The sequence below is a fragment of the Mobula hypostoma genome, chromosome 9, assembly GCF_963921235.1.
Source record: "Mobula hypostoma chromosome 9, sMobHyp1.1, whole genome shotgun sequence".
Taxonomy (NCBI): domain Eukaryota; kingdom Metazoa; phylum Chordata; class Chondrichthyes; order Myliobatiformes; family Myliobatidae; genus Mobula; species Mobula hypostoma.
This window is the reverse complement of record NC_086105.1, coordinates 102,719,736-102,790,167: the sequence shown is the minus strand read 5'-3', so window position 1 is coordinate 102,790,167 and position 70,432 is coordinate 102,719,736. Positions and strand designations below refer to the sequence as shown.

Sequence of the window (70,432 nt, the reverse complement as noted above, 5' to 3'; positions counted from 1 at the left end):
CATTCAGACCAGAGGAACATGAAGCTGTCTACAAGTTTTTTAAACTGGTGACAGAAGCTCTCTCCAGCAACTACCATTAAATCTATAACCTGCATTAGGGTTTTAACCACCTTCAGAAATGCAATGAAAACCTGTATTATCAGCATCTACAATGCATTGTTTGCTTAAAGAAATTGTGTAACATCAGGTTCAAGTCATGCTAATGTAAAGGTGGCACAATACTCCTCTTTGTATGGTCATTTTCTTCAAAAGTTGAAAAATATCTGTAAGCATTCTCTTTGCTACAATAAAGAAACAACATTTCTCTCACAGAAGTAAATTCTTCATCTCTAGAGAATAAAATTAAAAGATCTTTGACTTGGTCAATGTTGAGATGAACAATGGTTTTTTGTTAAAAAGCAGACATTGTGCTGTTCGACCTTTCACTGTCCCAGGACAGGTCAAAGCATTTCTCATCTGCTGAACTAATTTAGAAGTAAACTAACTGATGTACTTTGGGGAAAAGTAACAGCCAAATTCTCACTTTTATCTCACGTTTCATAACAAGTTATCAGCCCAATGACACACTGTCAGTCCTCAGAGTATTTCCAAAGATCTTAGATTTTCTGTAGTCATCCTCCCACACAATCCATTAACACCTCCCCATTCTCCCATCACCATCACATCTTAGACCATTTTTGTACCAAAGTACCACATAGTTGGGATGAATTATAAAAAGATTCTCTATACAGAGCAATGATTTAATTATTCATCAGTGGGCCATTTTTAAGAGAGATTTGATGACCGGGATAATACCCACACTTTTGTTTAGAAAATGTATTATAGCATACAGAATAGAATAAATTAATACAATTTTTAGTTTAAAACAACAGGTGCAGAGAATGAAAATCCAACAACTGTCTACTTTAAAATAAGGAAAGTGTCCACAATAGCTTTGGTTGTGGTCTTTCACACTCAGACCAGATATGTGCAGATCATTGTAAAACACTGTCAAGTTTCATTGCTGGAAACGTCACTTATGTTGAAAGTAAACAGAGGCCTATCTGAATTATCAAAAATATTTCATCAAAAATTAGAAATGCTCATCTGTTGCTGCAACAGGGTGTGATGTGGAGGTGGAGCAAAGCTGGTACACTTATGTTCAAAATGTGGGAGTTCAGCTCTAGCTTCCATTTAACACATCCATCCATTATATTCAGCTCTAAGTTCTAGGAATGGAGGAGATGCATTTGTGGTTCTTTCCTCCACTGGTCACCCTTCACAATCTGATATTCTAATCTACAGAGAGATGAACCCTATCTTATGAACACCGCCATTCACTGTGGCCCCATCGGAATGAAGTGAAAACAAATTAAGTGTTTATTTCTAGATCACCAGCTGTAGCAAAGTAAAGATGCACTCTGTCACAGAAACCACCAACATCTACATTAATGGATATCACTGCACATTGTCACAGCTCACAAGCTCCTGATTTCAGAGTTCCATGTGATTAAGCCAGTGGTTCATATGCTCAAAGATGCGCTTTGGTTTTAAGACCATTTTTAATATACTATAAAAATGTAATGGCACAGAGGCTTAGCATTTAATGTGTCACGTACCCCGTGACGGGGATAAAGAACCAGCAGAGATGGAAAACACTTTGGAGTCTCGTATTGCTATAAACTAATAATATTTATTAGTGACTACACAATACAGTAATATAAATGTAAATAAATCAAACAGGTTAGCAATGATTATATATAAGTAAGTAAATCAGTAAGTGTGGAATATACATATGTATGAAAAAACCAAGCTACTTTATGTCTAGGGGTAAAAAGATACAGTCTTATGATGTTGAGTAAAGTTCAGTTCAGTTCAGTTTGTGGTATTTAGTTGAGTAGTGATGGAGAGAGAGAGAAAGTGAGTTGAGTCTTCAGGTGAGCTGATGCCGTCAATCCTCCGAAATCCTTTACAAGTCACCAACTGTGACATTAACCAGGGGGACCGGTCTTCTGTGGTGGAGCTATCAACCAGGCGAGGGTGGACACATAGACAACTCCCCACCAGTCAACCCCTTCTGCACCAATGGAATAGCAATTTGGATCGATCCGCCTGATCGATCCTCCAAAACAAATTTTTCCTGCGGGCACAACAATGCTCATTCAGTGTCCAGATCATGTGTCTGAGGTCTGTATTATCTGACCTCTCATTTATTTCACCAGGCTGAGCATCACCTGTCATTCAAAGAGTCCCTCCCTCCTTTGTCTGTAAAGGAGTGCAAGCAGGCACCAAGTCCTTGAAAGTAACATCAACAATCTGCCTTTAGTCACCATAGCAACCTTCGAGCTGCTTGGTGCTGTCTCCATCTCTAAATTCAGTAGAAATCCAAACTTACTTCCAATGCCTTAAAGTGACAGTCCACTGTTAATCTTCATCTCTCTCTCCTTTCCAAACAAACCATCAGTGATGAATGTCTCTCTCTGTCTCTCTTCAAACAGTTAATAGGGGCACTGCACGATCCCCTCACAAATCCCATCACTTTACATGCCCAGCTGTAAGATTTGGATTTGATTCCCCCTCGCTGTCTGCAAGATGCTCGTGCATTCTCCTCGAGTCTGCGTGCATTTCCTCCTGGGGTTCTAACTTCCTCCCTCATTCCAAACCTATGCATTAGGGCTAGTCAATTGTGGGCATGCGATGTTGGTACCAGAACCTTGGTGATCCTTGTGGGCTGCCCAGCATAATCCTTGCTGATTTGACTTGACTTGACGTGAATGAGGCATTTCACTGAATGTTTCAATGTGTATGTGACAAATAAAGCTAAGCTTTTTAAAATTGATTTCAGAGCCAGGAAAGGATGCACTTGCTTGTTCTCTGGTGCCAGAAATGACTGCTGGTGTGGGAACAGAGGGCAAGTACTGATAGTGGGTCATCTGGACATACTGCCTGTGAGCATGATGTAAATCAGACAGTAGCCAGCAAAAGACCCTGCACTGCCTCAGAATTGTGAGTAAATCAGGAAAGGATGACCCATGGAGAAAGAACCACAATTACAACCTCTCTATTCCCAGAACTTAGAGTTGAATGTGAAGGATGGATGTGATGTGTTTTGTGGGAGCTGGCGATGAACATTTGCACTTTGTAAATAAATGTTCCAGCCATAGCGAGGAATTGATAGAATTAAGTGTTTCAACATTGAATGAAAAGTCTGGGTTTACACTAAATGTGATTTAAAAAAAAATCTTCAACTGCTTTTGCCTTAACGTGCTCTCTTATCTCCTCTCCTGTCAAACAGGAGAATCAAAAGCCTGAAAGCAGGTACCATTAGGATCAAGGATAGTTACTATTCCATTTGTTATGAGAATATAAAAGACTATAAGAACAATGATGAATGCGGCCCAGTCCATCATGGGGAAAGTCCTCCCTTCCATTCAACACATCTACATGGAACACTGTTGCAGGAAAGTCACATCCATCATCAGAGACTCCACCCCACCCAAATCATGCTCTCTTCTCACTGCTGCTTTCAGGAAGAAGGTACAGAGTCTCAGGACTCACTCCTCCAGGTTCAGGAACAGTTATTATTTCAACCATCAGTCTCTTGAACTAATGGAAATAATTTCATCCAACTTGCCTTGCCCCATCACTAAACTTTTTCCACAAGCTTTGGACTCACTTTCAAGGAATCTTCATCTCCTGTACTCAGTACTTATTGTTTTTTTCTCCTTTGTATTGGCACAGTTCATTGTCTTTTACTCATGTGTTGTTTGTCCTCCCTGTTGAGTGTGGTGATTCACTGATTCTATTATGATTCTTGGATTTGTTGAGTGTGCCTGCAAGAAAATGAATCTCAGGATTATTTCTGGTGACATATTTGTACTTTCACAATAAATTTACTTTGAACCTTTGAACTATGAAATAGTCCACTTGTATCATGCAGTTAATGGTCAACCTCACAAACTACCTCATTATAGACTTGCAGCTTATTGTCCATCTGCAGAGCACTTCCTTTGTAATTCTGACATTGTTGTCCCTTGCACTAGCATGTCCCTCTGCACGTTCTACAACTCTGAATTATTGCCCTGTATGGAAAATAGTCTACACTTTTATTCTTTCTACCAAGGTGCATGGCCAATCACCTCCCGACACTATATTCCATCTGCCACTTCTTTATCCATTTTCCCAATATATATAAGTTGTCATGCCACCTGCCTCTTCACCTATCTTTATATCATCTGCAACATGAAAAGAAGCCTTCCCCACCGCGACCCCTGCAGAACATCACTAGAAACTAGCTGCCAACCAAAACAGGTCCTCTTTATTCCTACTCTTTTTCTCCTGCTTGTCAATCAATCTTCTATTGATACTAATATCTTTCCTGTAGTCACAGGCAGCCAACCCAAAAAAGGCCCTCTTTATTCCCACTCTTTGCCTCCTGCTAGTCAGTCAATCTTCCATCAATGCTAGTATTTTTATCTGTAATACCATGGGCTCTTATGCTCTAAATCAGCCTCATGTGTGGCACCTTATCAAAAGCCTTCCGAAAATCCAAATAAACAACATCAACCGACTCATCTTTATCCATCTTGCCCTCAAAGAATTCCAACAAATTTACCAGGAAAGATTTCCCTTGAAGGAAACTATACTGACTTTGGCTTATTTTACGATGTACCTCCAAGTACCACGAAACCTCAGTCTTAATTATGGACTCCTACATCTTCCCAACCACTGAGGTCAGGCTAATTGGCTTATAATTTGCTTTCTTCTGCCCCCTCCCTTTAAAAGAGTGGAGTATCACTGACAATATTCCTGTCCTCCAGAACCATTCCAGAATCTATTGATTCATGAAAGATCATTACTAATGACTCCACAATCTATTCAGCTACCTCACTGAGAACCTGAGGAGAGTCCATCTGGCCTGGGTGACTTACTTACCTTCAGGAGTTTCAGATTCCCAAGCACCTTCTCCTGAGTAATAGCAACTACACTCACTCTCCCTCTGACCCACACATTTCTGACATACTAATAATGTCTTCCACAGTTAAGAATGGTGCTAAATTCTTACTCAGTTCTTCTGCCCCTATTACTACCTCTTCAGCATCATTTTCCAGCAATCTGATATCTGCTTTCACCTTTCTTTTACTCTTCACATATCTGAAAAAAACTTTTGGTAACCCCTTTTGTATTATTGGCTAGCTTACCTTCATATTTCATCTTTTCTCTACTGATGGCTTTTTTAGCTGCCTTCCATTGGTTTTAAAAAGCTTCCCAATTCTCTAACTTCCCATTAATTTTTGAAATATTATTTGTCCTCTCTATTCCTCTTAAGATGAGTTTGACTCCTGTTGTCAGTCACGACGGCATCATCCTCCCTTTAGAATACTCTTCGTCTTTGGGATGTATCTATCCTGTACCTTTTGAGTTGCCACCACCAATCTCTAGCCATTGCTGTTCTGCGATCATTCCTGCTAGTGTCCTACTTTGGCCAGCTCCTCTCTCATGTCTCTGTAATTCCCTTTACTCTACTGTAATTATAGATGAGGGTAGTGCAGTGGATGTGATCTATATGGATTTTAGTAAGACACTTGACAAGGTTCCACATGGTAGGCTTATTCAGAAAATCAGAAGGCATGGGATCCAGGGAAGTTTGGCCAGGTGGATTCAGAATTGGCTTGCCTGCTGAAGGCAGAGGGTGGTGGTGGAGGGAGTACATTCCGATTGAAGGATTGTGACTAGTGGTATCCCACAAGGATCGGTTCTAGGACCTCTACTTTTCGTGATTTTTATTAACGACCTGGATATGGGGGTAGAAGGGCGGGTTGGCAAGTTTGCAGACAACACAAAGGTTGGTGATGTTGTAGATAGTGTAGAGGATTGTCATAGATTGCGGAGAGACATTGATAGGATGCAGAAGTGGGCTGAGAAGTGGCAGATGGAGTTCAACCCGGAGAAGTGTGAGGTGGTACACCTTGGAAGGACAAACTCCAAGGCAGAGTATAAAGTAAATGGCAGGATACTTGGTAGTGTGGAGGAGCAAAGGGATTTAGGGGTACATGTCCACAGGTCCCTAAAAGTTGCCTCACAGGTGGATAGGGTAGTTAAGAAAGCTTATGGGGTGTTAGCTTTCAGAAGTCGAGGGATAGAGTTTAAGAGTCGTGATGTAATGATGCACCTCTATAAAACTTTGGTTAGGCCACACTTAGAGTACTGTGTCCAGTTCTGGTCGGCTCACTATAGGAAGGATGTGGAAGCACTGGAAAATATACAGAGGAGATCTACCAGGATGCTGCCTGGTTTAGAGAGTATGCAGTATGGTCAGAGATTAAGGGAGCTAGGGCTTTACTCTTTGGAGAGAAGGAGGATGAGAGGAGACATGATAGAGGTGTACAAGATAATAAGAGGAATAGATAGAGTGGATAGCCAGCGCCTCTTCCCCAGGGCACCACTGCTCAATACAAGAGGACATGGCTTTAAGGTAAGGGGTGGGAAGTTCAAGGGGATTTTAGAGGAAGGTTTTTTACTCAGAGAGTGGTTGGTGCGTGGAATGCACTGCCTGAGTCAGTGGTGGAGGTAGATACACTCGTGAAGTTTAAGAGACTACTAGACAGGTATATGGAGGAACTTAAGGTGGGGAGTTATATGGGAGGCAGGGTTTGAGGGTTGGCACAACATTGTGGGCCAAAGGGCCTGTAATGTGCTGTACTATTCTATGTTCTATGTTCTATGTAATACTCATACGTCTGGCTTTATCTTAACACTCTGATGCAGCTGACACCCTGTCTCTCATAAACCGAACCTTTCTGAGCCCAAAACCTTTGGCCAAAGCCTTCTACAGGGGCACAAATGAGAGTACCCTGACTGGCTGCATCACTGTCTGGTATGGGAACTGTACTTCCCTCAAATGCAGGACTCTGCAGAGAGTGGTGCGGACATCCCAGCACATCTATTAATGTGAAATTCCCACTATTCAGGACATTTACAAAGACAAGTGAGACAAGTGTGTAAAACGGGCCCAAAGGATCATTGGGGACCCAAGCCACCCCAACCACAAACTATTCCAGCTGCTACCATCTGGGAAATGTTACCGCAATACAAAAGCCTGGACCAACAGGCTCCAGGACAGCTTTCTCCACCAGGATATCGGACTGATTAATTTCTGCTGATGCAATTGTATTTCTATGTTATATTGACTGTGTTTTGTACATATTATATATTATAAATTACTATAAATTGCACATTTAGATGGAGACATAACGTAAAGATATTTATTCCTCATGTATATGAAGGATGTAAGCAATAAAGTCAATTCAATTCAATTCTTTATGATGGTCTTGACAAAAATGTTGACTGTTTATTTCCGTCTTCAAACACTGCTTAACCCACTGAGTTTCACCTGCAGCTCAGTTCTTTTGTGCAGATTCTAGCATCTGTAATCTCTTGTGTCTCAGATTTGTGACCCACCTCACTTCTGTGATGGAAGTGTCTAGTCAATGACTCTATTGTTCGTTGCATTGGATCATATCCATAGGGTGCAATACCACTGGGTGGACATCATTGGCTCAGATTAAGGTCATGATGATTCATCTTATTGGGGAAGTGGTTATGGCCTCTAATTACTATCAGCAGTCATTTCAAATTTGTAGGAAGGTTGGTAGGGCCCATGGTGTAACATAACAACTGCAGATAACAAAGGATGGTGTGAAGAGATAGAGAAAGGTCCTAAAAGAATAAGGATCCAGGAAATTGTAAAGTTCATTGTGAACACTGGTGGGATAAATGTTAACTCAAAAGCAGCACCAAAAGGCACAAGGACAATGCTAAGAAAATGTTTTAAGTTATTTTCCGGCTGCCTCACCACTACTCTTACACTCTGCTTTATGTTATGCAAATGCCATTACACCTTGCCAGCAAGCTCTACATATTATGGTTTCTAGGTAACTTAAGTATCGCTACACCCTTACATATACTCTAATACTGAAGCCATGCGTCACAGCTTATTGTACATACCCACCCAACTGTTTAAATGTGATGTACATACTTACGTTTTTGTGAGATTCTTGCAAGAGTGTTTCCAGAAGAATCACAAACACAAGAAAATCTCCAGATGTTGAAATTCCAAAGCAACACACAACACTCAGCAGGCCAGGCAGCATCTATGGAAAAGAGTAAGCAGTCGACATTTTGGGTCGAGACCCTTCATCAGGACTCCATCATCAGTCTTTTCCAGAGATGCTGCCTGACCTGCTGAGCTCCTTCAGAATTTTGTGTGTGTTTCTCCAGGAGAATGCTTGTTTAATGGGCTGAGTAAAGACTTTTATATCATCAGCTTGAGTGCCTCTCCGGTGACTTGGATCACAGTTGCAGCAGGTACAATACACTCAAAGAGTAATGTTTTCCAATGAGTTTCCATCTGAGATTCACAACAAGTAGGGCTGCAGCCTCACAGGTTTAAGTTCATCGCTTTGATTTTCACTTTTATAGTGGCCCTTAATTTATTCGCCTCCAACTCATTCAGTGTAGCTGCAGCAAATATCAGCCACTTCTCCCATGTGTAGTGCATTAGGGCTTTAGAATTACAGAATCAGAATCAGAATTAGGTTTATTGTTGCAGCATATGTCATGAAATTTGTTGTTATGTAGCAGGAGTACTGAGCAATACGTAAAATGCACTATAAGTTACCATAGGAAATGTAAGGAAAATATTAAATAAAGAGTGCAGAAAAATTACCCGTCTTACAATCAAACCTCGCAAACTGTAAACCATTTAACCCTTTACAGAGGATGTCAAAGGCGGTGGAGCAATAAACTGGGAAGTGGGGTTTGGTGGACATTCTGGCTGATGATAAGGACTGGGCTAAAGTGAGTGGCTTATACAATATTTGTATCCAGGTGGTCCAATGTACAACCAGGGCTGCTTGTAAATCAGGATTCCATAAGCACTGATATCAACCATTGACTTTCTCTGTATTTTCTGCAGGTTAGCACAAAAACAATGTTCCTCATATTTACCATTTTTTCATATATCCATCCAGCATAAGAGGAGGCCATTTGGATCATCGTATTTGTACTAGCTCATGGTACATATCACAAGTAGTCTCTTGTTTGGAAGTGAGTGAGCTGAGTGTGAGGATTAAAATGTGAGTGGGGCTTTTGAAACATTTTGGCAGGCTTGTGATGTCGCTGTGTATTAGTCACTTGACAGAGGCCCAGAAAAAGGTGTGAGGTTTAATTGAGCAGTCATTGTGGGAGAGAAAGTTCTGTGAGTGGGCTGGTACTAGAGTGTGGAGCTTGTGGCTTTGGCTCTTGAGGCTTCGGTGAGAAGAGACAAAGGTTAAGGTGGCTTTTGGTCAGTTTCTTTCTTTGTCTATTAGTATCTAGCTATAACAGAGAGATCTATTACAGCCTACCTACAGTAGAGATATCTATTACTGTCCAGCTATAGTAGAGGGGTTTAGTACTGCCTAGCAATAGTAGAGAGGTCTATAACTGCCTTGCGACAGTAGAGAGGTCTATAACTGCCTTGCGACAGTAGAGAGGTCTATTAATGTCCAGTGATAGTAGAGAGGTTTATTACTGCCTACCTACAGTAGAGGGGTCTAGCAACTGTAGAGAAGTTATTACACGATCAATGCTCCTCATCATCTTATACACCTCTATCAGGCTACCTCTCATCCTCTGTTGCTCCAAGGAAAAATGGCCAAGTACACTCAACCTATTCTCATAGGTACGCCCTCCAATCCAGGCAACATCCTTGTAAATCTCCTTTCCCTCTCTCTATAGTATCTACATTCTTCCTGTAGTGAGGTGACCAGAACTGAACACAGTACTCCAAGTGGGGTTTGACCAAGGTCTTGTATAGCTGTAACATTATCTCCCCACTCAGACTCATGGTTGATGAATGCCAACACACCAGATACCTTCTTAACAACACTGTCAAACTGTGCAGCATCTTTGTGTGACCTTTCGACACAGATCCAAAGATCTCTCCGATCTGCCACATTGCCAAGAGTCTTACCATTTATATTATATTCTGTATTCAAATTGGACCTACCAAAATGAACTATTTCACACTTATCTGGGTTGGTCCATCTGCCACTTCTCAGCCCAGTTCTGCATCCTAGCAATGTCTCGGTGTAACCTTTGACAACCTTCCAGACTATCCACAACACCCCCAAGTTTTGTGTCATCAGCAAACTTACTAACCCACCCTTCTACTTCCTCATCCAGGTCATTTATAAAAATCACAAAGAAGAGGGGTCCCAGAACAGATTCCTGCGGAACACCATTGGTCACTGATCTCCATGCAGAATACAGACCATCTACAACCACTCTTTGCCTTCTGTTAGCAAGCTAATTCTGGATCCACATAGCAATGTCTCCTTGGATCCCATGCCTTCTTACTTTCTGAAGGAGCCTTGTATGGGGAACCTTATCAAATGCCTTACTGAAATCCATATACACTACATCTACTGCTCTACCTTCATCAATGTGTTTTGTTACAGTCTCAAACAATTCAATCCAGCTCATAAGTCATGACCTGCCCTTGACAAAGTCATATTGACCATCCCTAATCAGATTATGTCTCTCCAAATGCTCATAAATCCTGCCTCTCAGGATCTTCTCCAACAACTTGCCCAACACTGAAGTCAGACTCACTGGTCTATAATTTCCTGGGTTATCTCTACTCCCTTTCTTGAACAAGGGAGCCACATTTGCAACCTTCCAATCCTCCGGTACTTCTCTTGTCCTTATTGTTGATGCAAAGATCATCGCAAGAGGTTCAGCAATCTCCTCCCTCGCCTGGGGTATTTCTCATCCAGTCCCAGTGCGTTAGCTAATTTAATGCTTTTCAAAAACTCCAGCACATCCTCTTTCTTAATGTCTATATGCTCAAGCGTTTCAGTCTGCTGAAAGTTATCCCCAAATTGGCCCAGTCTTTTTCCCTGATGAATACTGAAGCAAAGTATTCATTAGGTACCTCCTCTACCTCCTCCAACTCCATGCAGAAATTTCCACTATTGCACCTGACTGGTTCTTTTTTCAAACAGCTCATCCTCTTGATCTTCACATACTTGTAGAATGCCTTGGGGTTTTCTTTAATCCTGCTAACCATTCTGCCTGCTTCTCATGGCCCCTTCTGGATCTCCTAATTCCATTCATAAGCTCCTTCCTAAAAATTCTGTAATTTTCTAAAGCTCTAACTGCACCTAGTTTCTTGAACATATCGTAAGTTTTTCTTTTCTTCTTAACTAGATTTTCTAAATATTTTGTATACCATGGTTCTTTAACCCTACTATTCTTTCTCTACCTCAATGGAACATACCTACGCAGAACTCCATGCAAATGTTCCCTGAACATTTGCCACATTTCTGCCATGCATTTCCCTGAGAACATTTGCTTGCAACCTATGCTTCCAAGTTCCTGCCTGATAGCTTCATATTTCCCCTTACTGGAATTAAGCATTTTCATAACTTGTTTGTTCCTATCCCTCTTCAATGCTATGGAAAGGAGATAGAACTGTGACCACTATCTCCAAAATGCTCTCCCACTGACAGACCTGACACTTGACCAAGTTCATTTCCCAATACCAGGTCAAGTACAGCCTCCCTTCCAGTTGGCTTATCTACATACTGCATCAGGAAACCTTACTGAACACATCTAACAAACTCCACCCACCTAAACCACTTGCGCCGAGGAGATGCCAATCAATATTAGGAAAGTTAAAATCTCTCATCACAACAACCCTATTATTATTGCACATTTCCAGAATCTGCCTCCCTATCTGCTCCTCGATATCCCTGTTACTATTGGGGGGTCTATAAAAACACCCAGTAGAGTTATTGCCCCTTTCCTGTTTCTGACTTCCACCCAAACTGACTCAGTAGACCATCCCTCCATGAATTCCTCCTTTTCTGTAGCCATGGCACTATCCCTAATTAGCAATGCCACACCCCAACCTCTTTTGCGTCCTTGTCAGTTCTTTTTGAAATATAGAGGAGGTCGCATTGGGATCATCGGATACAATTGATAACCCCAACAGGCATAGCTGAAGTGTTGCCTCATCTCCAAGGACTGTATGGGTAAGGGAGGTGATAAATGGGCAAGTATAGCATATCTGTTACTTGAAGGGATATGTGCGAGGAGGGAGATTAGTGGGGAAGGGCAAATAGTCAAGGGAATCACAGAGGGAATAATTCTTGTGGAAAGCAGAGTGGAGGTGTGGTAACGACGTGTTAGGTGATAGGATCCTGCTTAAGATGGTGGAGGTTGCGGAGAATGATGTGTGGGATTCATAGGCTCATGTGGTCTGGCTGACGACAGAAAGAACTCCATTCCTGTTAAGGAGGTAGGAAAATGAGGTGAGTGCAGATGTCCAGGAAATGGAGGAGATATGTCTGAGAGTAGCATCAGTTGTGGAGGAAAGAAAACCCTGCTCTTTGAAGAAGGAGAACATCTCTGATGTTCTGGGAAGGATAGCCTCATCCTGGGGACAGATGCGGTGGAGACAAAGGGACTGAGAAAAGGGAATAGTATTTTTACAGGAGACAGGGTAGGAAGAGGGAATCAGCAGGTTTATAAAAGATGGCATTAGATAACTTGTCTCCAGAGATGGCGACAGAGAGACCAAGAAAGGGGAGGGAGGTGTCAGAAATGGACCAAGTGAATTTAAGGGCAGAGTGGATGTTGGAGGCAAAGTTGATTAAATTGACGAGCTCATCATGGGTGCATGACAACCATGCAGTTGTCAATGTAGTGCAGGAAGAGTTGGGAAGCATTACCAGTGAAGGCTTAGAACATGCGCTGTTCTACGTAGCCAATGAAAAGGCAGGCATTGTTCGGTAGAAATGAGCACAGTGTGGTGAGGAAATTATGAGTTCTCTAGAGTTGATGAGTTTAGTGATGATGCCAGAGACAATGACCTGATGGTTCTGTGTGGGGTCCTTTTTCAAGGGATAGGTAAGAGGAGGCGTCTGAGAGCTGCCACTTGATCTCAGCATGGCAGAGCAAGCTCGAAAACATTGCGAGCTAGTGCAACTTGCTCTTTGCTATTCCACTGCCGAATACGCCTGCCCTGCATGGGAAAGATCTACTCATGCTGAGAAGATGGATGCCATTCTGAATGCAAGCTTTCAACTTATCACAGGTTGTTTAAAACCAACAAACACCAACAGCCTATATATCCTGGCGGGTATCGCCCCCCCCCCGTCCCGATATAAGAAGAATGGTAGCCAGCAGGAAAAGACGACTCTGTCAAACATCAGATGAGAGGCACCCTCTATATGGTCATACACTTACACCCAACCGCCTAAAGTCAAGGAAGAGCTTCATGAACAGTGTTATTCCATTACAATCAACCCCATCTGAAGCCCGCATCGCCTTGTGGAAAGCCCGGCTCGCCAGTCTCAAACAACGCCCAACGATGGAAATTCCACCGGATGAAAGCCTTCTCCCAGGGCAACCTGGAAGTGCCTTAACAGACTTAGGACTGGTGTAGGTTGTTCAAAGGTGTCACTAAGCAAATGGGGATATACAACCAGCCCAACAACTTGTGAATGTGGAACTGAGCCACAAACTATGCAACATCTCCTGCAATGCCCATCACTGGAGGAACCCTGTACTGTTGCAGAACTTGCTGAATTCAACAACAAGGCGCAAAAATGTGTCCAGTTCTGTCTGGGCCATGTATAGACTGTCCGTGGGCAGGCTAAGAAGAAGCACAGTAGAGGTCAGTCTGCAACACTACAACAGCCCCCTTATGTCTGCTGGCTTGAAGGTAAGTTTGGAATTGTGGACAGCGGGGGGTAGTGCGTTCAGAGGCTGTAAGTTTCAAGGAGGAAGGAGGAGTGCTGAAGCTGACCTGCTTGTGGTCTCGTCGGCAATTAGAGAAGACAAGATCCAGAGCAGGCAGAGGACCAGAGTGGGGTGTTCAAGAAGAAGACGTTTGAAGGTGGGAGAAGGAGTCATTGGTGTGGGATGGTGTGGGATTCCGAAGAAGACAGAAGCAACAGGAGAAGCGCTCAGCATCATGGCGAGTGCGAAACTGACTGCGGTCTGGGCAAAGGGGGACAAAGTTAAGGCCCTTGCTATGGACAGAATATTCTGCCTCAGAGATGGCAAGGTCAGAAGGAATGGTAACTCATGGAAATATTTTCCTCAATTTAGCTCTACCTGTCCTCTAACAGGTGACAGAGTTAGGTCAAAACTAAGATATAAAAACAAAGAAGATTGAATGTAAATGCAGTTTTATCTGACGGCACTTTATACTTTACTGGTAGAGGGAACTCCTGCTAAACGCACTCACTGGATAACCCAGCATTCAGCCTTTTCTAGAACATACTGTCAGATCTCCCAGCAACACTGACCCCACACCTCACTGCCATTTCTCAGGAATCCTCCATTGCCTCTCAGTTGTGAGATGTCTTGCCTAATTTCTATTATCAAATGAATAAAAATTTGCTTCAAACATTTATTGGTAGTTTGGTACAATTTGAATTTCTTTGTTTTTATATTTTGAACAGATAACATTGTCATTCAATCTTAGGCATTTGTTTTGCTTTTTATTGATTTTAATATCAGGAGTACAGAAAATTAGCCTTGCTTGGCAGCAGATTAATCAATGAGGTTATATATTCAAGGCAAGAGCAACCTGGCTCCCCTAAATAATCACTAAATTTAGGACCACTATATTATCAGTTGATCAGTTTGTTAATGGACTCAATTACATTTTTTGCTCACTGTGTTAGTCTGGATGAAATGCACTTTTGTTGACATATACTTTAATACAAAGGGCACATCCTGACAAGTTGAATCATTGAGAAGATTGAAGATTTTTTTTGGCCTTTGTCACTGTATTCTCCAGTATCTCACTCCATCCCTTCTGCTGGCAGCTGTCTAAAACTCAACATCCTTGGTGTCAGATTTAGTTTTGAGGTCACCTTCTCATGCATCCTGTGACCATTAGGTGCTCATTCCCAAACAACACCATCCCAGTCTCAGTCAGTCAGCTGCTGAGTTCGTGTTTACCCACAGATCTGATGTATGCCTTCTAGCCTCCTCTGTCCATGCTCTATAAACATGAGAATATCCAAACCATTTCTGCTCAATCATGCTCATTACTTGACTCTATCCACCATTAACATCTTCCTGTCCATCCCAACCACAACTATACCATTGTTCTTTTCTGTGCTTTGGATCTCCCACCTGTCCAGGTGAGGAAACACGGGAGACTGAATAATACTCCAAAACCCTTCAACTTTAAGAAATAATCAAGCATCAAATTCAATTACATTTGCTTTAATCTCTCCATATAGCCTCACTTTAAAATAAAAATATTTTGGTAACAAACAGTCACAGTAAATGTCCTGAGTTCTACCATTAAAGTCTGCTGTTATAATAATCATTTTGTAGATATTGAAACATGGTTCTCAACTGGCTCAAGGCTGGATCAATTTGAATATAGTTGATAACTGAGATGTACCTAATCATGCATTTGCAAGACTCGTGCACTTGTGTGCTCTGGAAGTGGTCTATCGTGTATATTCATCACTTCAAAGTTGATAAAGTTCCAATGACTCATCAACAAATGTTCAGCTGCACCTCGCTGTATCATTGCACCAAATATTAGATGGTAGCCCTATATGGAGAAAATGTTGTTGCCTGTGATCTTAAGCCAAGTTCTTTATCTTGAAAAAAGGTTGCTTTTAGAAAAATGATTGCAATTATCCTTTGTCCCACACTTTTCAAACCTGCAGATATCTAGGCACACCAAAAAGCTGAAGTCTTTAGATAGTTTACACTTCACATCTCTGAACTTCAGATGATCCAAAAAAGCTTTTCCAAATGTTTTTACAAACAGAAGCCTAAATAACAGGTATCTAAATCAGCTTTCATATCACATTAGGTTTTCATAGTTTTACATCATTAAACCAGTTTTTTCAAGACTTTAACTTTGATTGATTTAAAAATAATTTAACAGATGAAGTTAGATATTATATAATTATATTCATCTCTTAGTGAAATAATAAATGCTGCTTCAATGTTAAAGAAATTGTACAAAGAGAATGGATGTGCGTAATTCTGTATTTCTGCAGCAGAATAAAATGAGTTACAGTGAAAAGAATGGAAATATTTGAGAGAAATACAGAGTAGTTGACAATTCAGCCCCACCTATTTATTGTATAATGGTATGATTATATATTTATACTTTCTACTTTATACTTTATTGTCGCCAAACAATTGATACTAGAACGTACAATCATCACAGCGATATTTAATTCTGCGCTTCCCACTCCCTGGATTACAAATCGATAGTAAATATTAAAAATTTTAATTATAAATCATAAATAGAAAAATGCAAAGTAAGATAGTGCAAAAAAAAACCGAGAGGCAGGTCCGGATATTTGGAGGATACGGCCCAGATCCGGGTCAAGATCCGTTCAGCAGTCTTATCACATTTGGAAAGAACCTGTTCCAAAATCTGGCCATATGAGTCTTCAAGTTCCTGAGCCTTCTCCCGGAGGGAAGAGGGATGAAAAGTGTGTTGGCTGGGTGGGTCGTGTTCTTGATTATCCTGGCAGCACTGCTCCGACAGCGTGTGGTGTAAAGTGAGTCCAAGGACAGAAGATTGGTTTGTGTGATGTGCTGCACCGTGTTCATGATCTTCTGCAGCTTCTTCTGGTTTTAGACAGGACAATTTCCATACCAGATTGTGATGCACTCTAGAAGAATACTTTCTACAATGCATCTATAAAAATTAGTGAGGGTTTTAGGAGACAGGCCAAATTTCTTTAGTTTTCTCAGGAAGTAAAGGCGTTAGTGGGCCTTCTTGGCAGTGGACTCTGCTTGGTTGGACCAAGTCAGGTCATTTGTGATATTAACCCCGAGGAACTTAAAGCTTTGGACCTGTTCCACTTGCGCACCGCTGATGTAAATTGGGTCATGCGGTCCGCTACTCCTTCTGAAGTCAACAACCAATTTCTTCATCTTGCTGACGTTGAGGGATAGGTTATTGTCTTCACACCATGCCACCAGGTTCTTAATTTCCTCTCTGTACTCAAATTCATCATTACCTGAGATACGGCCTACAATTTTTGTGTCATCAGCAAACTTACATACTGAGTTCGATGGAAACTTGGCTACACAAACATAGGTGTACAGTGAGTACAGCAGGGGGCTGAGTACACAGCCTTGTGGGGCACCGCATGCTCAGAGTGATTGTAGAGGAGAGCTTGTCCCCTATTTTTACAGCCTGGGTCCTGTCTGTGGGGAAGTTGAAGATCCAGCTGCAGATTTGAGTGCTAAGGCCCAGGTTCCGGAGCTTAGAAATCAGTTTATTTGGAATGACGGTATTAAAGGCAGAGCTGTAGTCAATGAAAAGGAGCCTTACGTATGCGTCTTTATTCTCCAGGTGTTCTAAGGAGGAATGTAGGGCCAGAGAGATGGCATCTGCCGTTGACCTATTGCTCCGATAGGCGAATTGCAAAGCGTCGAGGTTGACCGGTAGGCTGTGGTTGATGTGTGCCATAACCAATCGCTCGAAGCACTTCATAGCAATTGATGTCAGAGCCACAGGTCGATAGTCATTCAGGCATGCCACCTTGCTCTTCTTCGGCACTGGGATTATCGTTGCCTTCATAAAACAAGAGGGGATCTTAGACTGAAGCAAGGAGCAGTTGAAGATGTCAGCAAACAATCCAGCTAGCTCGCTTGCACAGGCCCAGAGAACCCCTCCCAGGACGCCATCTAGGCCTGTCGCCTTCCTTGGATTTATCTTCAGGAAGATAACGTCCTCCTCGGTGACGATGAATCTTGATGCCACCAGGAGCGGGACGCTCCTCTTCTGTTCGAATCTTGCGTAGAATACGTTAAATTCGCCAGAAAGAGAAGCGCCATAGTTATTGATATTCCCAGCCTTTTCTTTGTGCCCAGTGATCTCATTCAGACCCTGCCATAGTCTACTGGCATCCCTCTGGTCAGTCTGGACTTCTAACTTGGCTCAATATTGCCTCTTGACGCCCTTAATGGCTTTCCGGAGTTCATGCCTGGATTCCATGTAGCGACTGGTATTTGAAAAGAAAGTCAAAAAGGACTGTTGTAATTATGTATTTAAGATTAGGAAAGAGATAGCATTGGTACAGTGAACTAATCTTTCTTGTCTCAATCTTGCACTAGTATTGTAGGCTGCATCTCGGGTAATGATGAGTTTGAGTACAGAGAGGAAATTAAGAGCCTGGTGTCATGATGCGAAGACAATAACCTATCCCTCAACGTCAGCAAGACAAAGGAATTGGTTGTTGACTTCAGAAGGAGTAACAGACTGCACGATCCAATTTACATCGGTGGTGCACAAGTGTAACAGGTCAAAAGTTTTAAGTTACTCAGGGTCAATATCACAAGTGACCTGACTTGGTCCAACCAAGCAGAGTTCACTGCCAAGAAGTCCCACCAACGCCTTTACTTCCTGAGAAAACTAAAGAAATTTGGCCTGTCCCCTAAAACCCTCACTAATTTTTATAGATACACCGTAGAAAGTATTCTTCTAGGGTGCATCACAACCTGGTATGGAAGTTGTCCTGTCAAAGACTGAAAGAAGCTGCAGAAGATCATGAACACGGTGCAGCACATCACACAAACCAATCTTCCGTCCTTGGACTCACTTTACACCGCATGCTGTCGGAGCAGTGCTGCCAGGATAATCAAGGACACGACCCACCCAGTCAACACACTTTTCATCCTTCTTCCCTCTGGGAGAAGGCTCAGGAGCTTGAAGACTCGTACGGCCAGTTTTGGGAACAGCTTCTTTCCAACTGTGATAAGACTGCTGAACGGATCCTGACCCGGATCTGGGCCATACCCCCCAAATATCCGGACCTGCCTCTCGGTTATTTTGCACTACCTTACTTTCCAGTTTTCTATTTTCTATTCATGATTTATAATTTAACTTTTTAATATTTACTATTTTTAATATTTTAATATTTAATATTTGTATTCCAGGGAGCGGGAAGCACAGAATCAAATATTGCTATGATGATTGTACATTCTAGTATCAATTGTTTGGCAACAATAAAGTATAAAGTATAAAATATTACTTATTTTGTTCTATATTTTGCACATGTAAGTTATGTACAATTTGTGTTTGTATTAACTTATGTTTATCTTTGCCCTGTTATATACTGTTAGTGTATATTTGGGAGTTAGGTTATAGAGCAAATATTAACTTCAACAGCAACCTATCATCAGACATGATGGCGGAAGATAGATTAATGTTTAAAATGCAGCCAAAACAATAGTTTTCTTCTAGCTGTGGACTGAAGTTGATTGCAAACCATACAATGCTGATGAACATTCATTTTGGGTGTCTGGGGTGTTGGGTTGAAGGAGATGTGTGAAAACTGCATGTAATTCAATGAAGTATTGTAGATACATTGTAACTGTAGAATTGTCCTGTCGTTACCTTTGACCTTTAGTATGTAAAAATGTCATGTGATATTGGGCCACGAAACCTCCATCCAAGAATATCTCAATATGATGCCTGCTGTTCATTTTTCTTGAATAAAACACTTTTATCTCCACTCATTTCAGTGTGTCTCCAGTGACTTTGTTCAGGCTACAAGGTACACAGTTGTAACAAGAAACTAATTTTCAAGGTATTTACACCCTGTGTAACTTGCATTTGACCTTGATCTTTAATTTCTCTTTCCAGGTTTACTTGCACTTTTTCCAATCCTTTCAGTCCTTGCAATGTGATCCCTTCTGCAAAGGGGGAAGATGCCAGAATAAAAGTGGTGGGAGGGGAAGGAGGATTAGCTGAAATCAGGTGGGTGGGAAAGGTAAAGGGCTGGAGAAGAAGGAATCGGATAAGGGAAGACAGTGGGCCATGAGAGAAAGGGAAAAAGGAGGGCACCAGGAGGATGTGATAGGTAGGTGAGGATAAGATGTAAAGGGACAGAGTGGGGCATAGAAGAAAAGGGAGGGGCAAATATTTATTTTTCCGGAATGAAAAATCGATGTTCATTCCGAGATGTTGCTCCTCCACCCTCAGAGTGGCCTCATTGTTGCAGAAGAGGACCCGTGGACTAACATGTTGGAACATGAATGAGAATGGCAATTAAAATGGTTGGGCACTGGGAAATTTTGCTTTTGGTGGTTGGGACAGTGGTGCCAACAATGTGGTCCCCTAATTTACATCAGATTCCACCAATATAGATGAGGCCATACTGGGAGCACCAGATAAGATAGATAACCGCAACAGATTCACCGATGAAGTGTTGGGCAAGCAAGGAGGCAAATGGGCAAGTTAAGCATGTATGTTGCTTGCAGGGATATGTGCCAGGAGGGAAGATAGTGCACAGGGACAAATAGACAAGGGAATCACAGAGGGAACAATCCCTGTGAAAAGCAGATGTTCCTCTGGGAATCACAGAGGATTCCATTGAAGATGGCGAAGGTTGCAGAAAATGATGTGTGGGATTCAGAGGCTCATGGGGTGCAGGTTTCAGCAAGAGGAACTCTATTCTTGTTAAGGCAGCAGGAAGATGAGGTGAGCCCAGATGATCTGGGAAATGGAGGAGGTGTGGGTTAGGGCAGCATCAATGCTGGAGGAAAGGAAACCCCGTTCTTTGAAAAAGAAGGACGCCTCTAATGTTCTGGAAAGGAAAGCCTCATCTTGGGAACAGGTGCAGTGGAGGCAATGGAACTGTGAAAATGGGATAGCATTTTTATAGCTGAGAGGTTGGGAAGAGGGAATAAGCAGGTTTATAGAAGATGTTGGTAGACAACTTGTCTCCAGAGATGGAGAGAGAGAAAGATTGAGAAAGGGGAGGGAGGTGTCAGAAATGGACCTATAGTGGGGTGGATATTGGAGGCAAAGTCGATTGAATTGATAAGCCCATCACGGGTGGATGACACAGCCATGCAGTCATCAATGTAGTGCAGGAAGCATTGGGAAGCATTACCAGTGAAGGCTTAGAACATGTTCTAAATAGCCAACAAAAAGGCAGGCGTAGTTGGGTAGGATGTAGAAATAGTAGAGTAGGGTAAGGGAACTATGAGTTCTCTAGAGTTGATGGGTTTAGTTTCTGTTCTTTGGATCTCTCACCTGTCCACGTGAGGAAACATGGGAGACTGAAGAATACTCCAACACCTGCAACTTTAAGAAATAATCTAGCATCAAATTCAGTTATATTTGCTTTATTCTCTCTAGCTTCACTTTAAGCTAGATATATACTGGTAAAAATATATGCACAGTAAATGTCCTGAGTTCTACCATTGAAGTCTGCTGTTATAATCAGTTTGTAAATATTGAAATACGGTGTTCAACTTGCTTAAGGCTGGACCAACGGTTGATAACTGAGTTGTACCCAATCATACATCTGCAAGACTCGTGCACTTGGATGTTCTGGAAATGGTCTATTGTGTATATTCATCACTTCAAAGCTGATAAAGTTCCAATGACTCATCAACAAATGTTCAGCTGCAACTCGCTGAATCATTGTACCAAATATTGGAAGGTAGCCCTATATGGAGAGAAAGTTGTTTGTGATCTTAAGCTAAGTTCTTTATCTTGGAAAGGTTGTTCTCAGAAAAATAAGTGTAATTATCCTTTGTCCCACACTTTTCAAACCTGCAGATATCTAGGCACACCAAGAAGCTGATGTCTTTAGATAATCTACACCCCCCATCTCTGAACTTCTGATGATCCAAAACAGCTTTTCCAAATGTTTTAACAAGCTGTAGCCCAAATAACTGTAAGCATTAATAACATCAGGCGTCTAAATCAGCTATCATATCACTTTAGGTTTTCATAGTTTTGCATTGTTAAACCAGTTTTTTTCAAGGCTTTAACTTTGATTAATTTAAAATAATTTAACAGTTGAAGTTACATATTATATAATTATATTCTTCATTAAGTGAAATAATAGATATGGCTTCAATATTAAAGAAATTGTACAAAGAGAATGAGTTGCATAATTGTGTATTTCTGCATTTTTGCCGCAGAATAAAATGAGTTACTGTGAAAAAAATGGAAATATTTAAGAGAAATACAGAGCAGCTGACAATTCAGTCCCACCTATTTATTGTACAATGGTACAACATATATTCGAAAAGGAAGTCAAAGAGGACTGCTGTAATTATACATTTGAGATTAGGGAAGAGATATCATTGGTACACTGATCTGTTGTTTTTCCCTCTCAATCTTGCACTAGTATTGCTTATTTTTGTACATTATAAGTTATCTATAATTCATGTAAACATAAGTTTATGTTAACTCATGGTTGTCTTTGCCCTATTATATACTGTTAGTGTGTATTCTGGAGTTAAGATGCAGCACAAATATTAATTTCACCAGCTAAGTATCTTCACACATGAACGTGGATGATAGATTGAATATCTTAAATGCAGCCTAAACAATATTTTTCCAGTGGCTGTAGACTGGAGTTGATTGGAAACCAGACAATGTCGATGAACATTCATTTTGGGTGTCTAGAGTGTAGGTGTGGAGATGGAGGTGTGTGAAAACTATAGGTAATTCAAAGGAAGCATTTGTCTCTCTATTATCTTCATTCATCTCCTCCAGGAAACTCAACATTTGTGAATACTGGAGAGAAATCACCTCTACCCTAGCTCAGATTCTCCCTCTGGTCTCTCCACTCTGAAACCTGAAACATGCTTGTTTTCCCACTTTTCCAGTTTTAATGAGAGGTCATTGATATATTTTCTTTGCTCAAGTGCTGCCTGCCTACTCTGTTGAGTAACTCCAACACTTTGTTTTTTTTTTATTTCAGACTAACAGCGACTGCAATATTTTGCTTTCCCTTGGTACAGTTACTTTGGGACAAACTGCAGGGAATCAATGTATGTGGACAATGTGAGGACAGCGGGATTATTTTAATTAGAGTCATTATATTAATTAATTCAGCACAGCATCATGGACCAGGGGCTTGGTCCAGTGCAGTACTGTTCCATGTTACATGGTTTGTGCTGTAAACTGCATCTTCCAGTTTTGCATTACTCTGTGATTCCATGAATGAAAATAAACCTCCTAACATAATGATTACTGGACACATGTTTACCTAATGGTCTTAGCAGAATAACTTTATGCTCGGATAAGGAGGGCAGTAAGAGGGTGAAAAGTCATATGTTGTGGACTATACATTGAAAAATCCTAAATGTTTAAATCGTTTAAATGTTAAATATTTAAATTGAGGGGTCTTAGCCTGAAATGTTGACTGTACTCTCTTCCATAGATGCTGCCTGACTTGCTAACTTCCTCCAGCATTTTGTGTGTGTTGCTTGGATTTTCAGCATCTGTGGATTTTCTCTTGTTTGTGTTTAAATCGTTAGTGCAGAGGACACACATGTCTTCTTCACTCTGATGCACTGGTTTAATACCTTTATGTTTGAAAGTAGAATAGAAAGAACCAGTCTTTTGATATAAAATTGTAAATTTATTTGTGACTTCTACTTGAAAATCTCTGTCCCTCTGTAACTTGTGATCATTTCAAAATTCACTTTCAATCTTGATCCACAATAAGTCCAACTGGCCACATTCTTCCTGGCACTGTAAGACATAATTGTTAAATAAACATAACATCCACAGGTCAGTCTCCACTTTCCCTCACTTTTGGTTCTTCTGCCCTTTTGGAGTCTTCAATTATGGTCCTTTGAAAATTTCACAAGAATTCACTTGTTTCAAACTTCTTTTCAATAACTATTTTCATCCACCGTTTTGCTGTATTGCTATAAAGAAATGTCTAGAAACAGTGATCCTTTAAAGTATGTAAGTATATTCCATATTTCCTTAAGACACAGAAAAGCAACAGTTTCCCCTTCAAATCCATGCTAGTTCCCACCTAGATTAATTTTCCCATCAATGTATTCCAAACTAGTTTAATTTTATGATTAACCCTATTCTCTCTACATCTCCATCAAGTCTACCACGGAGCTGAACTAAGGGTAATTTACAATAGCCAATTAACCTTCCCGCATGTCTTCGGAATGTGGGAAGAAACTATAGCACCCGAAAGAATCCCGTGTGGTCACAGGGAAAGTGCCTATACTTCACAGAGTCAGTACTTTTTAGGCATCCGTTAGTCTCATGAGACCATGGATTTGCGCCTTGGAAGGCTTCCAGGGCGCAGGCCTGGGCAAGGTTGTATGGAAGGCCGGCAGTTACCCATGCTGCAAGTCTGCCCTCTCCACGACACCGATGTTGTCCAAGGGAAGGGCATTAGGACCCATACAGCTTGGCACCGGTGTCGTCGCAGAGCAATGTGTGGTTAAGTGCCTTGCTCAAGGACACAACACGCTGCCTCAGCCAAGGCTCGAAATAGCAACCTTCAGATCACTAGATGGGCGCATTAACCACTTGGCCACGTGCCAGGACTAGAGGTCAGGATTGAACCTGGGTCATTGAAGCTGTTGTGCTGCAGTTGTACCAGCTGAGTTATTGTATTTAAGATTCTTTTCCAGTTGCAATATTTCCTGCTTTATGGACATTATTTCTGAAGTTACCTACATTGTGGATTATATTTTTCCTCCAATAAGTTTTTTTTTTGCTTCAGCATTTAATGTGTAGTTTGTAATTGATTTATTATTGTGACATATACTGAGGTAATAGAGAAGAACTTTCTTTTGCATGCCATCCAAATAAATCATTCTGAACGATTGAATGACTGAGGTGGAGTGGGGTTTTTGATGATGTTGACTGCTTTCCTAAGACATCGGGAGCAGTGTGAACAGAGTCCACAGAGAGGAGGCTGGTTTCCATGAAGGACTGGGCTGCCATCTCAGCTCTCAGCAATTTTTATTTGTCTTGGTCAGACCAGTTGCAAACCAAGCTGTGATGCATCAGACGAATAAAGTAAATGTTGAATAGTTTTTTTTTGTCTTTCTTATATCTTGTCCTCGTCCATCATGGCCGAGAAAGTTCACCACTACTTCCTCAGGGATTAAAAAATGGACTTGTCCTGATCAATTTCTATCAATCGTATTTGGATGCACCATGGCTTAGTTTGACAACTGCTCTACTTCTGATTGTAAAAACTGCAGATATATAGATAGATAGATGGTTGCTTAGATAGACAGCTAAATAATATATAAGCATAAGAGATTCTGCAGATGCAGGAAATCCAGAGCAACACACACAAAATGCTGCAGGAACTTAGCAGATCAGGCAGCATCTATGGAAATGAATAAACAGTCAACAATTTGGGCCAAGAGCCTTCAGCAAGACTGGAAAGGAAGGGAGAAGATGCCAGAATAAAAGGTAGGGGGTGGGAAGGAGGACAAGCTAGAAGGTGATTGGTGGAGTCAGCTGGGTGGAAAATATAAAGGGCTGAAGAGGAAGGAATCAGATAAGTGAGAAGAGAGAAAGGGAAGAAAGACAGCATCAGAGGGAGGTGATAGGCAGGTGAGGATTAGCGGGAAGAGGCCATAATGGGGAATAGAAGAGGGAGCAGGGAGAAGTTAAGAATAAAAAGAAGGCCACAAAGAATCATGAAGAGGGAACACCAACAGTTGTACTTTGGAGTTTGAAGAGATTTGGAATGCCACTAAATATTCTTACGAACTTCTACAGTTGGATGGTGGAGAGCTTTCTGACTGGTTGTATCATAGCTTGGTACAGTGGCTCCAATGTGGAAAAATGCAAAAGGCTACAGAGTGTCATAGACTCTGACAGCCTCATTACTGCCACAATAGTCCTCACCATCATGGACATATTCAAGAAGCAATGCCTCAAGAAGATGGCATCCATCACTGAGGACTCTCACCAACTGGGACATGCACTCATATCAGTACAGTCACCAGCGAGGATGTACAAGAGCCTGAAGACCACACTGAATGATTCAGAAATAGCTTCTTGTCCTTCACCATCAGATTTCTGAATGGTCCATTATTCTAGGAGCAGAATTAGGCCATTCGGATCAAAGACACTACTCTGCCATTCCACCGTGGCTGATTTATTATCCTCCTCAACTCCACTATCATGACCTGTCCCCATAACCTTTGATGCCATGACTAATGATGAGCCCATCAACCACTGTTTTAAATGTACTGAATGACTTGGCCTCCACAACCATTTCTAGCAGGGAATTCCATGAATTCAGCACCTTCTGACTAAAGAAATTCCTCTTCATTTCTGTTCTTAATGGAAGTTTGTATATGCACAGTCTGTGACCCCTGGATTGTGACTCACCCACTATAAGATACATACTTTCTACATTCACTCTACCTAGACCTTTCAATATTGAATAGGTTTTCAATGATATACCCCCCCCCATTCTTTTAAACTCCAGTGAGTACAGGCCTAGAACCATCACACGCTCCCCATACATTAACTCTTTCATTCCTGGAATCATTCTCATGAAACTCCTCTGGACCCTCTCCAATGCCAGCATATCATTTCTTAGATAAGGGGCTCAAAACTGCTCACAATTCTCCAAGTGCCTTCTCACCAATGTCTAAAGCCTTTGTATTTGTAATTAATTTAGATCACTTTGTCATGATCTTTTTTCATTTTGACATGAAAGAGTCATTTTCCATTGATCAGTGTGAAAAAAAGCCAGATTAAATCCACTGTGATTCAATGTTGTAAAACAATGAAACATGAAGAATTCCGGGGGGGGGGGGTTGGTTGAATACTTTTTATAAGCACTGTATATTCAGTAGATATTGTTAGATCATTATTACACACAATTTCAGATTTAATTCAGGCCAATCACAAAATTATTTCAATTAAATATGAAAAGATTTAAAAAAAAATAGATTTCTTCAAATAACCTGTTCTAAATATTTCTCAGTGACTTCAAAAACGCATTAGGTTCTGTTATGTCCCACCTGATTAGGTTTGACACTTTATTTCTAGCTCTGAGATATCAGTACTTACTTACTGATTACTTACTATTGTGTTGTTAAGCAATTAATCTTCAACATATGGTAGGCCTCTATATAATTGCTTGTATATTTATTCATTCATTTGTCAGAAGCACTTTTACAAGTTGAAGGAATTTTAATCAACATTTGAATCCATCTTTCATGAGAACACTGAGAAGTACTGCCTTTTTACACAGCTCCTTCCGCACTGTAACATGTTGGTGATCAATAAAACTGCCTTCAAACTCAGCCACAGTGGGACTGGAGTTTACCTATCAGCCTATCTTCAGAAAACAAGGAAAATTTAAATGCAGAATAGGTACAATAACACACAATATTATATTTCTTTGTAGCTCCATTGATTCTTCCCCTGCTTTTGTTCAGTCACACTAGCTATTTGATGTCTGGCAATGAGTGAATAGAACTTTGCTCCAACTGAGCTTCGGGAAGAACTAAAAATCTTTGGCTGCACATCTCTGATACCAGATCACTGACTTCATCGGTCTCCCTTCCACTGTTTGGTCAGACCTGTAACCTTAAACCCGAGCTGAGCTCACAGTAGAGTTCCCTTCTCCAAATCTGCCTGTAACATCAGCTCAGTTCACCCATGTCTATGAAATTCCAGACCAATATTCCAAAGTTGTCCTGGCCACCCTCAGGTCTTCACATTCTGACACCTTTCATAGACTTGGAAGTAACCAAGTACTTCAGCCATATGCTAATGCATAACATACATGTGATTCCAGACCTACACACTTCCTGGTCCATTATGGTTACATTATAACTTGTTTTGCCCAATCGGTTTCTGTGCAGTGTACACAGTAGGTGTCTTGTGATTTTGGAAAACCATGTCCCCCTGCGCAAGTTGTGAAATAAAAAGACTAAGGGGGAAGAGGATGAACTTGAATAGATGAATTCAATGTAAGACCCAGATCAAAATAACGATAAAACAAATTAAACTTATTATAACAGGCAACACACATAAAAGTTGCTGGTGAACGCAGCAGGCCAGGCAGCATCTCCAGGAAGAGGTGCAGTCGACGTTTCAGGCCGAGACCCTTCGTCAGGACTAACTGAAGGAAGAGTGAGTAAGGGATTATTATAACAGGGTTAGTTTGGAAACACATATTGATTAATGACTATTAATGTGCATTTACTGATAACTTATATGGCAATAAACTAAACCTTTACATGTGTGCATCAAGTGAAATATGTGCAGGTAGTGTTTAGCTCTTCTGGACAGGATATCTTTGCCAACAGTTATATGTGAAACAGACGATTGGTTCTCTATTCACTATTGTCAACCAATGGGAAAAGTGGGGTGGAGAGGGTGTGGCTCAGTGTGAATTACAATAAATATGGACTCATCAAGCCAGAGGCATCTCCTGGTTATTGTGAGATCTGAAAAAGTGAAAACTCAGCAACAATGGTACTCTCTGGCCCCAACAAACAGGTTATAGAAGAACTAGGCCACCACATAAAGGCAAATGCTGAAACTTTGGGTGCCGATGCTTTAGCTAGGTAATTTTCTTAGATTCACAGTATAGTTATTGCATTTTCAGCTATTATTTGTAATTGTTAATATTTCTTTGCATTTCCCTTGCACATTGAGACCATTAATAAGTGTACGAAGATATTCTCTGCATAGGATTGAAGTTTTTCCAAAATAATGTGATTACTTGTCTGGAGAATAATGGAATTTAATCCTAAGTGAGATGTAGTGTATATTGTGTTGGAACATAATTTCTGCCTTCATTTTCCATGTTTCTGAAGGTTGTTTGAGATCCACCCTCAAGCTAAGACGTACTTCCCGAAATTCAATGGCTACAAAGCCTCTGACCAGCCTGTCAGAAGACATGGTCGCATTGTCATGGAAGCTGTGGCGGATGCAGCCCACAACGTGGACAACCTGAGTAAACATCTGGAAAAGCTTGCCAAGAGACATGGTGAAGAACTTCTCGTGGATCCTCATAACTTTCAGGTATGTAACAATTTTACAGATTCTTCCTCATTGTCATTACACAAACTATGATATTGTGATTAGATCAGCAACTCTGAACTTTCAACTTTATTTAGTTGCAGCTTCAGCTATCTAGAAGTGTAGTCTTGTTCAGCTTTGCAGGGAATACTTTTTCCCTCTACACGATACACAGCAAAGCAGTCAAAGTACAAACAACCAACATTCATTTGATGGGTAAAATCATGAGTTGCGAATACTAACACTGCCTCATTTTTATAATTTTTCTCTTTTACAGCTGTTGGCTGATTGTATCACAGTTACCCTGGCCATTTACTTGCCTGCGTTCACCCCTGCAACCCACTGTGCTGTCGACAAATTCCTTGAGTTGCTCGCACATGAATTGAGCTCCAAGTACCGTTAGAGACGCAATCGACAAACTACGGTGAACAACAGCGAGATCAACATTTAATTCCACATTTTGTCATTGATTAAATTTTGGCATAATTGGTAAACTAAACTAAATAAACATTCATTTTTGTTAATGCTTTATCATTTGCTGTGGCTGATTTATTATGTATACACAATTTCAGAAATATATCTGTCAGATATGTCCACTTACAAGAACACAAACAATACTGCAGGGTCTGTTTACCTCTATCACTAGATAACAACAAAGTGGAGAAAGAACTTGGACATAAAAGCATTGAGCCAACAAACGTCTGTTTGCATGGAAGTTACTTTTCAATCCATTGTAAATGAATCAAGTTCAGATTCTGAACAGCAAAATATTTGAAAGAGGAGATCGAAATATTTCCGTATGGCTTTTATACTTCAACAACATATCATGACTCACTACCCAAAGCAAGCTTTACAGTTAAAATATAGATTTATACCACAAGGGAACAGTCCACTTAGCCAAACTCATTCATACCAACTAATGTCTATCTGACCTAGTCACTCACGTTTGCTCACATTTGGCTCATATCCATGTAAACCATCTCGAACAGTGGAACTGTTTAAATGTCTCTTCCACAGTGTAATAATACATGTCTCTACAGCTTGCTCTCCTAGCTCATTTCATATACCCTCCACTCTGTGTGAAAAAGTTTCTCTTCTGGTGCCTGAGTATAGACTGTCCTACACTCGGATAAACACTATGACCACCCATTGATTCCCCTCTTGATTTATACACCTCTGTCAGGTCACCCCTCAGCTGTCTACACTCCAGAGAAAATGTGAAAAGTAATTCTGGCTCTCCATAAAACTTAATCCTGAAAAAGCATTTTGTTTTCTAAAACAGAATTACCAATGCAGCTTTAAATATGCGATCACATAATCCTAAAAATTCAACATCCAGGAGACAAAATCATCATTATTATCTCTTTCAATATCATTGTGGATAAAGGAATTACTGAAGTTGGAACATTCAATTGGTTTATGCAACGCCAAAATTTCTTGCAATATATTTCCTGAAAGTCCACTCTAAGAAGCAAATTTTCCTTCTGTGATTAGAGCAACTTGATATCAGTATCTTGGAGATATATACACTATGTATTATGAGCTTTGACTGCAAATGCCTCGTCTTTAGTATGTCAATATGCTTCAGGATATCATTGAAATTCTCCCTGAACTCACCAGGTTTCATATCCTTTGCCACAGTAAAGACAGATGAGAAATACACATTTAAGACTGTACTCTTTACTTGTAGCTGTATATATATATATATATTACTAAAGGGAAAATACTCTAATCTTTTACCCATTTTTCTCTTAATATACATAGAAATTGTGTCCTCATGTATTAAGCCTTTCATTCCTGTGATCACTCTTCTGAGTGTCCGGACCCTACCAAGCTCTCTTCTTTAGCAACAGGATCCAAAATTGCTCACAATATTCCAAATGCAGTCTGACCTATGACTTAAACCACAGCATTATGTATTTGTTTTTATATTCTAATCCTTCCAAAATGAATGCTAATTCACTTCTTTACTATTGACTCACCTGCAAATTGTCCTTGCATTAGTGATAATTTTTCAAAACTCTTTAGATTCTGGACTAGTTCCTGAGGATTGGAGGGTGGCTAATGTAACCTCACTTTTTTAAAAAGGAGGGAGAGAGAAACCAGGGAATTATAGACCGGTTAGCCTAACATCGGTGATGGGGAAACTGCTAGAGTCAGTTATCAAAGATGTGATAACAGCACATTTGGAAAGTGGTGAAATCATCGGACAAAGTCAGCATGGATTTGTGAAAGGAAAATCATGTCTGACGAATCTCATAGAATTTTTTGAGGATGTAACTAGTAGAGTGGATAGGGGAGAACCAGTGGATGTGGTATATTTGGATTTTCAAAAGGCTTTTGACAAGGTCCCACACAGGAGATTAGTGGCAAACTTAAAGCACACAGTATTGGGGATAAGGTATTGATGTGGATAGAGAATTGGTTGGCAGACAGGAAGCAAACAGTGGGAATAAACGGGACCTTTTCAGAATGGCAGGCAGTGACTAGTGGGGTACCGCAAGGCTCAGCGCTGGGACCCCAGTTGTTTACAATATATATTGATGACTTGGATGAGGGAATTAAATGCAGCATCTCCAAGTTTGCGGATGACACGAAGCTGGCGGCAGTGTTAGCTGTGAGGAGGATGCTAAGAGGATGCAGGGTGACTTGGATAGGTTACGTGAGTGGGCAAATTCATGGCAGATGCAATTTAATGTGGATAAATGTGAAGTTATCCACTTTGGTGGCAAAAACAGGTAAACAGATTATTATCTGAATGGTGGCCGATTAGGAAAAAGGGAGGTGCAACGAGACCTGGGTGTCATTATACACCAGTCATTGAAAGTGGGCATGCAGGTACAACAGGCGGTGAAAAAGGCGAATGGTATGCTGGCATTTATAGCAAGAGGATTCGAGTACAGGAGCAGGGAGGTGCTACTGCAGTTGTACAAGGCCTTGGTGAGACCACACCTGGAGTATTGTTGGCAGTTTTGGGTCCCTAATCTGAGGAAAGACATCCTTGCCATAGAGGGAGTACAAAGAAGGTTCACCAGATTGATTCCTGGGATGGCAGAACTTTCATATGAAGAAAGACTGGATGAACTAGGCTTATACTCGTTGGAATTTAGAAGATTGAGGGGGGATCTGATTGAAACGTATAAAATCCTAAAGGGATTGGACAGGCTAGATGCAGGAAGATTGTTCCCGATGTTGGGGAAGTCCAGAACGAGGAGTCATAGCTTGAGGATAAAGGGGAAGCCTTTTAGGACCGAGATTAGGAAAAACTTCTTCACACAGAGAGTGGTGAATCTGTGGAATTCTCTGCCACAGGAAACAGTTGAGGCCAGTTCATTGGCTATATTTAAGAGGGAGTTAGATATGGCCCTTGTGGCTAAAGGGATCGGGGGTATGGAGGGGAGGCTGGTACAGGGTTCTGAGTTGGATGATCAGCCATGATCATACTGAATGGTGGTGCAGGCTTGAAGGGCCGAATGGCCTACTCCTGCACCTATTTTCTATGTTTCTATGTTTCTATGAAGGAATTCTAAGTTAGGAACCCTAAGTCACTTTACACCTCTGATTTCTGAAAATTTTCCCCATTTAGAAAAATAGTCTGTTGTTCTTCTTCTAATGTGTATAACCTCACATTCACTATTCTGTATCCCATCTCCCTCAACTTTGCCCACTCTCCCAACCTGTCCAGGTCATTCTACAGACTACTTGCCTCAGGGCTATAGCCTGTTCCTTCGCTTATCAAATGTAGCCACAATATCATCAGTTCCATCCAAATCATTATTGTATGAAGTGAAAAGCTGCAAATCCAACACTGACCCCTTTGGAATTCCAAAAGTCACCAGCAGCCATCCCGAAAAGTACCCTTTATCTCAACTTTCCGACTTCTGGCAATCAACCATCTTTCTATCTATACTTGTACTTTATCACTTATCCAGAGTAGCCCCTTTGTGTGCCAGACCTTGTTAAAGGCTTCCTGAAAATCCAAACAAATGATATCCACTCACTGTCTCATATTTCTGTAGTAGATATACTATCACAATCCCACATGCCAAAGATATCCGAAGATACATCAGCCTGTTCTGCTTCTTGCAGTTTAGGTGATCAAACCTTCCTCGCTTCTTGTCCTGCTCCTGCTGGCTGGATTTGTTCAATTTAGCCTCTATAGTTACCTCAGTTTCCTCACTGATTGCATAACCATTTTTGGATCCATATCCTGCTCAACTTGTTCAAACCCATCCAAGTAACTTTAGCAATTGCCTCCAGCAGGAAGCCTATTGCGATGTGTCCTTCTTGTACGGGTGATCCCTGTCCTGAATGATATCCCAACACTCCAAGATATACCTCAGACCTGCACCAGTTCATCAACCACACATTCATCAACCCTATCCTCCTATTCCCACGCTCACTAGGAAACAACACATGGAGTTACCCAGGGATTATAACCCTACTGCTCCTACATTTTAACCTTCTACCCATCTCTCTCAATTCTGTCTGCAGTATCTCATCCTTTTGATTCATCTACAGCCCCAGTCACTCTATACGGTCAGTCAGCAGCTGCAACTGAACACACTTCCCACAGGTATAATCACCAGGAACCATAGAAGCTTCCCTGACCTTCCCACTCTAAATCATGCTGGTGACTCTCTAGAGTTGTAGCATGCTGTTTCAGCTTCAGAATGAACACATGAACAGAGGACCATCAATGTCACAGGGCTACCCTGTCTTCAGCTCACAACCTGACTTCCTAACCAACAGAGCACACTCAGTAAGGGTAGGTGGCATTACCTCCATCTTCATTATTCTCTACACTGGCGGCCCACAAGGCTTCATCAGCGGTAGCCTACTCTACTCTCTGTACACTCACAACTGTGTAGCCAGGCTCTGCTCTAACTCCATCTACAAGTTTACAAATGATACCAGCACAGTGAGCCGAATCTCAAATTACAATAAACTGAATAAAGTAAGAGTCTAGTATCATTCTGTCATGACAACAATCTTTCCCTCAATGTCAGTGAAACAAAAGAGCTGGTCATTGACTTCACGAGGGTGGGTGGTGCACACACACCTGATTACATCAACAGTGTTGAGATCAAGTAGGTTAAGAGCTTCAAGTTCCCAGGAGTGAATATCACCAACAGGCTCCTAGTTCCACCATGGCCAAGAAATCCCAGCTTCTTCTGGAGGCTAAAGAAATCTGGCATGGCCCATCGGACCGTCACTAGTTTTTATTGATAGAACATAGAATGCATCCTATCCAGATGTATCACAGGTTGGTGTGGCAACTGCTCTCCCAATAATCAGCAGAAAATACAGAGTTGTGACCAAAATTTAGCACAGAAAAAAAAGTAGCATCCTCTCCATGGAGTCTACCTACACCTTTTGCTGCCTTGGTAAAGAAGCCAACATAATCAAGGACTGCACTCACCCCTGACATGCTCTCTTCTCCACCCTCCATAGGGCAGACGATACCCCACAGTTATAAGGGCACTCAGCAGTACCATAATAAGATGATCCTTTGACCTCACAACCTACCTCACTGTGGCCTTGCATCTTACTGTCAGCTTGCATTGCATTTTCTTGGTGAAAGTAACACTTTATTCTGCATTCTGTTATTGCTTTACCATGTATTACCTCAATGCACTGTTCAAAGTTTCAAAGGTTCATATGTTATCAGAGTATGTATGTGGTATACAACTCTGTGGGTCTTCTTCTACAGATAGCCATGAAACAAAGAAAACCGTGGAAGTAAATCCAAAGAGAAACAGCAAACCTACCCCCTGCACACAAAAAAAAAGCAACACAATCTTCAACCACCCAACATCCCCCCCACCCCCACACAAAAAAACTAACAAAATACAAAAAGAACATTGGGAGCATTCCATCACATTGCAGAATTGTACCTTTGGAAGGTGGAAAGGTTTTACTGTGGTATAACTGAGTCACTTGCCGTTGCAAAGCCAGGGTCTGACCAACTCATTTATCACAGTACTTTTGTAGCTGATCCAGTTCAGTACTTGGTCAGTCATGATACACAGGATGGTAATGTTAGGCAATTTTGTACTAGTAATGAACACAAGGATAAAATTCTGCATGCAAGGAGGTCCTTGTTACCTGGCACTTGGTGACGTGAATGTTACCAGCTACTTATGGCAGAATGGGCTACTTCATTTACTGAGTAGAAAATGTACTTAACATTGTACTATCAGTGGTGAGCACCCACACATCTGATAATCGAAAACACTTGCAAATGCTGGAAACTTCAGAAACAGAATGCTGGAATTACTCACAGGTCAGGCTGTGCAAGTGGCTGAGAAAAAGGAAAATTTACAGACTTCTTGAGTATTTCTGACTTTCTCTAAATTAAACTGGTAAATTAGCATGTTGGTTCATTATTGTTGTGCATTTTTTAATCCACATCTGATATTCTAACTGGTCCTGTGAAACTTTGCAAAACACCTTAAGAGTGAACATGTCTTTTTAAGAAAACAAAGTGTCCAAAATTGTGAACAATAACATAGCTGTCATTTTACCAAGGCTTTAGAACCTAGAACAGTACAGGACAAGAAAAGGCCCTTCAGCCAAACTAATTAAGCTAGTGATATCTCATCCATTCTGTCCGCATGTTGTTCGTATCCCTTGTTCTCTGCACATTTATGTGTCTTTCTTAAAGCGTCTTCAACACCTCTATCGTATCTACCTCCACTACCACTCATGGTAAGACAGCGCCAACACTCACTACTCTGTTAAAAAAACTTATCCCATACATTTCCTTTACATTTTCCTTTCTTACCATAAATGCATGTCCTCCAGTAGTGGACATTTCAACTTTGGGCAAAAAGTCTGTCTACTCTATTAACACCTCTCATATTTTTATAAATTTCTGTCAGGTCATCCCTTTCCTACTCCACTGAAAACAATTCTCATCTGTTCACTCTCCTTATAGCACATTCTCTCCAATCCAGCCAGCACACTGGTAAACCTCTTCCGAACCCTCTCCATGGCCTACACATCCTTCCAATGATGAGTGACCAGAACTGAATACAATACTCCAGATGCAGCCTGAACAGAAATTCCCAATTAGGTCTCTATCATCAGCAAATATGGAAAAGTTACATCAGGTTTTCTCAGACAAACTGCTAATAGACATTGTAAATGCTTGGAATCCAGCACCGATCCCTGTTGGACCCCATTAGCTGCAGCCTGGCTATCTATGAGGGGTCTGTTTCTCTACTCTGTTTTCCATTTGTTAAACAACTCTCAAGGACACAGTGACCCCCAAATTCTATGTGAGCTGTCCTTGTTTATCTTCACCTGAACATAAACATATCAAAATCTTATTGAAAATCCAATACACAAACAGACAGGAGACATTTGCTTAATTCCACTGACATTTTATTATTTCTCATTATAAAGTCTCACATCTTTGTTTGTTGAGAACCCACATTTTCCCGCATTGGTCTTTTCATGTTTACATTCCACCTACAGTAAGTTTGTCAATGCTCACGGCTGGTTCAACATTGGATGGACACACAAAACAGAAATAGAGCTTTGTCCATGTGTGTCCATTTACCAAACTCATAAATCTACCCACTGATGATGTAAAGTACTGTTAGTTACTCAGTGAATGTTGATAGCAGAATCATCAGTCAGAGCTCAGGGACCATGAAGTACACATTACTGTGTAGCCCAGCATTTCAAAATAATCATGCCTTAATGTAATGATGTAAGTTTGTCATCAGTTTTCCCTTGGTACAATCCCATATCTATATAGATGAGAAGATTATTCAAGTTATGTCAGAACAGACATGGATTTGATTCCAACATTAGAATCATATTAACTTCTAAAAAATAACAATATTAATTAATGAAAAATTTTAGCCAGCAGAATGACGTGTAGAAGTGAAATTCAATTAACAATGAAAGAGCACTACAGTTTGGAAATGAATGTATTGAATTATTATTCAATAAAACTAGAGAATGATTCTTTGCATTGTGTGGGCAGACGTGAGGCTCAGACAAGCAATTGTTCAGCAAGTGTTTATCTTAACACACAAATACAGAAGGGTTGCTGCCCTCTCTTGGAAAGTGTATCTAACCTACTAGTGGTCAGCCTATTACAGTTAAGTGTTAGTCTGAGATGAGCCCTATTGCAGCCTATAAAAGTGAGATCAAAACTCCATGTCAACACAGCTTTCTTGTGCAGGTAGTGACAGTGAGAGCTTAACAACCAAAAAATGGTGAATTTAACAAAGGCTCAGGAACAATACATCACGAACAAATGGGACCTTTTGGATAAGAAGATGATAACTGCCCAAGCCTTGGCAAGGTATGATGAAAATGTATTTTCTGTTTTGTGTTTAAATCATGCACTATATTCTCAACTATGGTTCCAGTGAAGGTTTTTAAATTTTCTAAGCTTGCCTAGATGTTGTCGTAGGGTAAAGGAACCGCACTGAGGTTCCAGTCTAACCCAGTGATACGCAACTCTTGATAAAAATTTCCTCAGTAATGAGCTTTGAGAAATAAGTTAATTCTAACTTATCAGAAAAGAAACTGGGCAATTTGTTTTTTTTTCCTTTCTAGGGTATTTGCAGTCTATCCCTGGACGACCAGACTATTTAAAAATTTCAATGGTCGTTTTGCAGTCGGTGACCCTGGTGTTCAGGCTCATGCAGACAAAGTGTTAAAGGCTCTGAACACTGCAATTGAGGACTTGAAGAGTATCGAAACTAATTTCTATGAACTCAGCAGTAAACATCAAAAAATCGGAGTGGACACTCAAAACTTTAAGGTAGAAACCGATCTTTTTAGGATGTGTACATTTTTGCTAAAGGGTTGCGATAAATATTTCCTAATTACAGAGTCGTAACAAACATGGCAACCAAGCATCGTGGATTTAATTCCAGGGAAAAGAACACCTGGTTGCTGAGGAAAAGGCAGTGCTTCTCTAGTTTTCCCTGAGAATTAGATCCGGATAAGGTTCACAGGTTAGAAAATTTAATCACTTTAATGAGAGCTATTTACACAGGATGCTCACTCGACAATTCATGTACTAGATTAGACAGGATTGCACAGGAACACAGCTGATTTCAAGTTCCTTTTATTCAACATCTGACAGATGCAGAATTGTTTTCTACTTCACTGCTCCTCACAGGTATAATCCTCACATCCGGTGTTGTCTGCAGAGAGTTTGCTCTAGTTTGTTGTGTTTTAAATTAATTAGCTGCTGTTTGGCAGACAGAATGAAAAGGGCTTTGTTGGGCATGAGACCAGAATACGATGTCGGGGCACAGTTAAAAAGTGGGGCCTAATTGTTTTTGCATCACTGAGAATTGACATAGAACCAGTTGATAAAATGGTCTCCTTCTGGGCTGTTCTGTATGAAGTCAGCTGAGCTTTGAATTTTGCTTTCCAGTTTTTGTTTCAATGTTGGATAATGATTGTTTTTCTGCACAGCTTCTCGGCCACGCCTTCATTGTTGAACTCGCTCTTCATGATAAAAAAGCATTTGGACCAGAGGAACATGAAGCTGTGTACAAGTTTTTTAAATTGGTGATAGAAGCTCTCTCCAGCAACTACCATTAAATCTATAAGCCGCATCCTCCATCACCTTCAAAAATGCGATGAAAACCTGTATTATCAGCATCTACAATGTGTTGTTTGCTTAAAGGACTTGTGTAACATCAGGTTCAAGTCATGCTAATGTAAATTGGCACAATATTCCCCTTTGTATGGTAACTTTCCTCAATGTTTGGAAAATGTCTGTAAGCATTCTCCTTTATTCAATAAAGAAACAATATTTCTCTCACAGAGGTAAATTCTTCATTTCTAGAGAATGAAAATTTAATAATCTATGATTTACACTATGTTGAGATGAACAATGGTTTGGTGTTAAAAAAGAATACTGTAGGACCTTTCACTGTCCCGGGACAGGTCAAAGCATTTTTCATCTGCTGAAGTAATTTAGAAATAAATTAACTGCTGTACTTTGGGGAAAAGCAAAAGCCAATTTCTCACATATTTCTCACATTTCATAACAAAGTATCAGGCCATTCAGCCTATTGACACATTGTCAACTATCAGAACAATTACAGAAATACTAGATTTTCTGTACCCATCCTCCCACACATCCAGTAACACCTCTCTGATTCTCCTAACACCATCCATATTAGCCAATTTTTGTACAACAGTACCACATATAGTTTCGATTCATTAGATTTGATGACCAGGGTAACACCCAGACTTTTCATAAATAATGTATTATAGCAGGTAGAATACAGAAAAGTACAGCACTAGAACAGGACCTTTGGCCCACAATGTCGATGCTCACCATGATGCTGATTTAAACTAATCGCACCTCCCTGTACATGCTTATCTTTCCTCATTCCCTATTTGTTCAAATACCTCTCTAAATGCTTTTTAAATTTGTTATTGCATCTTCTTCAATAATCACCCCTGGCAGCACACACTAGACATCTACCATTCTGCATAAAACACCCTGCCTTGTAAATCTGCTTTAAACAATCTTTCTCATGTTAAAGCTTCGCCCTCTAATATTTAACATGATTGTCCTGGATTTTGCACTCTCACTATATACTCTGTCTGTGAATCTCAATTTTATCTACCTCTCAAGTCACCCTCTGCCTACAAATGTTCTTCCAACCTCTCCTTTTGCCCACATCCTGCCAACAGCGTGGTGAACCTCTTCTGCACACTCTTCAAAGCCTCTATACCTCCCTGTGCAATGACCAAAACCGCTTACAATACTCCAAATGTGACCTAAGGAATTCATGTCAGTTTGAACAGCATTCATGATCTGATTACACATTCATCCCCTCATTATTACGGCCCTTGCACTCTCTCACTCACTTCCAAAACATCACTGGCACAATCTCCACATCTCATTTCATTCGATGTTCCTTCAGGGGCTCACCCATTTCTCATCACACAATTGTTACATACCTCATGGATGTCTTGTAACTGTCTTATGACCATGATGTAATTGAGTGTCTTATGAAGATGATGTAACGGTCTTGCGGAGGTCACATGATGTAACTTTCCTGCCAGTGAGGTCACATGATGACCTGTTCTCAACAGGTATATAAAGGAGATCCCTGATGTGACGCAGTTAGTTTTCAGTTCAGTTTTGTGTTAGATACTCCGTTTTGCTGCATATTCGGCTTATGACGCAGTTTTGTTTTAAAGTGGAGTTCTACTTTCTATTGTAAGTAGTATTGGCGAGTGAGGACCTTATCAAAGTACAGGAATTCGCTGAGTCGAGTAAAGCTGATATCGTTTGGTGGTTTTGGAGAGGATCGACCTTTATTGAATCTTTGTTCAAGAAAAAGTGACCTGCAACTAAGATATCCCCTGCTAAAGTAGGAAGGATAGTACAGTGTCTATTCTCTAGAGGAAAAGGTCAGTTCCTTTAAACCGTTTCATTTCCGTCGTTGTGAACCCTGTGGACAAGCCAGGTTCTGGCTGGGATCAGCAGTAATGTGACATCTTCGAGGAATTCTTTACTTCAGGAAAGTCTCTCCTAATTGACTGTATAAATGTCTTGGACTTTCGAATTTACCATTCAAAGTACTCTGTTTGAATTTACCACTTTAAGAACTGTTTTCACATTTACTCTTTTAAGAATTGTTCCAGAATTGCTGTATAGCAGTTAACTTCCAGTTAAGTTAGTCGTTTAAATACATTTTGTTATTTTTGAGCAGAGTTTAATAAATGTTTGCTTGTTTTTATAAAACCTGACTCGATTCTATATTCATTGTTGCCGGTCATGTGACACAACTGCAAACAGAATGAACTGCATGTTCCATGAATGCCTGGCCATTCCATTCCTGACGGCGTTGCCTGACTAGCACAACATCCATTCAATCCACTCATGCCCTCTTTATACTAGAAGAGTGAGGATGAGTGGAGGACACCCGAAGAAGCCGCTCCTCTTACTCGTGGTCAAGGAAGGTTTGGAGATTAACAACATATTGTTCTCTCTGACAAGGCAATGCCACCTTAGTCAAAGACAATTATCACATTGGCTCAATGCTTCTCATCATTTGTGAAGAGTCACATCTTCAAACTTTCTCACAGGCAGTGAAGGGGTCAGGGAAGATTTAAGAATCTTAGCAACGCTTTTAGACTGTTGATTCAGCAAAAAGGCACAAGCAGAGAATGGAAAAACAGATATTTCTTGAGGAGAGTCTGTCAGAAGGCTCCATCCTCCTTGGACCTGAGCGGTTGGATGTGCGAAGGAGCAAATGGGGGACTATACCTTGAATTAAAATGTGGAATAGTCTGAGAGTTAAAGACCACTGGAATGCACAGTGACTGGAGACCAGCTTGAAGATTTGAGAAAATTCTCACGGATCCTTCCATCTATTACCAGAGTGAATTGTGATCACCCCTGCCCCATCCCCCACACCAGCACAACAACTTGCTTTGAATTTTGAGTAAGTAAAATTATTGTTTATTAAAGTTGGGTTCAACTATCCTGACATTACACTCTCTAATCTGTTGTTGTAATATTCATTACCTGTCAACTCTACTTAAGTTTATAATGTTATAGCGTCATATGTCATGAAAATTGGTATTTAGCTCACACCAACCATCAAACACCCATTTACAGTAATGCTACAGTCATCCCATGTTTATGTTCACCACAACCATGGTGATCTACACCTCTGAACATGTCTTCCTGTATCTGACTACACGTAACAATGATTCCAACATGCACCATTGAATTTGGATGCTGTGCTTCTTCCTAAACATCAACTTTAAGCATATTCAGTTTCTGCTCCAACACTGTCCCGATATACTCCCAAACTTTATCAAGCAGATTCAGATCATTGCGAAGTTTATTACATTAGATCAGGAAGTTAAAAACAAATGGCAGCAGTTGAGCTGTGATTATAAGTTTCCATTCATTGAATTGACCTTGAAAGTTTCCATGCAATCACAACCCCACATACAGCTCTATACTTTTAACAAAGTAATGCAGGTTCTGAGCTTAGAACATTGGTTGAGCACATTATGTTCAGTGTTATTATTTCTAAGGGCAATAAAAATGATAAGGTGATATGGTTGTAATATTATGGTGAAATGGGTCACCTCTCTTCGATGACTGGACTTAATTTCTCCAATGGAAAGAACTGAGATTTCATGGATGAGTGTACTTGAGAGGAGAGGAGAAGATGGCGGCATGACGCAATGCGCAGCGGCCACTTCGGTGATGAATATCTGTTATCTGTCAAGTAGGGTGCCGTGCACAATCCTGATTTGATGGAGACGAACGTGAGAGCACGGAGAAACAGCTGGTGAAACTTCTAGAATGCCTGATTCGCTGCCGCTGCTACTGTGTGATCCAGAATCTCCGGAGGGGAAGGCCTCGAGTCCTTGGCTTTGCCTGTTGCTTGGCGGCTGGGACGGGGTCGAAGCGCTCGGCAGAGATGGTGCTCAGTGCTTGGTGTCGGAGGCTCGAAGTTTTCAGACGGACTCAGAGTCGGCTGTGGTCGGGTGCTTCCAGGGTGCTGCATTGGCAAGTTTGCGGCGCTGGAGGTTCATGGCAGGGAGAGTTTCTCCCTTCTACCATCTGTGATGATGAGGCTATCGGGACTTAATGAGACTTTTTTTTGACCGTGCCCATGGTTTGCTCTTTATCAAATTACGGTATTGCTTTCCACTGTTGTTACTATATGTTATAATTATGTGGTTTTTGTCAGTTTTAGTCTTGGTCTGTCCTGTGTTTCTGTGATATCACACCGGAGGAACATTGTATCATTTCTTAATGCATGCATTTCTAAATGACAATAAATGAGGACTGAGTGTCCTCATAATCTAATCTAATCTAATCTAATTTTTAAAAACTAGATTGATAAGGATATGTGTGGGTAGGTTTATCCCTCCTGGTCATCCTCACATGAGCAACTATTGTGGTTTTTAGGATTTGTGTAGTATTGTAAACACTTTTTGTGAGAATATAAAATTAATGCACATAATTGATTGTTGTTGTTCTCCGTGTCAACATTGTTTTGATCTTTGTTCATTGAGCTCTGATTAGCAATCAATCTGGACATCAGAAGTTTGAGAGGAGGGGATTTTACTCAGGTCCACAGACTGAGTAGAAAAGGCAATGGCGGATCACAGCTGTGTAATTGAGCTTTGACCTGTGACCAATGGATATTTGGGATTGTTTAGCACTAGCAAATTAAAGAAAAGCAGGGGCAAGCACTGCAGTGGACAGAGTCAGTGAGGATTTAGCTTTTCGAGCCTTTAGCGAAGGGAGGCTTCAGTCAGAGAAAGCAAAAGAAGAACAGCTCTAGGTAAAGATTTTTTTCCATCTCTTCTTTATATCTGCTCAGCTAGGGCAGTAGAGATGTGTGGCAGGACAGTGAAATGCTCCTCTTGCGGGAAGTGGGAAAACAGTGAGACCTCCAGGGTCTTTGACAACTACAACTGGGAGGTGTGTCCACCTGTGGTTTCTGACACTCTGTATTAAGGAGTTGGAGATGGAACTGGATGAACTCTGGCTCATTCAGAGAGCTGAAGGGGTGATAGATAGAACACACAGTTTAGAGAGGCACTTACACCCAACGTGCAGGACATTGGAAACTGGGTGACAGTCAGTAAGGGGAAAGGTGTTAAATAGCCTTGTGGCCATCCCCCTCAACAACAGGTATACCACACTGGACATTGTGGGGGGGCGCATGACCAAGCACAGGAAAGTCACAGGAGTCAGGTCTCTGGCACTGAGTTTGGCTCTGTGATTCGGAAGGAAAGGGGGAGGAAGAGAAGTGCTGTGGTGATTCGTTAGTTAGGGGAATAAACACAAGGTTCTGTGGGCGAGAATGAGATTCCTAGATAGTAAGCTGCCTCCCGGGTGCCAGGTCTAGGACATCACAGATCACAACCTTAGCATTCTTAAGTGGGAGGATGAACAGCCAGAAGTCGTGGTCCACATTGGTACCAATGACAAGGGTAGGATGAGTGATGAGATTCTGCACAGGGAATTCAGAAGTTAGGTGCTGTTAAAGGGCAGGACATCCAGGGTTGTGATCTCAGGATTGCTACCTGTGTCACATGCTGGTGAGGCCAGAACTAGGAAGATTATAGAGTTCAACATGTAGCTATGGGTGTCATGGTCCGGTCCGTGAAGTCCACGTTCCGGTTCACGGTCCGTGAACTTCAGACTCCAGGTCGTCCGGCTGTCCCTTGTTTCAGTTGGGCTTAATCATAGGCACCTGATGCTCATCTTGGTGCTGGGAGTATAAGTGGCCCTGGGTTTGAGTGTGGTTGCTGGTTTGTCTTGTCAGTATCCTGTCCTCGCCTCTGTGGGGTAAGTCAGGCCATCGTTGCTGTTACCCTGCGGTTGGATCTGTCCCTTCCCGTCCTTGCCTTCATTGGGTAAACCAGGCTGTCTTTGCTGTTACACTGAGGTTGGACTGTTCCCTTCCTTTCTGCTTCCTTCTGGAGCCTTGCCTGCAACCTTGTCAAGTACTACCACTAGAGTGGGACTAGAGCCTTGCTTTGTCAAGATAAGGAACTGTCCCTATTGAGTTGGAACTGTCTCTGTGTCCACGCCTTTGCTAGGTAGGTCTGGCTGTTTGCCGCTACCTTGTGTTGGGATCTGTCTCATAGTGTTCAGCATTCTGTGTAGAGCCCTGGCCCCAAGTCCTGCTCCTAAGGAGGGGTCCTGGCTCTGTGTTCCATGTCCCTGTGTTCCTGTCTCTCAAGTCCAAGGCTCTGTGTTCCTGCCCTCCAGAAGACCAAGGCTCTGTGCTCTGCGTTCCTGTTGTCCCAAGTCCAAGGTTCGGCTGTTCCTCAGTACCAAGTCAAGGCTTCGTGTTCTTGTCCTGTCCATGTGCTTTGCCCTGTGCTGGAGTTCCCTAGTCTTGCCCAGGAGTCTCTCGTTCTGTCCTGTAGCCTTGCCTAGTCCTGTCTCCCAAGACCATGTCATGTCCTTGCCTAGTTCCGGGGTCCGAGCCCGAGTCAAGATCTAGGTTTTGGGTCCTTGTCCAGTCTCTGGCTCGGAGTCCAAACCCAGGCTCCTAGTTCCCAGTTCCTTGTCCTGGTCCTGCTTGCCTAGCCAATGTCCTAGCTCCTAGTTTGTGTCCTGTCCTGTTCCTAAGCCTAGTCTAGTCCAGTTCCTAGTACTTCAGTGACTGAAGTACTTGCATTTGGGTCTGCTCCCAGTGCCCACATTATGACAATGGGGTTGCTGCAGGAGGGAAGGCATCAGATTTTTGGATCATTGGCCTCTCTTCCAGGGAAGGCGGAACCTGTACAGAAGGAACATTTTGCACCTGAACAAGAGGGGGCTAGAGTCCTAGTGGGAAAGTTTGTTAATGCTGAATAGTGGGGTCACTCCCCTCAATAATAAGTATACTGTTTTGGATGTTGTTGTGGGGGATGTCCTCCCAAGGGAATGCCATGGAGCCCAAGTTACTGGCATTGAGCATAGGTCCGTGATGCAGAAAGAAAGGAGGGAGGAGGGGGAGCCGCAGTGATAGGGCACTCAGTAGTCAGGGAAACAGAGTAGATTCTGTGGACGTGAACAGGACACTTGAATGATATGTTGCCTCCTAGGTGCCAGGGTCAGGGGCATTTCTGATCACATCCACATTTTGGAGGGTAAAGCAGATGTCTTGGTACATGCTGATACCAATGATATAGGAAGCAAAAGCAAAGAGGTCCTGAAAAGAATTTAGAGGGCTAGGCAGAAGCTGAGAAGTAGGACATCCAGGGTAGTAATTTCTGGATTACTGCCTGTGCCACATGCCAGTGAGGGTAGAAACAGGGTGATTTAGCAGATTAATGCGTGGCTGAGAAGCTGGTGCAGGTGGCAGGGCTTCAAGATCTCGCATCATTGGTATCTCTTCTGGGGGAGGTATGACCTGTACAAAAGTGATGGGTTGTTCCTGAGCCCAAGGGGGACCAATATCTTGTGTGCAAGTTTGTTAGAGCTGTTGGGGAGGTTTTATAGTAATTTGACAGGTGGTAGGAATCTGAGTGAAGGGACTCAGGATAGGACTGATGGTAAAAAAGCAAAGATAGCATGAAATCAGACTGTCAGGAAGGGCAAGCAGATGATAGGACAAATTGTAGCCAGCAGGGTGAGTATCAATGCATTAGGGATGCAGAATCAAAAAGGATAGCAAATACAGTACTCGAAGTGTTATATCTCAATGCAAAGAATAGAAGAAATAAGGTGGACGATCTTGATGCACTATTACAGATTGTCAGGTTTGACGTTGTGGCCATCACTAAATCATGGCTGAAGGACGATTGTAGTTGGGAGCTGGATGTCCAAGGTTACATGTTATATTGGAGGGAAAGGGAGGTAGGCAGAGGGGATGGCATGGCTCTACTTGTAAAGAATAGCATCAAATCAGTAGAAAGATGTAACATAGGATAGGAAGATGTTGAATCCTTGTGGGTTAAGTTAAGAAACTGCAGGCGTAAAAGGATCCTGATGTCAATTATATACAGGCTTCCCAACAGTACCTGGGATGTGGACCACAGATTGCAACAGGAAATAGAAAAGGCATGTCAAAAGGGCAATGTATTGGTAGTCTTGGGAGATTTCAACATACAGATCGATTGGGACAATTGGGTTAGTAATGGATCTCAAGAGAGTCAGTTTGTTGAATGTCTATGAGATGGCTTTTTAGAGCAGTTTGTCGTTGAGCTTCCTAGGGGATCAGCTATACTGGATTGGGTGTTATGTAATCAGAGGTGATTAGGGAGCTTAAGGTAAAAGAACCCTTAGGAACCAGTGATCACAATATGATTGAGTTCAACTTGAAATTTGATAGGGAGAAAGTAAAGTCTGACAGAGCAGTATTTCAGTGGAGTAAAGGACATTACAGCGGAATGAGAGAGGAGTTGGCCAAAGTAAATTGGAAGGAGCTGCTGGCAGCAATGATAGCAGAACAGCAATGGCGTGAGTTTCTGGGGAAAAATGAGGATAGATGTATTCCAAAAATGAAGAAATATTCAAATGGAAAAATAGTACAACCGTGGCTGACAAGGGAAGTCAAAGCTAATCTAAAAACAAAAGAGGGCAGACAACAAAGCAAAAATTAGCAGGAAGATAGAGGATTGTGACGCTTTTAAAAACCTACGGAGAGCATCTAAAAGGATCATCAGGAAAGAAAAGATGAAATATAAAAGCAAGCTAGCAAAAATATCAAAGTGGATAGTAAAAGCTTTTTCAAGTATGTAAAAAAAAAACAGAGATGAGACCGTATATAGAAAGATTAGAAAATGAGGCCGGAGTAATAATAACAGGGACAAGGAGACGGCAGATGAACCAAGTGAGTATTTTACATCAGTCTTCACGTTAGAAGACACTGGCAATGTGCCAGCTGTTGAAGGGTGTGAGGCAGAGAAGTGAGTGCAGTTACTATTATAAGGAAGGACGTGCTCAAAAAGCTGAAAGACCTGGGAGTACATAAGTCACCCGGACCAGATGAACTGCACGCCAAAGGTCTGAAAGAGGTAGCATAGAGATTGTGGAGGCATTAGTAATGATCTTTCAAAAATCATTACACTCTGGCATAGTGCCAGAGGACTGGAAAATTGCAGATGTCGCTCCACACTTTAACAAAGTTGGAAGGTAGCAGAAAAGAAATTATAGACCAGCTAGCCTAACCTCAGTGGTTTGGAAGTTGTTAAGAATGAGGTTATGGAGTACTTGGTGACACAGGACAAGATGGGACAAAGTCAGCATGATTTCGTTAGGGGAAAATCCTGCCGGACGAACCTGTTGGAATTCGAGGAGATTACAAATAGGATAGATAAAGGGGATGCAGTGGATATTGTATATTTGGATGCTCAGAAGGTCTTTGATAAGGTGCCACACATGAGGATGCTTACCAAGTTAAGGGCCCATGGTATTACAGGAAAGTTACTGGCATGGTTGATTGGTAGGAGACAGTGAGAGGGAATAAAAGGATACTTTTCTGGTTGGCTGCCAGTGATTAGTACTGTTCTGCAGGGGTCAGTGTTGGGACCACTCATCTTTATGCTATATATCAATGATTTAGATGATGGAATAGGTGGCTTTGTTGTCAATTTTTGGATTTTCTCCCCATTTGGAAAATAGTCTGGTTCTAGAAAATGTAGATGATGTGAAGATTGGTGGAGGGGCAGGTAAATGTTGAGGAAACAGGTAGGCTGCAGAAGATTAGAAGATTGGGCAAGAAAATGGCAAATGAAATACAATGTTGGAAAATGCATGGTCATGCACTTTGGTAGTAGAAATACATGGGGAGACTATTTTCTAAATGGGGAGAAAATCCAAAAATCTGAGCTGCAAAGGGTCTTGGGAGACCTTGTGCAGAACACTCTAAAGGTTAACTTGCAGGCCAAGTCGGTGGTGAGGAAGACAAATGCGATGTTAGCATTTATTTCAAGAGGTCTAGATTCCAAGAGCAAGGATGTGATGCTGAGGCTTTATAAGGCACTGATGAGGCCTCACCTTAAGTATTGTGAACAGTTTTGGGCCCCTCATCTTACAAAAGATATGCTGGCATTGGAGACGATCCAGAGAAGGTTCACAAAGATGATTCCAGGAATGAAAGGACTATTCTATGAAGAATGTTTGATGCCTCTGGTTCTGTACTCTCTGGAATTTAGAAGGTTGAGATGGGATCTCATTGAAATCTTTTAAATGTTGAAAAGCATAGACAGACTAGATGTGGAAAGGATGTTTCCCATGCTGGGGGAGTTTAGGTCAAGAGGGCACAGCTTCAGGATAGAGGGGCGTCCATTTAAAACAGAGTTGCAGAGAAATTTTTTCAGCCAGAGGGTGGTGAATTTGTGAAATTTGTTGCTGCAGATGACTGTGGAGGCCAGGTTGTTGGATATATTTAAGGCAGAGCTCTATAGGTTCTTGATTGGTCGCAGTATCAAAGTTTACGGGGAGAAGGCTGGGGAGTGGAGCTGAGCAGGGTAAAAAACGTATCAGCCATGATTGAGTGGCGGAGCAGACTTGATGGGCCCAATGGCCTAATTCTGCTCCTATGTTTTATTGTCTTATGGTTCTTATGGATTAAACGAGAGTTGCAGGGGTGTGGGAACCAGTGAACCAGAACAGTTAGTGGAGAGGTTGTGGAGGCAGATGTTGGTAACACCTCATACGAAATCAGGAATGAAAAAATTAATCATGGTGCAACTAATATCCTGATCTGCGTATATTTCAATGCAAGAAGTATCACAGGAAAGGTTGATGAGGTCAGGGCATGGATCAACACCTGGAATTGTGACGTTGTAGCCTCTAGTGAGACTTGGTTGTCGGAAAGGCAGTTCTGGTAGCTCAGTATTCTGGGGTTTAGTTGGTTTAGACGTGACAGATTGGGAGGGATTGAAGGAGGAGGGGTGGCATTTCCAGTCAGGGAATATGCCATGGCAGTGCTCCATCTGGACAGACTGGAGTCACTAGAGAGGTGTTGCAGGTGGAGCTGAGAAATAAGAAAGGTGTGTGACCAAGTTAATGGGGTTATACTACCAGCCACCCAACAGTCCTAGGGAATTAGAAGCACAAATTTGTAAAGAGATCGCAGACCTTTGCAAGTAACATAAAGTTGCTACAGTAGATGATTTTAACTTTTCACATATTGACAGGGACTACCATACTGTAAAAGGACTAGATGGGGTATAACTTGTCAAATGTGTTCAGCAAAGTTTCCTTCATCAATAAGTCCCAATGAAAGAGCATGTGATAATGTATCTGCTATTAGGGAATCAGACAGGGCAGGTGTCAGAAGTTTGTGTAGCTGAATACTTTGCAGCCAGTGACCGCACTGCCATTAGTTTCAAATAAAATAAGCAAAAAGATAGGTCTGGTATGTGGGTTAAGATTCTAAATTGCAGAAAGGCCAATTTTGATAGTATCAGATATGATCTGACAAGTGTGGATTGGCACAGGCTGTTTTCTGGCAAAGGTGTACTTGGAAAGTGGGAGGCCTTCAAAACAAAATTAAGAGTACAAAGCTTGAATGTGCTTGTCACAGTAAAAGGTAAAGATAACAAGTGTGGGGAACCTTGGTTTTCAAGAGATATTGTGGCCCTGATTAAGAAAAAGGGAGGTACATTGCAGGCATTGCCAAGTAGGAACAAATGAGGTGCTTATGGAATACAAGAACTGCAAGAGAACACTTAAGAAGAAATCAGGAAGGCTAAGAGAAGGCATGAAGTTGCTCTAGCACACAAGGTGAAGAAGAATCCCAAGAGATTCTACATGCATGTTAAGAGCAAAGCGATTGAAAGATACAAAATTCATCCTCTGGAAGACCAGAATGGTAATCCAAGACAGATGGGGGAAGATCTTAACTGAATTCTCGGCATCTGTATTTACTCAGGAGATAAGTACAGAGCCTATCGAAGTAAGGCAAAGCAGCATCATTTTCACGGACCCTGTCCAGATTACAGAGGAGGAGATGTTTGTTACCCTGAGGCAAGTCAGGGTGACTAAAACCCCAGGGCTTGACGAGATGTTCTTTTGGACCTCATGGGAGGCAAGTACAGAAATAGCCAGGGCACTAGCAGAGATACTTTAAACATCCTTAGTGACAGGAGAGGTACAAGAGGATTGGGGGATAGCCAATATTGTTCCACTGTTTTAAAAATGCTCTAGAAATAAACCAGGAAATCATAGGCAGATGAGCATGTCATCAGTTGTGGGGAAGTTATTGGAAGATATTCTAAGGGACCAGATATATAAGTAATTGGATAGACACGGACTGATTAAGGATAGTCAGCATGACTTCTTGTATGGTAGATTATGTCTAACCAATCTTATTGTTTTTTGAGGAATTTTATCAGGAAAGTAGATTGGAGGTCAGGTCAGGGCCTTACCTTGCTACTGTTACCACGTAGCCCAGTACTACCTGTCTCGGGTCGGGTTGTCAGCGACTCAACTGGTACACCCCCTGGTGCACTTCGGTTAACCAGGGAGGAGGGTGTGTAGGCACCCAGCAGGACTAAAAACAAAACCTGTCAAAGGGCAGATGAACTCTTTGTAAGTCAACGGCCACCTACCGTCTGTGTGAGGAGTGGCGCGCCACACAGTCTTTCGTTTCGCTGCTTGTAAGGCATTATGATGACAGACAACCTAACAAACCCTGTACTTCCAGAGCCGGGAGTGCTCAGAAACTCTGTGGAACGCCCAGACCCTGGCCTAGACAGACAGTATGAAGATGCAACCTCAAACCCCACGGGGAGGGTTGTGTCCAACAGGGGGCTGAGTGAACTGCGCCTCTTTTGCGTTGTAAGGTAAAAACGATCATCTCAACCTTCAACGCAAACACCATCTGCCTCTTGCCTCGATGAACAGAGTTGGCATCACAGGCAAGCAGCTACAAGATTTCCGTCCTGGGGATCCAAGAACACTGTCATGTACACCCTGACGAAGAGATAAGGTTCACAGAGGTAGAGGGGATGCACCTCATCATCTCGACTGCATGGAGAGAGCCAACGACGATGTCAGCACAAGGTGGAGTAGGATTGATGTTGAACCGCAAGGCAAAGGCGGCGCTGAGGGGCGTAGTCTCTGTCAGTGACAGGATCCTTACTGCGGAATTTGATGGAAACCTGGCAACCTCTGTCATCATCTATTACTCCCCGCACAACTGCAGTGAGGAGAAGGAGGTGGAAGCCTTCTACAGTAAACTTCACGAAGCTGTCACTTCAATACCGGCACATAACTTCCTGGCTGTGCTCGGCGATTTTAATGCCCAGGTCAGACTGGAAGATGTTCCATACTCATACCAAGTCTTTACCAACAGAAATGGACAATATCTAGTTGATTTCATCCAGGAACATAGTCTCATTGTCGCCAACACACAATTCAAGAAGCGAGCTGGTAAACTGTGGACATATGAAAACAGAGCCTCCATCTACAGGAAACAGCTCGATCACATCCTCATAAGAACAAAATGGAGTAATTGTGTGATCAACGCAGAAGCCTACAGCACCTTCAACTCGGTCAGTTCTGACCACAGAGTAGTGTCAATGCAAGTGTAACTGAGCCTGCGGCAACCCAAAGCCACAGGTCCCAAGGAGAAGATCGACTATCCTATTCTTCAAGCCCAGTACACAGTGGAGGTGAGAAATCGCTTCAGCCCACTGGAAAGGGGGGAGGAAGAGACTGCCACCGACCACTATCAATGGCTCATAGATGCACACACAGATGCAACAGAGAGTTTGCCTACTGTGAAGCGAATCAAGAAGAGTCGGATCTCGAAACATCCTGACGTCATCACAGAAAGAAGTGTATCGAATAATGGCCAATCATGAAACCCCAGAGTTCCATTCCCGCAAAAATTCAAAATCAGCATGTAATTCCAGGTCAGGGTCTTCAAAGGTACCCTGTAAAGGAAAAATAGAGATAATAAAGATGGAAATAGAGCTGTTTGTGAAGATACAAGCAAAGAAGTTGCCGTTTAGCACCATCATGATTAAGCTCTGCCCTCCAAAATTGAGAGGAGATTTGATAAAGGTATACAAAATTATAGGGGGTATAGATAAGGCCAATACTAAACTAGGCATGACAACCCACCTCAGAGAACTGAAATGTTATGTTTATCTGGGCTCAGAACGTTGGACAATATCTAGTAACATGAGGAAACGAATTGTAGCAGCAGAAATGTGGTTTTTGAGGAGGATGCAAAGAATATCATGGATGAAACAAATATATAACGAGGATGTCATGAACAGAGCAAACACAAAAAGAGAAATAATGTATGAGATCATGAAAAGGCAACGTAACTTCATTGGACATGGGATTAGGAAAGAGGAGTTAGAATGCATGGTAATTATGGGAAAGATTGAAGGGAAGAAAGCAAGAGGAAGACAAAGACAAATGATGATGGAGACAGCAGCCAGAGAATTGGAAATGAATACCAATGAATTGATCCACTTGACCCGAAACAGGAGAGTGTGGGCTATGGTAGTCAAAGCTCAAACTGGGCATGGCACCTGATGATGATGATAGATAAGACAAACGTAAGCAGGCTTCTTCTACAAAGGTTGGGCGGGTCTACAACTAGAAGTCATGGGTTAAGAGTAAAAGGTGAAAGTTTAAAGGGAACATGACGGGAAGCTTCTTCACTCAGAGAGTCGCAAGAGTGTGGGATGAGCTGCCAGCACAAGTGGTGAGGGTGAGCTCGATTTCAACGTTTAAGCAAAGTTTGGATGGTAAGGGTATGGAGGTCTATGGTCCCGGTGCAAATCGATGGGAGTAGGCAGTTTAAGTGCTTACTGCATGGACTAGATGGGCTGTACTTCTTTATGACTCTACCTACTGTACATATTGATTTAGGAAACCCTCCTAGATGCACCTAACAAATTCTGCCCCACCTAAACTTCTTGTACCCAGAAGGTCTCTTTTTTTTGAATAGAGGAAGTGGAAATCCCCCATGACAACAACCCTACTGTTTTTACACTTTTCTTTAATCAGCCTGTATATCTGTTCCTCAGTGCCTGGTGGCTGTTGGGTGGGGGTGGTGGCAAGGGGTGGGGGAGTCTGTAGTACAATCACACCAAAGTGATTGCACCCTTCCTATTTTTCTGTTCTATCTGTATGACTAAATGGACGAGCCTCCGAGTGTAGCTGTGATATTGTCCCTGATTAGTAGCGCAACATATCTACCTCTTTTGCCCCCACCCCCGTCTTTTCTAAAATTTTGAAAGCCTGAGTCATTACGCACCCATTCCTGTTTGTCTCTCTGTAATGGTCACAAGAACCAAAGGTCCATGTACTGATCCATACTCTTAAGTTTTCCGGACCTCTGGAAGCTGGCACAAGCAAAGAACGCTTCCAAGGGCAACATCATCAAGGCAGGTCATGAAGTAATTCTTTTCCCTTCCTTTACATCCTTCGTTTTATTTCAGAGGTGGCTCTGCTACGGTCATAAGGTCATGGCTGGGAATGGACTCAAGTGCAAGACACAGACACTGAAGTACTAGGGACAGGACTAGGATACAGGGCCATGGCAAGGACATGGACAGGAAAACCAAGAAACTGGAACAGCACTGGACAAAAGATCTAGGAGCCCAGGCTTCGACTCTGAGCCAGAGACTGGACAAGGACCCAGTACTTGGGTCTTGCCTCTGGCTTGGACCCCAGAATAAGGCAAAGGCGAGGCTTGGCAGGCAGGCAGGACGAGGTAGAAATCTACAGGCTTGAAGCTGGAGGCTAGAGGCTAGAGACGGCTTGGCTCAGCAAGAGGCTAGAGGCTGGAGTCTTCAGGCTAGAGGCTAGGTAGGAGATGAGGCGAGGCTGGAGGCTGGAGACTAGAGGCAAGGTTGGAGGCCAGAGGCAGGAGACTAGAGGCGAGGCTGGAGGCTGGAGGCAAGGCTGGAGACTAGAGGCGAGGCTGGAGGCTGGAGGCAAGGCTGGAGACTAGAGGCGAGGCTGGAGGCTGGAGGCGAGGCTGGAGACTAGAGGTGAGGCTGGAGGCGAGGCTGGAGGCTGGAGGCGAGGCTGGAGACTAGAGGCTAGAGGTGAGGCTGGACGCTGGAGGTGAGGATGGAGGCTGGAGGCTGGAGGCTGGAGGCGAGGCTGGAGGCTGGAGGCGAGGATGGAGGCTGGAGACTAGAGGCGAGGCTGGAGACTAGAGACCTGAGGCGAGGTTGGAGGCCGGAGACCTGAGGCAAGGCGAGAATGGAGGCCGGAGACCCGAGGCGAGGTGAGGCTGGAGGCCGGAGACCCAAGGCGAGGTGAGGCTGGAGGCTGGAGGCCGGAGACTCGAGGCAAGGCGAGGCGAGGCTGGAGGCTGGAGGCAAGGCTGGAGACTAGAGGCGAGGCTGGAGGCTGGAGGCAAGGCTGGAGACTAGAGGCGAGGCTAGAGGCTGGAGGCGAGGCTGGAGACTAGAGGCGAGGCTGGAGGCGAGGCTGGAGGCTGGAGGCGAGGCTGGAGACTAGAGGCTAGAGGTGAGGCTGGACGCTGGAGGTGAGGATGGAGGCTGGAGGCTGGAGGCTGGAGGCGAGGCTGGAGGCTGGAGGCGAGGATGGAGGCTGGAGACTAGAGGCGAGGCTGGAGACTAGAGACCTGAGGCGAGGTTGGAGGCCGGAGACCTGAGGCAAGGCGAGGATGGAGGCCGGAGACCCGAGGCGAGGTGAGGCTGGAGGCCGGAGACCCAAGGCAAGGTGAGGCTGGAGGCTGGAGGCCGGAGACTCGAGGCAAGGCGAGGCGAGGCTGGAGGCCGGAGGCTGGAGACTCGAGGCAAGGCGAGGCTGGAGGCCGGAGGCTGGAGACTACAAGCGAGGCTGGAGGCTGGAGACTACAGGCAAGGCGGGAGGCTGGAAGCAGGAGACTACAGGTGAGGCTGGAGGCTGGAGACTAGAGGCGAGGCTGGAGGCAGGAGACTAGAGGCGAGGCTGAAAGCTGGAGGCTGGAGACCTGAGGTGAGGCGAGGCTGGAGGCTGGAGACTTGAGGCGAGGCAAGGCTGGAGGCAGGAGACTAGAGGCGAGGCTGGAGGCTGGAGACTAGAGGTGAGGCTGGAGACTAGAGACCTGAGGCGAGGTTGGAGGCCGGAGACCTGAGGCGAGGCGAGGCTGGAGGCAGAAAACCCGAGGCGAGGCGAGGCTGGAGGCCGGAGACCCGACGCGAGGCGAGGCTGGAGAATCGAGGCGAGGCGAGGCTGGAGGCTGGAGGCCGGAGACTCGCGGTGGAGGCTGGAGGCCGGAGACTCGAGGCGAAGTGAGGCTGAGGCTAGAGACTCGAGGTGAGGCTGGAGGCTGGAGGCCGGAGACTCAAGGCGAGGTGAGGCTGGAGGCTGGAGACTTGAGGCGAGGCAAGGCTGGAGGCCAGAGACTCGAGGTGAGGCGAGGCTTGAGGATGGAGACTTGAGGCGAGGCGAGGCGAGGCTGGAGGCCGGAGACCCGAGGTGAAGCGAGGCTGGAGGCCGGAGACTCGAGGCGAGGCGAGGCTGGAGGCCGGAGGCCGGAGACTCGAGGCGAGGTGGGGCTGGAGGCCGGAGACTCAAGGCGAGGCAAGGTTGGAGGCCGGAGGCCGGAGACTCGAGGCGAGGCTGGAGGCTGGAGACTTGAGGCGAGGTGAGGCTGGAGGCTGGAGACTAAAGGCGAGGCGAGGCGAGGCTAGAAGCCGGAGACTCGAGGCGAGGCGAGGCTGGAGGTCGGAGACTTGAGGCGAGGCGAGGCTGGAGGCCGGAGGCCGGAGACTCGAGGCGAGGCTCGATGCTGGAGACTCAAGGCGAGGCGAGGTGAGTCTCGAGGCTGGAGGCTGGAGACTTGAGGCGAGGCGAGGCGAGGCTGGAGGTCGGAGACCCGAGGCGAGGCTGGAGGCCGGAGACTTGAGGCGAGGCGAGGATGGAGGCTGGAGGCCAGAGACTCGAGGCGAGGCGAGGCTGAAGGCTGGTGGCTGGAGACTCGAGGCTGGAGGACGGAGGATGGAGACTCGAGGCGATTCTGGAGGCCGGAGACGCGAGGCAAGGCGAGGCTGGAGGCTGGAGACTCGAGGCGGGGCGAGGCTGGAGGCTGGAGGCCGGAGAGTTGAGGCGAGGCTGGAGAATTGAGGCTAGGCGAGGCTGGAGGCTGGAGACTCAAGGTGAGGCGAGGCTGGAGGCCGGACACTCGAGGCAAGGTGAGGCTGGAAGACAGAGGACGGAGACTCGAGGCGAGGCTGGAGGCCGGAGACGCGAGGCGAGGCTCGAGGCTGGAGACTCGAGGCGAGGTGAGGATGTAGGCCGGAGACTCGAAGCGAGGCTGCAGGCCGGAGGCTGGAGACTCGAGGCGAGGCGAGGCTGGAAGCTGGAGACTCAAGGCGAGGTGAGGCTGGAGGACGGAGGACAGAGACTCGAGGCGAGGCTGGAGGCTGGAGACTCGAGGCAAGGCAAAGCCGGAGGCCAGAGGCCGGAGACTTGAGGCGAGGCGAGGCTGGAGGCCAGAGACTCGAGATGAGGCGAGGCTGGAGCCAGGAGACTCGAGGCGAGGCGAGGATGGAGGCCGGAGACACGAGGCAAGGTGATGCAAGGCTGGAGGTCGTAGACTCGAGGCGAGGCGAGGCGAGGCTGGGCTCGAGGCCGGAGGCTCGAGGCGAGATGAGGCTGTAGACTAGAGGCGAGGCGAGGCGATGCTGGAGGGTGGAGACTTGAGGCGAGGCTGGAGGGTGGAGGGTGGAGACTTGAGGCGAGGCAAGGCGAGGCTGGAGACTTGAGGCAAGGTGAGGCTGGAGGCTGGAGACCTGAGGCGAGACGAGGTGACGCTGGAGGCCGGAGGCCGGAGACTCGAGGCGAGGCTGGAGGCTGGAGATGTGAGGCGAGACGAGGCTGGAGGCCGGAGACTCGAGGCGAGGCAAGGCGAGGCTGGGCTCGAGGCGAGGCGAGGCTGGAGACTAGAGGTGAGGCGAGGCTGGAGGGTGGAGACTTGAGATGAGGCTGGAGGGTGGAGGGTGGAGACTTGAGGCGAGGCGAGGCGAGGCTGGAGGCCGGAGACTCGAGGCGAGGCTGGAGGCTGGAGATGTGAGGGGAGGCGAGGCTGGAGGCCGGAGACTCGAGGCGAGGCGAGGCTGGAGTCCGGAGACTCAAGGCGAGGTAAGGCTGGAGGCCGGAGACGCGAGGCGAGGCTCGAAGCCGGAGACTCGAGGCGAGGCTGGAGACCAGAGACATGAGGCGAGGCGAGGCGAGGCTGGGCTCGAGGCAAGGTGAGGCGAGGCTGGGCTCGAGGCGAGGCTGGAGACTTGGGGCGAGGCTGGAGGGCGGAGACTTGAGGCGAGGCTGGAGGGTAGAGGGTGGAGACTTGAGCCGAGGCAAGGCAAGGCTGGAGACTTGAGGTGAGGCGAGGCGAAGCTGGAGGTTGGAGACCTGAGGCAAGAGGAGGCTGGAGGCCGGAGGCCGGAGACTCGAGGCGAGGCTGGAGGCCGGAGGCCGGAGACTTGAGGCAAGGCGAGGCTGGAGGCCGGAGGCTGGAGACTACAAGCGAGGCTGGAGGCTGGAGACTACAGGCAAGGCGGGAGGCTGGAAGCAGGAGACTACAGGCGAGGCTGGAGGCTGGAGACTAGAGGCGAGGCTGGAGGCAGGAGACTAGAGGCGAGGCTGAAAGCTGGAGGATGGAGACCTGAGGTGAGGCGAGGCTGGAGGCTGGAGACTTGAGGCGACGCTGGAGGCAGGAGACTAGAGGCGAGGCTGGAGGCTGGAGATGTGAGGGGAGGCGAGGCTGGAGGCCGGAGACTCGAGGCGAGGCGAGGCTGGAGTCCGGAGACTCAAGGCGAAGTAAGGCTGGAGGCCGGAGACGCGAGGCGAGGCGAGGCTGGGCTCGAGGCAAGGTGAGGCGAGGCTGGGCTTGAGGCGAGGCTGGAGACTTGGGGCGAGGCTGGAGGGCGGAGACTTGAGGCGAGGCTGGAGGGTAGAGGGTGGAGACTTGAGCCGAGGCAAGGCAAGGCTGGAGACTTGAGGTGAGGCGAGGCGAAGCTGGAGGTTGGAGACCTGAGGCAAGATGAGGCTGGAGGCCGGAGGCCGGAGACTCGAGGCGAGGCTGGAGGCTGGAGACGCGAGGCGAGGCTGGAGGCTGGAGACTCGAGGCGAGGCGAGGCTGGAGGCCGGAGGCCGGAGACTCAAGGCGAGGCTGGAGGCTGGAGACTACAGGCAAGGCGAGGTTGGAGGCCGGAGGCTGGAGACTACAAGCGAGGCTGGAGGCTGGAGACTACAGGCAAGGCGGGAGGCTGGAAGCAGGAGACTACAGGCGAGGCTGGAGGCTGGAGACTAGAGGCGAGGCTGGAGGCAGGAGACTAGAGGCGAGGCTGAAAGCTGGAGGATGGAGACCTGAGGTGAGGCGAGGCTGGAGGCTGGAGACTTGAGGCGACGCTGGAGGCAGGAGACTAGAGGCGACGCTGGAGGCTGGAGACTAGAGACGAGGCTGGAGGCTGGAGACTAGGGGTGAGGCCGGAGACTGGAGACTAGCGGCGAGGCTGGAGACTAGAGACCTGAGGCGAGGTTGGAGGCCGGAGACCTGAGGCGAGGCAAGGCTGGAGGCCGGAGACCCGAGGCGAGGCAAGGCTGGAGGCCAGAGACCCGAGGCGAGGTGAGACTGGAGGCCGGAGACTCGAGCTGAGGCGAGGCTGGAGGCTGGAGACTCGAGGTGAGGTGAGGCTGGAGGCCAGAGACTCGAGGGGAGGCGAGGATGGAGGCCGGAGGCCAGAGACTCGAGGCGAAGTGAGGCTGAGGCTAGAGACTCGAGGTGAGGCTGGAGGCTGGAGACCTGAGGCGAGGCGAGGCTGGAGGCCGGAGATTCAAGGCGAGGTGAGGCTGGAGGCCGGAGACTCGAGGCGAGGCGAGGCTGGAGGCCGGAGACTCGAGCTGAGGCGAGGCTCGAGGCTGCAGACTTGAGGTGAGGCGAGGCGAGGCTGGAGGCTGGAGACTCGAGGTGAGGTGAGGCTGGAGGCCGGAGACTCGAGGGGAGGTGAGGATGGAGGCCGGAGGCCAGAGACTCGAGGCGAAGTGAGGCTGAGGCTAGAGACTCGAGGTGAGGCTGGAGGCTGGAGACCTGAGGCGAGGCGAGGCTGGAGGCCGGAGATTCAAGGCGAGGTGAGGCTGGAGGCCGGAGACTCGAGGCGAGGCGAGGCTGGAGGCCGGAGACTCGAGCTGAGGCGAGGCTCGAGGCTGGAGACTTGAGGCGAGGCGAGGCGAGGCTGGAGGTCGGTGACCCGAGGCGAGGCGAAGCTGGAGGCTGGAGACTCGAGGTGAGGCGAGGCTGGAGGCCGGAGACTCGAGGCGAGGCGAGGCTGGAGGCCGGAGGCTGGAGACTCGAGGCGAGGCTGGAGGCTGGAGACTCGTGGCGAGGCTGGAGGCTAGAGGCTGGAGGCGAGGCTGGAGGCTGGAGACTTGAGGCGAGGTGAGGCTGGAGGCTGGAGACTCGAGGTGAGGCTGGAGGCTGGAGACTCGTGGCGAGGCTGGAGGCTGGAGACTTGAGGCGAGCTGAGGCTGGAGGCTGGAGACCCAAGGCGAGGCGAGGTGAGGCGAGGCTAGAGGCCGGAGACTCGAGGTGAGGCGAGGCTGGAGGTTGGAGACTCGAGGCGAGGCGAGGCTGGAGGCCGGAGGCCGGAGACTCGAGGCGAGTCTCGATGCTGGAGACTCGAGGCGAGGCGAGGTGAGGCTGGAGGCTGGAGGCTGGAGACTTGAGGCGAGGCTGGAGGCTGGTGGCTGGAGACTCGAGGCAAGGCGAGGCTGGAGGATGGAGACTCGAGGCGAGGCGAGGCTGGAGGCTGGTGGCTGGAGACTCGAGGCAAGGCGAGGCTGGAGGCTGGAGATGCGAGGCGGTGCGAGGCTGGAGGCTGGAGGCCAGAGACTCGAGGCGAGGCGAGGCTGGAGGATGGAGACTCGAGGCGAGGCGAGGCGAGGCTGGAGGACGGAGGATGGAGACTCGAGGCGAGGCTGGAGGCCGGAGACGCAAGGCGAGGCAAGGCTCGAGGCTGGAGACTCGAGGCAAGGCGAGGCTGGAGGCTGGAGACGCGAGGCGGGGCGAGGCTGGAGGCTGGAGGCCAGAGACTCGAGGCAAGGTGAGGCTGGAGGCTGGAGACTCAAGGTGAGGCGAGGCCGGAGGACGGACACTCGAGGCAAGGTGAGGCTGGAGGACAGAGGATGGAGACTTCAGGCGAGGCTGGAGGCCGGAGACGCGAGGCGAGGCGAGGCTGGAGGCCGGAGACTCGAGGCGAAGCTGCAGGCCGGAGGCTGGAGACTCGAGGCGAGGCTGGAGGCTGGAGATGTGAGGCGAGACGAGGCTGGAGGCCGGAGACTCGAGGCGAGGCGAGGCTGGAGGCTGGTGGCTGGAGACTTGAGGCGAGGCAAGGCTGGAGGATGGAGACTCGAGGCGAGGCGAGGCGAGGCTGGAGGACGGAGGATGGAGACTCGAGGCGAGGCTGGAGGCCGGAGACGCAAGGCGAGGCAAGGCTCGAGGCTGGAGACTCGAGGCAAGGCGAGGCTGGAGGCTGGAGACGCGAGGCGGGGCGAGGCTGGAGGCTGGAGGCCGGAGACTCGAGGCGAGGTGAGGCTGGAGGCTGGAGACTCAAGGTGAGGCGAGGATGGGGGCCGGACACTCGAGGCTAGGTGAGGCTGGAGGACAGAGGATGGAGACTTGAGGCGAGGCTGGAGGCCGGAGACGCGAGGTGAGGCGAGGCTGGAGGCCGGAGACTCGAGGCGAGGCTGCAGGCCGGAGGCTGGAGACTCGAGGCGAGGCTGGAGGCTGGAGATGTGAGGCGAGACGAGGCTGGAGGCCGGAGACTCGAGGCAAGGCAAGGCAAGGCTGGGCTCGAGGCCGGAGGCTCGAGGCGAGGCGAGGCTGGAGACTAGAGGCGATGCGAGGCTGGAGGGTGGAGACTTGAGGCGAGGCTGGAGGGTGGAGGCTGGAGACTTGAGGCGAGGCAAGGAGAGGCTGGAGACTTGAGGTGAGGTGAGGCTGGAGGCTGGAAACCTGAGGTGAGGCAAGGCGAGGCTGGAGGATGGTGACTCAAGGCGAGGCTGGAGGCTGGAGATGTGAGGCGAGGCGAGTCTGGAGGCCAAAGACTCGAGGCGAGGCGAGGATGGAGTCCGGAGACTCAAGGCGAGGTAAGGCTGGAGGCCGGAGACGCGAGGCAAGGCTCGAAGCCGGAGACTCGAGGCGAGGCTGGAGACCAGAGACTTGAGGCGAGGCAAGGCGAGGCTGGGCTCAAGGCCAGAGACTCGAGGCAAGGTGAGGTGAGGCTGGGCTCGAGGCGAGGCGAGGCTGGAGACTTGAGGCGAGGTTTGAGGGTGGAGAATTGAGGCGAGGCTTGAGGGTGGAGGGTGGAGACTTGAGGCGAGGCAAGGCAAGGCTGGAGGCCGGAGGCCGGAGACTCGAGGCGAGGCTGGAGGCTGGAGACGCGAGGCTAGGCGAGGCTGGAGGCCGGAGACTCGAGGCGAGGCGATGCTGGAGGCCGGAGGCCGGAGACTCGAGGCGAGGCTGGAGGCTGGAGACTTGAGGCGAGGCTGGAGGCTGGAGACTTGAGGCGAGGTGAGGCTGGAGGCTGGAGACACGTGGCGAGGCTGGAGGCTGGAGATTTGAGGCGAGACTGGAGGCTGGATACTTGAGGCGAGCTGAGGCTGGAGGCTGGAGACCCAAGGCGAGGCGAGGTGAGGCGAGGCTAGAGGCCGGAGACTCGAGGTGAGGTGAGGCTGGAGGTCGGAGACTCGAGGCGAGGCGAGGCTGGAGGCCGGAGGCCGGAGACTCGAGGCGAGGCTCGATGCTGGAGACTCGAGGTGAGGCGAGGTGAGGCTCGAGGCTGGAGGCTGGAGACTTGAGGCGAGGCTGGAGGCCGGAGACGCAAGGCGGGGCGAGGCTGGAGGCTAGAGGCCAGACACTCGAGGCGAGGCGAGGCTGGAGGCTGGTGGCTGGAGACTCGAGGCAAGGCGAGGCTGGAGGCTGGTGGCTGGAGACTCGAAGCGAGGCGAGGCTGGAGGATGGAGACTCGAGGCGAGGCGAGGCTGGAGGCTGGTGGCTGGAGACTCGAGGCAAGGCAAGGATGGAGGCTGGTGGCTGGAGACTCGAGGCGAGGCGAGGCTGGGGGCTCGAGACTTGAGGCGAGGTGAGGCTGGGGGCTCGAGACTTGAGGCGAGGTGAGGCTGGAGACCGGAGACTCGAGGCGAAGTGAGGCTGGAGGCCGGAGGCTCAAGGCGAGGCGAGGCTGAAGGCCGGAGACTCGAGGTGAGGCGAGGCTCGAGGCCGGAGATTCGAGGCGAGTGGAGGCTGGGCTCGAGGCCAGAGACTCAAGGCGAGGCGAGGCACGGCTGGGGCTTGAGACTTGAGGCGAGTTGAGGCTGGGGGCTCGAGACTTGAGGCTAGGCGAGGCCGGGGGCTCGAGACTTGAGGCGAGATGAGGCTGGGGGCTCGAGGCTTGAGACTTGAGGCGAGGCGAGGCTGGGGGCTTGAGGCTCGAGACTTGAGGCGAGACGAGGCTGGGAGCTCAAGGCTTGAGACTTGAGGCGAGTTGAGGCTGGAGGCTCGAGACTTGAGGCGAGGCGAGGCAGGGGGCTCGAGACTTGAGGCGAGGTGAGGCTGGGGGCTCGAGGCTCGAGACTTCAGGCGAGGCGAGGCTGGGGGCTCGAGGCTCAAGACTTGAGGTGAGGCGAGGCTGGGGGCTCCAGGCTCGAGACTTGAGGCGAGGTGAGGCTGGGGGCTTGAGGCTCGAGACTTGAGGCGAGGCGAGGCTGGGGGTTCGAGGCTCGAGATGAGTCGAGTCGAGGCTGGAGACTCGAGACTTGAGGCGAGGCGAAGTTGGAGGCTCGTGACTTGAGGCGAGGCGAGGCTGGAGGCTCGAGACTTGAGGCGAGGCGAGGCTGGAGGCTCGAGACTTGAGGCGAGGCGAGGCTGGAGGCTCGGGACTTGAGGCGAGGCGAGGCTGGAGGCTCGAGACTTGAGGCGAGGCGAGGCTGGAGGCTCGAGACTTGAGGCGAGGTGAAGCTGGGGGCTCGAGACGAGGCGAGGCGAGGGTGGGGGCTCGAGACTTGAGGCGAGGCGAGGCTGGGGGCTCGAGGCTCAAGACTTGAGGTGAGGCGAGGCTGGGGGCTCAAGGCTCGAGACGAGGCGAGGCGAGGCTGGGGGCTCGAGGCTCGAGACTTGAGGCGAGGCGAGGCTGGGGGTTCGAGGCTCGAGACTTGAGGCGAGGTGAGGCTGGGGGCTCGAGGCTTGAGGCGAGGCGAGGCTGGGGGCTCGAGGCTCGAGATGAGTCGAGTCGAGGCTGGAGGCTCGAGACTTGAGGCGAGGCGAGGCTGGAGGCTCGAGACTTGAGGCGAAGCGAGGCTGGAGGCTCGAGACTTGAGGCGAGGCGAGGCTGGGGGCTCGAGACTTGAGGCGAGGCGAAGCTGGGGGCTCGAGACTTGAGGCGAGGCGAAGCTGGGGGCTCGAGACTTGAGGCGAGGTGAGGCTGGGGGCTCGAGGCTCAAGACTTGAGGGGAGGCGAGGCTGGGGGCTCGAGGCTCAAGACTTGAGGTGAGGCGAGGCTGGGGGCTCAAGGCTCGAGATGAGTCGAGTCGAGGCTGGAGGCTCGAGACTTGAGGCGAGGCGAGGCTGGAGGCTCGAGACTTGAGGCGAGGCGAGGCTGGAGGCTCGAGACTTGAGGCGAGGCGAGGCTGGGGGCTCGAGACTTGAGGCGAGGCGAAGCTGGGGGCTCGAGACTTGAGGCGAGGCGAGGCTGGGGGCTCGAGGCTCAAGACTTGAGGTGAGGCGAGGCTGGGGGCTCGAGGCTCGAGACTTGAGGCGAGGCGAGGCTGGGGGCTTGAGGCTCGAGACTTGAGGCGAGGCGAGGCTGGGGGTTCGAGGCTCGAGATGATTCGAATCGAGGCTGGAGGCTCGAGACTTGAGGCGAGGCGAAGCTGGAGGCTCGAGACTTGAGGCGAGACGAGGCTGGAGGATCGAGACTTGAGGCGAGGCGAGGCTGGAGGCTTGAGACTTGAGGCGAGGCGAGGCTGGAGGCTCGAGACATGAGGCGAGGCGAGGCTGGAGGCTCGAGACTTGAGGCGAGGCGAGGCTGGAGGCTCGAGACTTGAGGCGAGGCGAGGCTGGAGGCTCGAGACTTGAGGCGAGGCGAGGCTGGAGGCTGGAGGCTTGAGGCGAGGTGAAGCTGGGGGCTCGAGACTTGAGGCGAGGCAAGGCTGGGGGCTCGAGACTTGAGGCGAGGCGAGGCTGGGGGCTCGAGGCTCAAGACTTGAGGTGAGGCGAGGCTGGGGGCTCGAGGCTCGAGACTTGAGGCAAGGCGAGGCTGGGGGCTCGAGGCTCGAAACTTGAGGCGAGGCGAGGCTGGGGGTTCGAGGCTCGAGATGAGTCGAGTCGAGGCTGGAGGCTCGAGACTTGAGGCGAGGCGAGGCTGGAGGCTCGAGACTTGAGGCGAGGCGAGGCTGGAGGCTCGAGACTTGAGGCGAGGCGAGGCTGGGGGCTCGAGACTTGAGGCGAGGCGAAGCTGGGGGCTCGAGACTTGAGGCGAGGCGAGGCTGGGGGCTCGAGGCTCAAGACTTGAGGTGAGGCGAGGCTGGGGGCTCGAGGCTCGAGACTTGAGGCGAGGCGAGGCTGGGGGCTTGAGGCTCGAGACTTGAGGCGAGGCGAGGCTGGGGGTTCGAGGCTCGAGATGATTCGAATCGAGGCTGGAGGCTCGAGACTTGAGGCGAGGCGAAGCTGGAGGCTCGAGACTTGAGGCGAGGCGAGGCTGGGGGCTCGAGACTTGAGGCGAGGCGAAGCTGGGGGCTCGAGACTTGAGGCGAGGCGAGGCTGGGGGCTCGAGGCTCAAGACTTGAGGTGAGGCGAGGCTGGGGGCTCGAGGCTCGAGACTTGAGGCGAGGCGAGGCTGGGGGCTTGAGGCTCGAGACTTGAGGCGAGGCGAGGCTGGGGGTTCGAGGCTCGAGATGATTCAAATCGAGGCTGGAGGCTCGAGACTTGAGGCGAGGCGAGGCTGGAGGCTCGAGACTTGAGGCGAGGCGAGGCTGGAGGCTCGAGACTTGAGGCGAGGCGAGGCTGGAGGCTGGAGGCTTGAGGCGAGGTGAAGCTGGGGGCTCGAGACTTGAGGCGAGGCAAGGCTGGGGGCTCGAGACTTGAGGCGAGGCGAGGCGAGGCTGGGGGCTCGAGGCTCAAGACTTGAGGTGAGGCGAGGCTGGGGGCTCGAGGCTCGAGACTTGAGGCAAGGCGAGGCTGGGGGCTCGAGGCTCGAAACTTGAGGCGAGGCGAGGCTGGGGGTTCGAGGCTCGAGATGAGTCGAGTCGAGGCTGGAGGCTCGAGACTTGAGGCGAGGCGAGGCTGGAGGCTCGAGACTTGAGGCGAGGCGAGGCTGGAGGCTCGAGACTTGAGGCGAGGCGAAGCTGGGGGCTCGAGACTTGAGGCGAGGCGAGGCTGGGGGCTTGAGACTTGAGGCGAGGTGAGGCTGGGGGCTCGAGGCTCGAGACTTGAGGCGAGGCGAGGCTGGGTGCTCGAGGCTCGAGACTTGAGGCGAGGCGAGGCTGGGGGCTCGAGGCTCGAGACTTGAGGCGAGGCGAGGCTGGGGGCTCGAGGCTCGAAACTTGAGGCGAGGTGAGGCTGGGGGCTCGAGGCTCGAGACTTGAGGCGAGGCGAGGCTGGAGGCTCGAGACTTGAGGCGAGGCGAGGCTGGAGGCTCGAGACTTAAGGCGACGCGAGGCTGGAGGCTCGAGACTTGAGGCGAGGTGAAGCTGGGGGCTCGAAACTTGAGGCGAGGCGAGGCTGGGGGTTCGAGGCTCGAGATGAGTCGAGTCGAGGCTGGAGGCTCGAGACTTGAGGCGAGGCGAGGCTGGAGGCTCGAGACTTGAGGCGAGGCGAGGCTGGAGGCTCGAGACTTGAGGCGAGGCGAAGCTGGGGGCTCGAGACTTGAGGCGAGGCGAGGCTGGGGGCTCGAGACTTGAGGCGAGGTGAGGCTGGGGGCTCGAGGCTCGAGACTTGAGGCGAGGCGAGGCTGGGGGCTCGAGGCTCGAGACTTGAGGCGAGGCGAGGCTGGGGGCTCGAGGCTCGAGACTTGAGGCGAGGCGAGGCTGGGGGCTCGAGGCTCGAAACTTGAGGCGAGGTGAGGCTGGGGGCTCGAGGCTCGAGACTTGAGGCGAGGCGAGGCTGGAGGCTCGAGACTTGAGGCGAGGCGAGGCTGGAGGCTCGAGACTTGAGGCGAGGCGAGGCTGGAGGCTCGAGACTTAAGGCGACGCGAGGCTGGAGGCTCGAGACTTGAGGCGAGGTGAAGCTGGGGGCTCGAGACTTGAGGCGAGGCGAGGCTGGGGGCTCGAGACTTGAGGCGAGGCTAGGCTGGGGGCTCGAGGCTCAAGACTTGAGGTGAGGCGAGGCTGGGGGCTCGAGGCTCGAGACTTGAGGCGAGGCGAGTCTGGGGGTTCGAGGCTCGAGATGAGTCGAGTCGAGGCTGGAGGCTCGAGACTTGAGGCGAGGCGAGGCTGGGGGCTCGAGAGGCGAGGCGAGGCTGGGAGCTCGAGAGGCGAGGCGAGGCGAGGCTGGGGGCTCGAGACTTGAGGCGAGGCAAGGCTGGGGGCTCGAGGCTCGAGACTTGAGGCGAGGCGAGGCTAGGGGCTCGAGACTTGAGGCGAGGCTAGGCTGGGGGCTCGAGGCTCAAGACTTGAGGTGAGGCGAGGCTGGGGGCTCGAGGCTCGAGACTTGAGGCGAGGCGAGGCTGGGGGTTCGAGGCTCGAGATGAGTCGAGTCGAGGCTGGAGGCTCGAGACTTGAGGCGAGGCGAGGCTGGGGGCTCGAGGCTCGAGATGAGTCGAGTCGAGGCTGGAGGCTCGAGACTTGAGGCGAGGCGAGGCTGGGGGCTCGAGGCTCGAGATGAGTCGAGTCGAGGCTGGAGGCTCGAGACTTGAGGCGAGGCGAGGCTGGGGGCTCGAGGCTCGAGATGAGTCGAGTCGAGGCTGGAGGCTCGAGACTTGAGGCGAGGCGAGGCTGGGGGCTCGAGGCTCGAGACTTGAGGCGAGGCGAGGCTGGGGGCTCGAGACTTGAGGCGAGGCGAGGCTGGGGGCTCGAGGCTTGAGACTTGAGGCAAGGCGAAGCTGGGGGCTCGAGGCTTGAGGCGAGGCGAGGCTGGGGGCTCGAGGCTCGAGATGAGTCGAGTCGAGGCTGGAGGCTCGAGACTTGAGGCGAGGCGAGGCGGGAGGCTCAAGATTTGAGGCGAGGCGAGGCTGGAGGCTCGAGACTTGAGGCGAGGCGAAGCTGGGGGCTCGAGACTTGAGGCGAGGCGAAGCTGGGGGCTCGAGACTTGAGGCGAGGCGAGGCTGGGGGCTCGAGGCTCAAGACTTGAGGTGAGGCGAGGCTGGGGGTTCGAGGCTCGAGACTTGAGGCGAGACGAGGCTGGGTGCTTGAGGCTCGAGACTTGAGGCGGCGAGGCGAGGCTGGGGGTTCGAGGCTCGAGATGAGTCGAGTCGAGGATGGAGGCTCGAGACTTGAGGCGAGGCGAAGCTGGAGGCTCGAGACTTGAGGCGAGGCGAGGCTGGAGGCTCGAGACTTGAGGCGAGGCGAGGCTGGAGGCTCGAGACTTGAGGCGAGGCGAGGCTGGAGGCTCGAGACTTGAGGCGAGGCGAGGCTGGAGGCTCGAGACTTGAGGCGAGGCGAGGCGAGGCTGGAGGCTCGAGACTTGAGGCAAGGCTAGGCTGGAGGCTCGAGACTTGAGGCGAGGTGAAGCTGGGGGCTCGAGACTTGAGGCGAGGCGAGGCTGGGGGCTCGAGACTTGAGGAGAGGCGAGGCTGGGGGCTCGAGGCTCAAGACTTGAGGTGAGGCGAGGCTGGGGGCTCAAGGCTCGAGACTTGAGGCGAGGCGAGGCTGGGGGCTCGAGGCTCAAGACTTGAGGCGAGGCGAGGCTGGGGGTTCGAGGCTCGAGATCAGTTGAGTCGAGGGTGGAGGCTCGAGACTTGAGGTGAGGCGAGGCTGGAGGCTCGAGACTTGAGGCGAGGCGAGGCTGGGGGCTCGAGAGGCGAGGCGAGGCTGGGAGCTCGAGACTTGAGGCGAGGCGAGGCTGGGGGCTCGAGACTTGAGGCGAGGCGAGGCTGGGGGCTCGAGGCTCGAGACTTGAGGCGAGGCGAGGCTGGGGGCTCGAGGCTCGAGATTTGAGGCGAGGCGAGGCTGGTGGCTCGAGGCTTGAGGCGAGGCGAGGCTGGGGGCTCGAGGCTCGAGATGAGTCGAGTCGAGGCTGGAGGCTCGAGACTTGAGGCGAGGCGAGGCTAGAGGCTCGAGACTTGAGGCGAGGTGAGGCTGGGGGCTCGAGACTTGAGGCGAGGAGAAGCTGGGGGCTCGAGACTTGAGGCGAGGCGAAGCTGGGGACTCGAGACTTGAGGCGAGGTGAGGCTGGGGGCTCGAGGCTCAAGACTTGAGGCGAGGCGAGGCTGGGGGCTCGAGGCTCAAGACTTGAGGTGAGGCGAGGCTGGGGGCTCAAGGCTCGAGACTTGAGGCGAGGCGAGGCTGGGGGCTTGAGGCTCTAGACTTTAGGCGAGGCGAGGCTGGGGGTTCGAGGCTCGAGATGAGTCGAATCGAGGCTGGAGGCTCGAGACTTGAGGCGAAGCGAAGCTGGAGGCTCGAGACTTGAGGCGAGGCGAGGCTGGAGGCTCGAGACTTGAGGCGAGGCGAGGCTGGGGGCTCCAGGCTCGAGACTTGAGGCGAGGTGAGGCTGGGGGCTTGAGGCTCGAGACTTGAGGCGAGGCGAGGCTGGGGGTTCGAGGCTCGAGATGAGTCGAGTCGAGGCTGGAGGCTCGAGACTTGAGGCGAGGCGAGGCTGGAGGCTCGAGACTTGAGGCGAGGCGAGGCTGGAGGCTCGAGACTTGAGGCGAGGCGAGGCTGGGGGCTCGAGACTTGAGGCGAGGCGAAGCTGGGGGCTCGAGACTTGAGGCGAGGCGAGGCTGGGGGCTCGAGGCTCAAGACTTGAGGTGAGGCGAGGCTGGGGGCTCGAGGCTCGAGACTTGAGGCGAGGCGAGGCTGGGGGCTTGAGGCTCGAGACTTGAGGCGAGGCGAGGCTGGGGGTTCGAGGCTCGAGATGATTCGAATCGAGGCTGGAGGCTCGAGACTTGAGGCGAGGCGAAGCTGGAGGCTCGAGACTTGAGGCGAGGCGAGGCTGGGGGCTCGAGACTTGAGGCGAGGCGAAGCTGGGGGCTCGAGACTTGAGGCGAGGCGAGGCTGGGGGCTCGAGGCTCAAGACTAGAGGAGAGGCGAGGCTGGGGGCTCGAGGCTCGAGACTTGAGGCGAGGCGAGGCTGGGGGCTTGAGGCTCGAGACTTGAGGCGAGGCGAGGCTGGGGGTTCGAGGCTCGAGATGATTCAAATCGAGGCTGGAGGCTCGAGACTTGAGGCGAGGCGAGGCTGGAGGCTCGAGACTTGAGGCGAGGCGAGGCTGGAGGCTGGAGGCTTGAGGCGAGGTGAAGCTGGGGGCTCGAGACTTGAGGCGAGGCAAGGCTGGGGGCTCGAGACTTGAGGCGAGGTGAGGCGAGGCTGGGGGCTCGAGGCTCAAGACTTGAGGTGAGGCGAGGCTGGGGGCTCGAGGCTCGAGACTTGAGGCAAGGCGAGGCTGGGGGCTCGAGGCTCGAAACTTGAGGCGAGGCGAGGCTGGGGGTTCGAGGCTCGAGATGAGTCGAGTCGAGGCTGGAGGCTCGAGACTTGAGGCGAGGCGAGGCTGGAGGCTCGAGACTTGAGGCGAGGCGAGGCTGGAGGCTCGAGACTTGAGGCGAGGCGAAGCTGGGGGCTCGAGACTTGAGGCGAGGCGAGGCTGGGGGCTTGAGACTTGAGGCGAGGTGAGGCTGGGGGCTCGAGGCTCGAGACTTGAGGCGAGGCGAGGCTGGGTGCTCGAGGCTCGAGACTTGAGGCGAGGCGAGGCTGGGGGCTCGAGGCTCGAGACTTGAGGCGAGGCGAGGCTGGGGGCTCGAGGCTCGAAACTTGAGGCGAGGTGAGGCTGGGGGCTCGAGGCTCGAGACTTGAGGCGAGGCGAGGCTGGAGGCTCGAGACTTGAGGCGAGGCGAGGCTGGAGGCTCGAGACTTAAGGCGACGCGAGGCTGGAGGCTCGAGACTTGAGGCGAGGTGAAGCTGGGGGCTCGAAACTTGAGGCGAGGCGAGGCTGGGGGTTCGAGGCTCGAGATGAGTCGAGTCGAGGCTGGAGGCTCGAGAC

At 47.7% G+C, this 70,432-nt stretch overlaps 3 protein-coding genes and 1 pseudogene across 3 annotated transcripts in view; all 4 read left to right on the top strand.

The window, feature by feature from the left end:
- LOC134351321 (hemoglobin subunit beta-like) overlaps positions 1-296 on the top strand; it is a 1,505-nt gene extending 1,209 nt beyond the window's left edge. The window contains exon 3 of the mRNA XM_063057396.1: positions 1-296. This exon is cut by the window's left edge and continues 49 nt beyond it. Within this exon, the coding sequence (XP_062913466.1) occupies positions 1-80 (80 nt within the window). The 3' untranslated portion in view covers positions 81-296.
- A 27,983-nt stretch (positions 297-28,279) lies between these two features.
- On the top strand, positions 28,280-29,234 carry LOC134351320 (hemoglobin subunit alpha-like). The gene is made up of 3 exons (XM_063057395.1): positions 28,280-28,374; positions 28,627-28,834; positions 29,109-29,234. The coding sequence occupies exons 1-3, from the start codon at positions 28,280-28,282 to the stop codon at positions 29,232-29,234; spliced, it is 429 nt and encodes a 142-aa protein (XP_062913465.1).
- A 7,828-nt stretch (positions 29,235-37,062) lies between these two features.
- Positions 37,063-38,587, top strand: LOC134351319 (hemoglobin subunit beta-like). Its single transcript, XM_063057394.1, has 3 exons — positions 37,063-37,154; positions 37,412-37,619; positions 38,285-38,587. Exons 1-3 carry the CDS (start codon positions 37,063-37,065, stop codon positions 38,411-38,413), a joined length of 429 nt encoding a protein of 142 aa, XP_062913464.1. The 3' UTR covers positions 38,414-38,587.
- Positions 38,588-40,746: 2,159 nt separating this feature from the next.
- LOC134352269 (craniofacial development protein 2-like) lies at positions 40,747-51,871 on the top strand (annotated as a pseudogene).
- The last annotated feature ends 18,561 nt before the right edge of the window (positions 51,872-70,432 follow it).

What these genes read in the sequence shown, in the direction of transcription:
- LOC134351320 (XM_063057395.1), top strand. Translation starts at nt 28,280, where the DNA reads ATGGTACTCTCTGGCCCCAACAAACAGGTTATAGAAGAACTAGGCCAC. An exon ending in GGTGCCGATGCTTTAGCTAG is followed by an intron (nt 28,375 to 28,626) that starts GTAATTTTCTTA and finishes ATGTTTCTGAAG; the next exon opens with GTTGTTTGAGATCCACCCTC. An exon ending in TGGATCCTCATAACTTTCAG is followed by an intron (nt 28,835 to 29,108) that starts GTATGTAACAAT and finishes TCTCTTTTACAG; the next exon opens with CTGTTGGCTGATTGTATCAC.
- LOC134351319 (XM_063057394.1), top strand. Translation starts at nt 37,063, where the DNA reads ATGGTGAATTTAACAAAGGCTCAGGAACAATACATCACGAACAAATGG. An exon ending in ACTGCCCAAGCCTTGGCAAG is followed by an intron (nt 37,155 to 37,411) that starts GTATGATGAAAA and finishes TTTCCTTTCTAG; the next exon opens with GGTATTTGCAGTCTATCCCT. An exon ending in TGGACACTCAAAACTTTAAG is followed by an intron (nt 37,620 to 38,284) that starts GTAGAAACCGAT and finishes TTTTCTGCACAG; the next exon opens with CTTCTCGGCCACGCCTTCAT.